This window comes from Salvelinus sp. IW2-2015, unplaced genomic scaffold (genome assembly GCF_002910315.2).
Source record: "Salvelinus sp. IW2-2015 unplaced genomic scaffold, ASM291031v2 Un_scaffold86, whole genome shotgun sequence".
NCBI classification, from domain to species: Eukaryota; Metazoa; Chordata; class Actinopteri; order Salmoniformes; family Salmonidae; genus Salvelinus; species Salvelinus sp. IW2-2015.
The window spans coordinates 266,533-337,020 of NW_019942515.1; the positions used below are offsets into that span (position 1 = coordinate 266,533).

The 70,488-nt window shown below is 43.6% G+C and overlaps 3 protein-coding genes across 10 annotated transcripts in view; 1 reads left to right on the forward strand and 2 right to left on the reverse strand.

The window, feature by feature from the left end:
- Window positions 1–21,822, forward strand: part of LOC112068132 (proton-coupled zinc antiporter SLC30A2) — a 24,274-nt gene extending 2,452 nt beyond the window's left edge. Inside the window, exons 2-8 of the mRNA XM_024135175.2 lie at window positions 16,654–16,865; window positions 17,443–17,589; window positions 17,780–17,933; window positions 18,119–18,362; window positions 18,675–18,780; window positions 18,988–19,122; window positions 19,524–21,822. Of these exons, the coding sequence (XP_023990943.1) occupies window positions 16,654–16,865; window positions 17,443–17,589; window positions 17,780–17,933; window positions 18,119–18,362; window positions 18,675–18,780; window positions 18,988–19,122; window positions 19,524–19,669 (1,144 nt within the window). The 3' untranslated portion in view covers window positions 19,670–21,822. The remainder of the gene's footprint in view (window positions 1–16,653; window positions 16,866–17,442; window positions 17,590–17,779; window positions 17,934–18,118; window positions 18,363–18,674; window positions 18,781–18,987; window positions 19,123–19,523) is intronic.
- Window positions 21,823–24,702: 2,880 nt separating this feature from the next.
- On the reverse strand, window positions 24,703–47,799 carry gtf3c2 (general transcription factor IIIC, polypeptide 2, beta). 2 transcript variants are annotated; one of them, XM_024135176.2, is made up of 20 exons: window positions 47,663–47,799; window positions 46,458–46,906; window positions 46,040–46,153; window positions 45,531–45,900; window positions 44,882–45,197; window positions 44,622–44,716; window positions 44,408–44,485; window positions 44,181–44,279; window positions 43,842–44,069; window positions 43,570–43,681; window positions 43,220–43,337; window positions 32,785–32,816; window positions 32,432–32,561; window positions 32,116–32,260; window positions 30,501–30,662; window positions 30,202–30,289; window positions 29,865–29,993; window positions 29,257–29,427; window positions 27,525–27,632; window positions 24,703–25,544 (listed from the first exon to the last, which is right to left on the reverse strand). In XM_024135176.2, exons 2-20 carry the CDS (start codon window positions 46,888–46,890, stop codon window positions 25,329–25,331), a joined length of 3,144 nt encoding a protein of 1,047 aa, XP_023990944.1. In that variant the 5' UTR covers window positions 46,891–46,906; window positions 47,663–47,799; the 3' UTR covers window positions 24,703–25,328. The 2 variants fall into 2 exon arrangements, with proteins under 2 accessions (XP_023990944.1, XP_023990945.1); XM_024135177.2 differs by lacking the exon at window positions 47,663–47,799 and adding an exon at window positions 47,280–47,639.
- A 208-nt stretch (window positions 47,800–48,007) lies between these two features.
- LOC112068134 (zinc finger protein 512) lies at window positions 48,008–57,057 on the reverse strand. 7 transcript variants are annotated; one of them, XM_024135181.2, is made up of 15 exons: window positions 56,956–57,057; window positions 55,548–55,710; window positions 55,230–55,285; window positions 53,285–53,343; window positions 52,868–53,190; window positions 52,068–52,763; window positions 51,713–51,837; window positions 51,531–51,617; window positions 51,354–51,452; window positions 50,986–51,153; window positions 50,502–50,696; window positions 50,292–50,393; window positions 50,112–50,174; window positions 49,813–49,911; window positions 48,008–49,656 (listed from the first exon to the last, which is right to left on the reverse strand). In XM_024135181.2, the coding sequence occupies exons 2-15, from the start codon at window positions 55,681–55,683 to the stop codon at window positions 49,231–49,233; spliced, it is 2,634 nt and encodes an 877-aa protein (XP_023990949.1). In that variant the 5' UTR covers window positions 55,684–55,710; window positions 56,956–57,057; the 3' UTR covers window positions 48,008–49,230. The 7 variants fall into 7 exon arrangements, with proteins under 7 accessions (XP_023990949.1, XP_070294140.1, XP_023990951.1 ...); XM_070438039.1 differs by lacking the exon at window positions 56,956–57,057 and adding an exon at window positions 56,548–56,654; XM_024135183.2 differs by lacking the exon at window positions 56,956–57,057 and adding an exon at window positions 56,440–56,541 and having other exon boundaries at window positions 52,068–52,208.
- Between the last annotated feature and the right edge of the window lie 13,431 nt (window positions 57,058–70,488).

Genomic DNA, 70,488 nt, shown 5'->3' on the forward strand with positions numbered 1-70,488 from the left:
CATGTCTGATGTAATAGCTATGAGATAGACTGATGATTCAGGAACCAACAACCCCTGGAAAGTATTGCAGCATGAAATGGAGAATATTTATGGCATGTTTGTTTGAGTGTGTAGACCCTATCATCTCATTCTAGTTATTTGGTGCAGACATTATGTGGTGGTGGGATGGGTTTGTTGCAGTGTCACCATGACTTCATGCCAGATCAGCAAAGCAGGATGGTCGGTCTACAGTCACAGAGCCACCCATGCATTGGAAATCATCGCTGCAAGCTGTGCACGTAGTCTACTCTTGAAACCAAGATGGATGGAACTGGAGGATGGAACTGGAGTCAATAGTCTGTTTTTAAATGGACGAATTAACACGATATTCGAATAAATCGAATTAGGAGAGAACAATTTTAGCCTATAAAATGTTGGATGCAACAGCAGATCCTTGTTGCAGTGAAGGCTATACTGTCTGCGATTCAGACTCGGGTTTGTAGGCAGGCTAAACCAGGCAGTCCATTGTGTGTGAGAAATGGTAGATCAAAACTATTTTTGATTAATCACACTTGAAAAGGGGCCTCGCTAGTCTAACAGTGATGCTAATGGCCTTATGATGATAGACCTATTTCGAACATCCCTCAATAGAAGGCACTAAGGTTACTTTTTAAATGTATTCCGTTACTAGTTACCTGTCTAAAATTGTAATCACTAACGTAACTTTTGAATTAACTAAACTCAGTAATGTAATCTGATTACTTTCAGTTACTTTTGGATTACTTCACCGTAAAACACAAAAGAAGAAAAGGATTATTACTAGTTTAACAACATTTATTGCACGACACATCACAAAACATTATGACAAAAATGTATATAAGCCCTGTATACTGTACCTGCCTCTAACATGCGTCCTTCATCCTGATCTTGTCCAATTACACCTATAAGATCTGATCACAGTCAGACCTTTGGCTCCCAAGTGGCGCAGCCGGTCTAAGGCACTGCATCTCAGTGCTAGAGGTGTCACTACAGACCCTGGTTCGATTCCAGGCTGTATCACAACCAGCTGTGAATAGGAGTCCCATAGGGCGGTGCACAATTGGCCCAGTGTCGACCGGGGTAGGGTTTGGCCTGGGTAGACTGTCATTGTAAATAAGAATTTGTTCTTAACTGACTTGCCTAGTTAAATAAAGGTTCAATCATAAATATATATATATATATGTCAGATATGAGTTTGCATCCCAATATTCATAATTATAATATACATCATAATATACATTATGAAACGTATAACATTCCACCCATGAGGCCTGAAGAGGGCGATTTGGTCACTTGACTGCAAGAAATGGGGTACTCCTATTGTGACCACCACTGTGAACAACACGGCACCATCTGATATATTACACAATTTAATAGATCACATTTATTGATTTAATAAAAAATGTATATTCCCTAACCTGACATGTGATGTGCCAAAGCATCTAGTGTCATTGATCTAGTGGCAACAGCTCTCCAGAAGGAACAAAKCAAACATAATTTTGTTAATTCTCCAGCTGATTAAACGTTTGCTAACTAATAATTTAAAGAAGTAAAAACTGTTTATGTCTTATAGTCTGTTGTAAATGTATTTTGTTAATTGTGCTCACATAAGCATTTAGTAGGGTGTCCACCCACTCTGCCCAGACTAGTGAAAACCCTCCTTTGGTGATGACATTTCAAATAAAAAGCTTGAAGTACGTTGACATTTCAGAGAGAGATACTCTTGTTTTTGTGAAAATTCTTCGAAAAAGAACAGGAACTTCGCATTAATATGAAAACCGTATACTAAAATACTACATGTAATGTGTCACAATCGATATATATATCTAATCTCCATAACGTTTTATGTCCTGATTTGAGAAGAAAGATGACGAATTGTAAACCTGTCCACTTTAATTCTCTCACAGTTTCCAGCCTAGATTACGCGATGCTATTTTTCTGATTTATGACAAAACATTTTTGTCTGGCCTCCATGGATTTAGTCGCTCTAATTTTGACCAACCTACAAAAGGTAAAAACTCAATCCAATTCATATTGAACGGATTATGATAGAGACATGAGGTTTGGACCATTGGTTGTTCTTAGAGGATTACACAAGGAACATATTATTAACCCATTGGTAAAAAAAAAAAAAAGCGTTTTTGATTAGACATCCTACATAGCTCTTTTTATGCTGCCTAACAATCATATTTGGCTGAAGAAATTATAATGAAAGTCAATATAAATACATTTTCCTTGCTCATAGCCAATTGCCAACTCTGTAATAATGTAATGTTTTTGAATGATTTCACATCATTTCATGCACTGCTGAGTATCTCCTCGGGCAGGCCCTTTAGTCTGCTTGTCTTGAGCACAGAAACCTGGAGATACATTTGCTCACGTTATTCTACACCAACTACATAATATTTTTATCTTTACTTTACTTTTAAAAAACTATTGCATGATGATTTAAAGTAGCAAGAACATTTATTGAATTTAGTCAGGGAACGTTTATGTAGAACTCTATACAGTGTGAAAGTTGCCATTTTAAGAGGAAGAAGAGATACCAATGTTGTACAAGACACTGCTTCATAACCCTTGAGGAGTACATTGAACCCACTTGCATTAACATTCATTCTAAATCTTTGTTCTAGAATGGTTCCAGATTGGACAAGATGTAAATATTGGTTGTGTATAAGACCATCCATGTGTTAAACAGTAATGAGCCAGTGATGCTGACTTGTCAAATCTTTATTTTCTTTGTAGGACAAAGAGGTTTTGTCAGTGTAGCCTACAGTATGGTGTAATGCCAAGAATGACATGATACTGCACTGAATCAGAAGATATCCTGTAAATGGACCAGTTCACATGGCTGGGAAAATGGACAGGTCTCATAGGATTTATCCTGATTTGAAGATGGCAACAAGCTAGATTACATAAAGCGTTTTATTTATGACCTGGGCATGGACACACCAACTGATTGAATTTGGAAAGGTTTAACCTGACATAGATCCCTTCTTTGAGAACTGCTGTATAGAAATCCCCAAAACATATTCATTCAAGACAAGCCCTCCATTTGTTAAATTGAATGGAGTCGATCCTGAGGTTAACCAATCATGTTTGCTCTGCAGTGTTAGGCTATGTGTTGATGTAAAGTGTGTGTGTGTGTTCACAGCGAGGGTTTATGTTATGTTTGTGTATGTTCTCTAGGTGTCTCGTGTGTGTGTGTGTGTGTGTGACAGACGGACATTTTGAATAGCCTCTGCGTGGGGTTAGGATGGGAGGGGGTGTATTTGCTCTCATCTCCCCATGGTGTGATTAAACAGAAGCAGTTTTCCACTTGGCCGACTCCTTTCAGCCTTCGTGTCCCTGGGCTCTGGACTGATGGAGTCGCGGCCCAAAGCTGGGTTATCTCCTAGAAGCCAAAATTGCGTTTTTTCCACCTCATTAGTCTCATCATCCTGCTTATCCTCATTGCACATGGAGAGAGAGAGAGGGGGGACGGCCTACCCAGCATTTGTTATACTGGTTTAATTTTAATCTGATTTTACTGTGACGTGGGAGTGTGCTATTTATGTAATTCTCAGATGATACAAACAAACACAGTTGTTTGTAATCTACTTCATAAAAAACGTTATTTTGGTGAATTTATTCATACTATTTCATCCTTCCACAAGATACAGTCCCGACACAAATCTAGGGTTGCTACCCAAGTCGGCTGGTCGTTCGTTCTATCTGTTCTGACAGAGACAGGACCCATTAGTTCAGTCTTTTTGTTCTGTATCTATGGACGCGACCCAGTCGTTCGTTCTAAATGTTCCATTACCATACTGGCTGGCAACGTTCTTATCCCTTTCTTGCTAGCTAGCCAACTACGGCTAACTTACAGTCGTCAAAAAGTGCAGCCAAAATAATAGCAAAGTAGCTGCATTTGTTTAAGCTGTTTTCTAGTGACATTTATTTGGATACATCCATAACAATAAGCTAATGAGGTTCGATTTCACCTGGCATAGAAAATGTGCTCACTCATTTTTTTTATTTTTTTTATTTAACCTTTATTTAACCAGGTAGGCAAATTGAGAACACGTTCTCATTTACAATTGCGACCTGGCCAAGATAAAGCAAAGCAGTTCGACACATACAACAACACATAGTTACACATGGAGTAAAACAAACATATAGTCAATAATACAGTGAAAAAAATAAGTGAGGTGAGATATGGGAGGTGAAGGMAAACAAATATATGTATAAATAAATAAAAATACAAAAAGGCCATGGAGGCGAAGTGAATAYAACACAGCAAGTAAAATAAAAACTAAAAACACTGGAATGGTTGGTTTGCAGTGGAAGAAAGCGCAAAGTAGAGACAGAAATAATGGGGTGCAAAGGAGCAAAATAAATAAATAAATAAATACAGTAGGTAAAGAGGTAGTTGTTTGGGCTAAATTATAGATGGGCTATGTACAGGTGCAGTAATCTATGAGCTGCTCTGACAGCTGGTGCTTAAAGCTAGTGAGGGAGATAAGTGTTTCCAGTTGCAAGAGTTTTGTTTTTTTTTTTTATAGGTCGTTCCAGTCATTGGCAGCAGAGAACTGGAAGGAGAGGCGTCCAAAGGAAGAATTGGTTTGGGGTGACTAGAGAGATATACCTGCTGGAGCGCGTGCTACAGGGAGTGCTGCTATGGTGACCAGCGAGCTGAGATAAGGGGGACTTTACCTAGCAGGGCTTGTAGATGACCTGGAACCAGTGGTTTGGCGACGAGTATGAAGCGAGGGCCAGCCAACGAGAGTGTACAGGTCGCAGTGGTGGGTAGTATATGGGGCTTTGGTGACAAAACGGATGCACTGTGATAGACTGCATCCAATTTAAGTAGGGTTTTGGAGGCTATTTTGTAAATGACATCACCGAAGTCGAGGATTGGTAGGATGGTCAGTTTTACAAGGTATGTTTGGCAGCATGAGTAAAGGATGCTTTGTTGCGGAATAGGAAGCCAATTCTAGATTTGACTTTGGATTGGAGATGTTTGATGTGAGTCTGGAAGGAGAGTTTACAGTCTAACCAGACACCTAGGTATTTGTAGTTGTCCACATATTCTAAGTCAGAGCCGTCCAGAGTAGTGATGTTGGACAGGCGGGCAGGTGCAGGCAGCGAGCGTTGAAGAGCATGCATTTAGTTTTACTTGTATTTAAGAGCAATTGGAGGCCACGGAAGAGAGTTGTATGGCATTGAAGCTCGCCTGGAGGGTTGTTAACACAGTGTCAAAAGAAGGGCCAGAAGTATACAGAATAGTGTCGTCTGCGTAGAGGTGGATCAGAGAATCACCAGCAGCAAGACGGACACATTGATGTATACAGAGAAGAGAGTCGGTCCAAGAATTGAACCCTGTGGCACTCCATAGAGACTGCCAGAGGCCCGGACAAAGACCCTCCGATTGACACACTGAACTCGATCAGAGAAGTAGTTGGTGAACCAGGCGAGGCAATCATTAGAGAAACCAAGGCTGTCGAGTCTGCCGATGAGGATGTGGTGATTGACAGAGTCAAAAGCCTTGGCCAGGTCAATGAATACGGCTGCACAGTATTGTTTCCTATCGATGGCGGTTAAGATAGTTTATGACCTTGAGCGTGGCTGAGGTGCACCATGACCAGTTCTGAAACCAGATTGCATAGCGGAGAAGTATGGTGGGATTCGAAATGGTCGGTAACTGTTTGTTGACTTGGCTTTCGAAGACCTTAGAAAGGCAGGGTAGATAGATATAGGTCTGTAGCTGTTAGGTCAAGAGTGCCCCCCTTTGAAGAGGGGATAACCGCAGCTGCTTTCCAATCTTTGGGAATCTCAGACGACACGAAAGAGAGGTTGAAGAGGCTAGTAATAGGGGTGCCACAATTTCAGCAGATAGTTTTAGAAAGAAAGGGTCCAGATTATCTAGCCCCGCTGATTTGTAAGGGTCCAGATTTTGCAGCTCTTTTAGAACATCAGCTGACTGTATTTGGGAGAAAGAGAAATGGGAAGGCTTGGGCGAGTAGCAGAGGGGAGGGCAGTGCTGTTGTCCGGGGTAGGGGTAGCCAGGTGGAAAGCATGGCCAGCCGTAGAAAAATGCTTATTGAAATTCTCAATTATAGTGGATTTGTCGGTGGTGACAGTGTTTCCTATCTTCAGAGCGGTTGGAAGCTGGGAGGAGGTGTTCTTATTCTCCATGGACTTTACGGTGTCCCAGAACTTTTTGAATTTGTGTTGCAGGAAGCAAATTTCTGCTTGAAAAAACTAGCCTTGCTGGTTCTAACTGCCTGTGTATATTGGTTTCTGGCTTCCCTGAAAAGTTGCATATCACGGGGCTGTTCGATGCTAATGCAGAACGCCATAGGATGTTTTTCTGTTGGTTAAGGGCAGTCAGGTCAGGAAGAACCAAGGGCTATATCTGTTCCTGGTTCTAAATTTCTTGAATGGGGCATGCTTATTCAAGATGGTGAGGAAGGCATTTAAAAAAAATGTCCAGGCATCCTCTACTGACGGGATGAGATCAATATCCTTCCAGGATACCCCGGCCAGGTCGATTAGAAAGCCTGCTCGCTGAAGTGTTTCAGGGAGCGTTTGACAGTGATGAGTGAGGTCGTTTGACCGCTGACCCATTACGGATGCAGGCAATGAGGCAGTGATCGCTGAGAATCTTGGTTGAAAACAGCAGAGGTGTATTTGGAGGGCAAGTTTGTTAGGATGATATCTATGAGGGTACCGTGTTTACGGAATTGGGGTGGTACCTGGTAGGTTCATTGATAATTTGTGTGAGATTGAGGGCATCAAGCTTAGATTGTAGGTGGCTGGGGTGTTGAGCATGTTCAAATTTAGGTCGCCTAGCAGCACGAGCTCTGAAGATAGATGGGGGGCAATCAGTTCACATATGTGTCCAGAGCACAGCTGGGGGCAGAGGGTGGTCTATAGCAGGCGGCAACGGTGAGAGACTTGTTTTTAGAGAGGTGGATTTTTAAAAGTAGAAGTTCAAATTGTTTGGGAACAGACCTGGATAGTAAAACAGAACTCTGCAGGCAATCTTTTCAGTAGATTGCAACACCGCCCCCTTTGGCCGTTCTATCTTGTCTGAAAATCTTGTAATTGGGATGAAAATGTCTGAATTTTTGGTGGTCTCTCAAGCCAGGATTCAGACACGGCTAAAACATCCGGGTTGCAGAGTGTGCCAAAGCAGTGAACAAAACAAACTTAGGGAGGAGGCTTCTAATGTTAACATGCATGAAGCCAAGGCTATTACGGTTACAGAAGCATCAAAAGAGAGCGCTGGGGAATAGGAGTGAGCTAGGTACTGCAGGCCTGGATTCACCTCTACATCACCAGAGGAACAGAGGAGGAGTAGGATAAGGGTACGGCTAAAAGCTATGAGAATGGTCTCTAGAGCTACTAGAGCAGAGAGTAAAAAGGAGTTTCTGGGCGATAAAATAGCTTAAAGGAATAATGTACAGACAAAGGTATGTAGGATGGGAATACAGTGGAGGTAAACCTAGGTATTGAGTGATGAGAGAGATATTGTCTCTAGAACAATCATTGAAACCAGGTGATGTCATCGCATATGTGGGTGGTGGAACTGAGAGGTTGGATATGGTATAGTGAGCAGGGCTAGAGTCTCTACAGTGAAATAAGCCAATAAACACTAACCAGAACAACAATGGACAAGGCATATTTACATTAAGGAGAGGCATGCTTAATCGAGTGATCAAATAGGGTCCAGTGAGTAGAGGTTGGTTGGGGTCACGGCGATCCAGACAGTAGGCCGGGTAGAGGCTATCGGTAGAAGATAGCATAGGATGGAGGTCTAATTGTAGATACCTCGTGCGTTTCCGTCGGTAGGTTAGTGGGTTTCGTGTGGTAGAGGGATCAATCCAATGGCAAAATAGATATAGTGGCCCAAGAAAAAAAAAAATAAAAATAATAATAATAATAATAATTGTCCGATATACTTATTCAGATAGCAGCCGATAAGACAGCTAACGATTAGCGGGCCCAGATGAGCGTTCAGGTAACGTCGGGACGGGGGTGCCAGTTGGATAACTCCCTCGGGCAGATAACGTCGGCAGTCAGTCGTGAAGGCCCGGTGGGCTCCGTATCTGCAGCAACAACAACAAAAAAAACAAAAAAACGGGTCCGATAGGTGACTGTAGCCCAGGAATGGCTGATGGAGCTCCTCAGCTAGCTCCGGAATAAATTACGTTTGCTCCGGGATCGACGTAAGCCAATAGACACACGGTTTGCAGCTACTAGCTGCGAAATCAAGGTGCAAATGTCCAGAGCCTGCGGCTGAAATCCGGTGATGAAGTAGAAGAAAAAAATCCGGTGATGTGGTAGTGAAAAAGCAGTCCTATATGCTCTGGGTTGATATCGCGCTTGCAGACTGGCAGTATTGCCGACTGAAGCTGGCTGGTGTCCGAGTTAAGGGTGAAGACCGCAGCAGTGGCTAACTGACTACTAGCTAGTAGCTAGTTATCTGGCTAGCTTCTGATTGGGGTTACGGTTCTAAAGTATAAAAGAAATAGCAGATCCGTACCACATTGGGTGAGGCGGAATGTATATTCAGTTCCTAAATGGAAAGTGAAATTAAAATATATACGAAATGCATACGAAGAAAAAAAAAACGAGGACTATTTACACGGGACAAGACAAACACACGTCCGACTGCTACGCCATCTTGGAATCTTTTTCACGACACTTGTTCAGAGGAGCTAGCCAACAACACAGCTAACACAGTCACTTCAAACTGAAGCTGGAAAGACTGCAAACTAGCTGCACTTCGTTGCGTTTTACCTTTTTTCACTTGGCATTTCTTTGTATATATCCAGAAAAATGATGCCAACTGATTCATGATTTCAACTGGCTGAGAAATGCTGCTTGCTTGTCTGTCTCATCCTGACTACAGACTTGTCATTACTATGGGACAGCTGGAGATTTAATTTGAATATTGAAACAATGTTGCAAATGTTGGAGGCAGACAGTAAAGTTTATACAAATCTCCACTGTTGAAAATGAAATGTTAGTCTAAAAGAAATGTAAGATAATGTCTAGATGCTTTTTATAGTGGAGATGAAGTGTATACATTGCCTGGCTGGGCTGATGAGACAGTAGATTGCGGATGGAGGAGAGTAAATAGACATTTTACCATAATCGATTTAGCCGGTGGTAACTTGTGAAGTAGACACCGGCTGGAAGATTTTTAACCAATCACCATTCAGGATTAGACCCACCCATTGTATAATACATATATATTAAAAAAGCCAGTTCCACTGCAAGTCCATTCTATAGCGTATAGTCTACATGTTGTTATGCAGTATCATATTTTATGAAAATAGGATTCTATGACAGGGCAGTAGACTTACTGTAAGTATGCTATATAAATGCTATATACAGTGCATTCGGAAAGTATTCAGACCCCTTGACTTTTTCCACATTTCTGTTATGTTACAGCCTTATTCTAAAATTGATTACATCATTTTTTTTCATCATCAATCTACAAACAATACCCCAAAGCGAAAACTGTTTTTTAAACATTTTGCAAATGTGTTACAAATAAAAAACTGAAATAAATTATTTACATAAGTAATCAGACCCTTTGCTATGAGACTCGAAAGATATTTTTACAACTTGATTGGAGTCCACCTGTTGTGAATTCAATTGATTGGACATGATTTGGAAAGGCACACACCTGTCTATATAACGTCCACAGTTGACAGTGCATGTCAGAGCAAAAACCAAGCCATGAGGTCGAAGGAATTGTCCATAGAGCTCTGAGACAGGATTGTGTCGAGGCACAGATCTGGGGAAGGGTACCAAAACATTTTTGCAGCATTGAAGGTCCCCAAGAACACTGGCCTACATCATTCTTAAATGGAAGAAGTTTGGAACCACCAAGACTCTTTCTGGAACTGGCCGCCCGGCCAAACTGAGCAATCTGGGGAGAAGGGCCTTGGTCAGGGAGGTGACCAAGAACCCGATGGTCACTGACAGAGCTCCAGAGTTCTTCTGTGGAGATGGGAGAACATTCCAGAAGGACAACCATCTCTGCAGCACTCCGCCAATCAGGCCTTTATGGTTGAGTGGCCAGACGGAAGCCACTCCTCAGTAAAAGGCACATGACAGCCCGCTTGGAGTTTGCCAAAAGGCACTTAAAGGACTCTCAGACCATGAGAAACAACATTCTCTGGTCTGATGAAACCAATATTGAACTCTTTGGCCTGAATGCCAAGCGTCACGCCTGGAGGAAACCTGGCACCATCCGTATGGCGAAGCATGGTGGTGGCAGCATCATGCTGTAGGGATGTTTTTCAGAGGCAGGGACTGGGAGATTAGTCAGGATCGAGGGAAAGATGAACAGAGCAAGTACAGAAAGAACCTTGATGAAAACCTGCTCCAGAGCGCTCAGGACCTCAGACTGGGGCGAAGGTTCACCTTCCAACAGGACAAAGACCCTAAACACACAGCCAAGACAACGCAGGAGTGGCTTCGGGACAAGTCTCTGAATGTTTTTGAGTGGCCCAGCCAGAGCCCGGACTTGAACCCGAACAAACATTTCTGGAGAGACCTGGAAATAGCTGTGCAGCAACTCTCCCTATCCAACCTGACTGAGCTTGAGAGGATCTGCAGAGAAGAATGGGAGAAACTACCCAAATACAGGTGTGCCAAGCTTGTAGCGTCATACCCAAGAAGACTTGATGCTGTAATCGCTGCCAAAGGTGCTTTATCAAAGTACTGAGTAAAGGTTCTGAATACTTATGTAAATGTGATATATTTTCATTTTTTTTCAATACATTTGCAAACATTTCTTAACACTTTTTTTCTTTGTCATTATGGGGCATTGTGTGTAGATTGATGAGGGGGGGAAACTATTTAATCCATTTTAGAATAAGGCTGTAACGGAAAGTCTGAAGACTTTCCAATTGCACTGTAAATTATGTGTAATTTATTTTACTTTTTTTATTTTTTATTAACCACTCCACCACCCCCCGCTTCGGGGGAACAAATATCGTAGTTTTTTTTACAGCTTTTTTGCTACATATACATTTTACATATACATTTTACATACATGGTACTTTTATATAAAGCAGTCACATAACAATAATACATTACCAAACATAAACTCTTTAATCCCAACTCTCAGCCACTCTCAGCCAATCCCACCTATCACCATAGACCACCCTTGTTTGGTTTCCATGTGCCATATATTTTACAATTGTGCTGTGATGTTTGACAAAATGTTTTAACATTTCTCATCGTATATTATCCACAGATTGTGAGCTAAAGATGAAAACCTTTCCTATGAGTATTATTTATTGATTGTGAGCTAAAGATGAAAACCTTTCCTATGAGTATTATTTATTGACTGACCAATGCTTTCCAAATCGCCCAACACTGCTATTTGTAAGATTCATTTGAAGTGCATGTTGTGATTTTTGAACAATTCCTGAACCTGTGACCAGAAACAAGCTACATAGAGGCAATACCAGAATAGATTATCTATTGATTCTGTCTATTCGCAACAAAATATACAGAGTTGAGATTGTTGTATGCCCCATATATATAGCATTCTGTTGGTGGCAAGAATTGTATATAGTAATTTAAATTGAAAAATTCTTAAGTGTTGAATCAAGTGTTGTTTTTTTGTACCAGTTCATAAACCATGTGCCATGGAATTGGTACATCAAAAATCTCTTCCATTTATTTTGCACCCTGTATGGCACAGCTGTCAACATTTTTGTCCTCAGATAAACTGGTATATTTTTCTATTTATGCCAGTTCCTTTCAGCCAATTTGTATCTTTAATATATGGCAGGCAAACAAGTTCCTTACCTTCTCCCTTTTCCCCTTGCCTCTATTTTTGTGGTAGTGCTGCAATCAGTTGGTTGTAAATTTGGATTGTACAGATATTTTCCATGACTGCATATGTGACATAACTCCTCCGTTTCAATTCATAATATCATTAATAAATATAATACAATTAAAAAAAWAAAATCCATAAAGAATGTTTTTTAATTAATCAGTATATTTGAATTTAACCATAACATTTGTTGTAATATTTGTTCTATCTTTTCTGGAGGATAAAACTGAAATTGTAACCAGCTTTGCAAGGCTTGTTTAAGAAAGGGCAATACTTTAAACAAAATTTCATTTTCAATTAGTCGGAAATGAGAAGTTGTAATCTGTTTAAAGGCGATTTTTGAACATTTATTTAACTAGGCAAGTCAGTTAAGAATAAAGTTCTTATTTACAATGACGGCCTAGGAACAGTGGGTTAACTGCTTTGTTCAGGGACAGAACGATAGATTTTTACCTTGTCAGCTCAGGGAGTCGATCTAGCATCCTTTCAGTTACTGGCCCAACGCTCTAACCACTAGGTTACCTACTGGAGAACCAGTTTGGGTTTAAGTATAATTTATGAGTGAAGCTTTTAGTGAGAGGTTTAAGGCTTTAATATTTAATACTTTTAGCCCCTGAAACTCATATTCATTATATAAATAGGCATGTTTAATTTCRTCTGGTTTAGCATTCCAAATAAAATGAAATATTTTTTGCTCATATGATTTAAAAACGAGTCATCTGGAGTAGGCAGTGCCATTAGTAAGTAAGTAGACTGTGATAGGACCAAAGATAGACAAGTATTTCCCTCTCCATGGTTGCAGAATCACATCTATTTTTGCTAACTTTCTATTGAGATTAATTGTGGTAAGTTCATTTATAATTTTTGAGATGTGAATACCAAGTATGTCTACTTCCCCATCCGCCCATTTTATTGGCAAACTACAATGTACTGTAAACACTGTATTTTTTTAATGATCCAATACAGAATATGGTACACATGTCATAATTAGGTTTTAATCCAGAGAGGCTAGAAAAGTGATCAAGATATTCAATGAGACTGTGCAGGGTTCCAGATTGCGGATTTAAGGAAAAACTGGAGTCATCGGCATACAATGACACTTTTATTTTTGTCCCCTGGATTTCTAACACCTTGATGTTCTTGTTCGATCTAATTTTAATAGCTAGCATTTCAATGGCCATAATAAATAGATATGGAGACAACGGACAGCCTTGTTTTACTCATCTTAAAAGCTCAATCGTTTCTGAGAAGTAACCACTATTTACTATTTTACATCTGGGGTTGCTGTACATAACTTTAACCCATTGTATAAGAGATTCACCAAAATTTAAAGTAATCCAGGCATTTATAAATAAATTCTAGTCGTACTTTATCAAATGCCTTTTCAAAATCTGCTATGAAGACCAGTCCTGGTATCTTCGATGTTTCATAATGTTAAATTGTATCAAGTAATTGTCGTATATTATCTCCAATATTTCATCCATGTAAAAAAACGGTCTGATCAGGATGAACAATATCTGGTAAAACCTTTTTTTATTCTATGTGCTATGCATTTCGCCAGGATTTTCACATCACAACATTGAAGTGTTAGAGGCCTCCAGTTTTTTAAATGGACTGGATCTTTATACTTATCACCTGGGTCCTGATTTAGTTGTAATGAAATCAGACCTTCCTGTTGAGTACCTGAGTCTACCAGTTGTATAATAGTAATTAAAACATGCTAATAATGGATCTTTGAGTACATAAAAAAAAGGTATGCTATACCTCTACTGGTATACCATTAAGCCCTGGTGTTTTTGCAGACTGAAAAGATTTTATTGCCTCATAAAGTTCCTCTTCTGTAAGTTGGCCTTCACACAGGTCTTTCTATAAATGTGTTAATTTTACATTATTATTATTATTAGGAAAGAAATCCTTACAGTTAACATCATTATGTGGAAATGGAGGAGACTGAAAAGAAAACACATGCTCAAAATATTTTGCTTCCTCTTTCAAAATATAATTTGGTGAATCATGGATAACTCCATAATTTGTAACGAATTTCTGTAAATAATCTTTGGTAGAATTTCTATGTTGAAGATTCAAGAAAAATTTTGTGCATTTTTCACAATTTTCCATTCAATTCGTTTTATTTTTGTAATACATTACACTTGATCGTTCTTGAATAAGTACGTCCATTTCTTTTTTGTTTTCCTCTAACCTATTTTGTGCCTCTATAGTAGAGGTCGACCGATTTAATCGGAATGGCCGTTTAATTAGGGCCGATTTCAAGTTTAAATTATAATCGGAAATCGGTATTTTTGGACACCGATTTTGCAGATTATTTTTTAAATACATTTTYTTCTTTTCTTTATACACCTTTATTTAATCTTTATTTAACTAGGCAAGTCAGTTAAGAACACATTCTTATTTTCAATGATGGCCTAGGAACGGTGGGTTAACTGCCTCGTTCAGGGGCAGAACGACAGATTTTTACCTTGTCAGCTCGGGGGATTCAATCTTGCAACCTTACAGTTAACTAGTCCAACGCTCTAACCACCTGAATACATTGCACTCCACGAGGAGCCTGCCTGTTACGCGAATGCAGTAGAAGCCAAGGTAAGTTGCTAGCTAGCATTAAACTGATCTTATAAAAAACAATCAATCAATCAATCATATTCACTAGTTAACTACACATGGTTGATGATATTACTAGTTTATCTAGCGTGTCCTACGTTGCATATAATCGATGTGGTGCGTATCGTTGCTCCAACGTGTACCTAACCATAAACATCAATGCCTTTCTTAAAATCAATACCCAGAAGTATATATTTTTAAACCTGCATATTTAGCTAAAAGAAATCCAGGTTAGCAGGCAATATTAACCAGGTGAAATTATGTCACTTCTCTTGCGTTCATTGCACGCAGAGTCAGTGTATATGCAACAGTTTGGGCCGCCTAATTTGCCAGAATTTTACGTAATTATGACATAACATTGAAGGTTGTGCAATGTAACAGGAATATTTAGACTTATGGATGCCACCCGTTAGATAAAATATGKAACGGTTCCGTATTTCACTGAAAGAATAAACGTCTTGTTTTCGAGATTATAGTTTCCGGATTCGACCATATTAATGACCTAAGGCTCGTATTTCTGTGTGTTATTATCGTGTCTCCCGGGTGGCGCAGTGGTCTAGGGCACTGCATCGCAGTGCTAGCTGCGCCACCAGAGTCTCTGGGTTCGTTCCCAGGCTGGGCTGGGTTCGCGCCCAGGCTCTGTCGCAGCCGGCCGCCACCGGGAGATCCGTGGGGCGACGCACAATTGGCATAGCGTTGTCCGGGTTAGGGAGGGTTTGGCCGGTAGGGATATCCTTGTCTCAGTATGTAAAAATGTAATAAAATGTATGCACTCTACTGTAAGTCGCTCTGGATAAGAGCGTCTGCTAAATGACTAAAATGTAAATTATGTTATAACTAAGTCTATGATTTGATAGAGCAGTCTGACTGAGTGGTGGTAGGCAGCAGCAGGCTCGTAAGCATTCATTCAAACAGCACTTTCCTGCGTTTTGCCAGAAGCTCTTCGCTGTGCTTCAAGCCTATCAACTCCCGAGATTAGGTTGGTGTAACCGATGTGAAATGGCTAGCTAGTTAGCGGGGTGCACGCTAATAGCGTTTCAAATGTCACTCGCTCTGAGACTTGGAGTAGTTATTCCCCTTGCTCTGCATGGGTAACACTGCTTCGAGGGTGGCTGTTGTCATTGTGTTCCTGGTTTGAGCCCAGGTAGGAGCGAGGAGAGGGACGGAAGCTATACTGTTACACTGGCAATACTAAAGTGCCTATAAGAACATCCAATAGTCAAAGGTATATGAAATACAAATCGTATATAGAGAGAAATAGTCCTATAATTCCTATAATAACTACAACTTAAAACTTCTTACCTGGGAATATTGAAGACTCATGTTAAAAGGAACCACCAGCTTTCATATGTTCTCATGTTCTGAGCAAGGAACTTAAACGTTAGCTTTCTTACATGGCACATATTGCACTTTTACTTTTTTCTCCAACACTTTGTTTTTGCATTATTTAAACCAAATTGAACATGTTTCATTATTTATTTGAGGCTAATTGATTTTATTGATGTATTATATTAAGTTAAAATAAGTGTTCATTCAGTATTGTTGTAATTGTCATTATTACAAATCAATCTTTTAAAAAATCGGTCGATTAATCGGTATCGGCTTTTTTTGGGTCCTMTAATAATCGGTATCGGCTTTGAAAAATCATAATCGGTCGACCTCTACTCTATAGTACAGTTTCCATTACCATCTACCTGCGCTGTTACTTCCTCTATTTCCTTTATTAGTCTAATCTCTTTTGACCTAAACTGCTTTAGTTTTAATGATGAGTATTGTATTGAATGTCCTCTAAAAGTACATTTGAAAGTGTCCCATACAATAAGGGGATCTTCTGTACCAATGTTGTACAAAAAAAGTCAATTAGGATTTATTTTGTCTTAGTTAAGAACAAATTATCATCCAATAGGCTTTGATTAAATTTCCTATTCCCCATCCATGTGTAAATTCTGTAAGAGTTATATGGAGGCCAATTAGATGGTGGTCCGATCGCATTCGGTCTCCTATTAATACTTTTTAAAACTTTTGATGCCAGCAAGAACGAGACTAGGAAGTAATCAAGACGGCTAGCTTGATTAAGCCTCCTCCAAGAATATCTCACTAGGTCAGGGTTTTTCAACCTCCATATATCCACTAGTTCTAATGTATTCATAATCTTTGATCTTTTTCAGTTCCTTTCCAGAATCCAAAGAAGACTATCCCAACTTCCCGTTTGAAAACGGAGATGCGACTGGTGTCACCAAGCTGAAGAAGCAGCCTGTTGGCACCCATTGCCATGGTAACAAAGCAGTGAGTGAGGAGAACCATGACAAGCTTCTGGCTAAGAAGAAGCTGTACGTCGCCTCCATTGTGTGCCTCATCTTCATGATTGGAGAGGTCATAGGTAAGGCTGGAAGATATTATTAATCAGTCTAAAATGCTATTTCATACCTAGGGCCAGGAGCTTTTCCTGACCATGTGACGTGGCCACCAACTATAAATTGTAAAAATGTATATACAAATATTGAAAGCATTTAATGAGAACTTAAAGGTGTGCAACATGAAAATATTGTCTCATTTACATTGTGCAATTTATTGACAGCCCCTAACTAACCCTGGAGATAGGAAATCCAAAGCCAAACCATTTTGCCACAGTCACCAGCCAGTTCATTTACAAACACACAAAAGAGACACCAACATCAAGCCACACCCTGAAACGAACTCACGTTTGAATTCAGACATGGTCGCTTGCATTTCTTAATGAAATAAATCTAAAATGAGGCTAAATCAGGAAGTTCAGCCACCCTTTAAGTGAAATTTGATTTAGCTGTCATTGGAATCAAAATATAATAGTTTAGTTGTTCAAACACACAGTCTGTATTTTCCATTCATGAGACCTATTCATCGTCAATAGCATCTAAAACATGGATCTGATGTGTGCCTGCCTCTGAGACATCTCCATTGTGTCAATGTGTCTATAGGTGGCTACCTGGCCCACAGTTTGGCTATTATGACAGATGCAGCTCACCTCCTGACTGACTTTGGCAGCATGATGGTCAGTCTCTTCTCCCTGTGGATCTCCTCCAGACCGCCCACCAAAACCATGACCTTTGGATGGCACCGCTCAGGTTAGGCCCATGACATATCACCTTAAAACATCTGTGAATGTACTTTATCTTTTACCATTTAACCTCCAGATTACATGGCTAATGTTGTAATAGCTGAATGATAATAGCCAGGGTCACAAGGCTCTAAAATGACCTTTCCAGGGGTCATTGGATGTGTGATACCGATCGTCACTGTCTCCAACCCCCACAGAGATCCTAGGAGCCCTGGTGTCAGTGATGTCCATCTGGATAGTGACTGGGGTTCTGGTGTACCTGGCCATCGAGAGGATAGTCAGGAACGACTATGAGATCAACAGTCAAGCGATGCTCATCACCTCCGGCTGTGCCGTCATAGTAAACATCATGTGAGGGGTTCATTATCACGGCTTAATCTGGAAAAACTACACAAAGTGATGCAAATAACAGCTGAGGCAGACATATTGCATTCAACTATGCTGTCTTTCCCCCCCAGAGCATATGAATTTAATAAAAACTATGAGGAACTTTAGACTATTGACATGTAGCATTCTCTATTCCCTCTGTCCTGTAGCATGGCGTACATCCTCCACCACTCTACCACCTTCCACGCCCAAGGCTCAGGCTACCAGCAGATAGACGAGAACGGGCAGAGCCCTGTGGGTCACAGCCACTCCCATGTGGGTCACGGCCACTCCCATGCCCTTCTGGGTCATGGCCATGGCAACACCAGTGTGAGAGCAGCCTTCATTCACGTGTTGGGAGACCTCCTACAGAGTGTTGGGGTCCTAGTGGCTGCCATTGTCATCTTCTTCAGGGTCAGTAACAAATACTAGTGTTTACATACATCTTACAGTACGGCATATTGTTATACTGTATTTATTTACAGTGCAACAAGTGTATCCCTTATATATTTATATTTACAGTCTCAATAGGAGGGGTTTAACGCGTCTCATCACCCTGCTGGGTAAGACAGAACTGGCTGGGTATATATTGCTCTTCCATTAAAAACCCTCCCTGTGATCTGACTGGCCTAATGTGTTATGACATCAGTAGAGCAGCACCCCATCACCACCTGAAACGACCCCTCTGCTCGCCTCATACTCACTCCTGTGGACCTTCTGTTGCAGCCTGAATACAAAGTAGCAGATCCCATTTGTACCTTCCTCTTCTCCGTGTTTGTCCTGGGGACCACGATCACCATCCTCAGGGATGTCTTCAGGATACTCATGGAAGGTAAACTCAACTCAACAGCCTTTTCTGTTTCTCTTGCTCTGAACTGAATCAAGGTGAATTCAAACAATAACATTTTTATCCAGACATTTTCCTCAGTTTGTAAAATAATTTGTTTAAGGAGAAATACATCAGCAGAACATGGCCATGAGTTCCATGAAGTGAATTAACTATTGATGCAATATTCATCTGTCCTCAAATCTTTTACAGGGGCTCCTAAGGGAATAGAGTTTGACTCCGTGAAGGAGGTGTTGCTGTCTCTGAAGATGGTGAAGTCTATGCACAACCTGCGCGTGTGGGCCCTGACCGCAGGACAGACCCTGGTCTCTGTCCACGTAGCCATCGGTCAGAAACCACCTTTACTCAGTCTGGCACATCCATTTAGATTGTGCACGTACAATCTAGCATGTTCATTCACACACATTGCCAATTGTGGCCAACAGAAAAAAAGATCATACATAACTTCACAGTTAGACATTACGGTATGGGGCGGCAGATAGCCTAGTGGTTAGAGCGTTGGGCCAGTAACTGAAAGGTTGCTGGATCGAATCTCTGAGCTGGCAAGGTAAAAATCTGTTGTTCTGCCCCTGAACAAGGCATTTAACCCACTGTTCCTAGGCTCATTGTAAATCATTGTCATTGTAAATAAGAATTTGTTCTTAACTGACTTGCCTAGTTAAATAAAGGTTAAATAAAAATAAAATAGATGATTGTTGACATCTGTTATGGTCATTGTTGTTTTCCAGAGAAGAATGCTGATCCCCAGAGTGTCCTTAAGGAGGCTACAGAGATCCTCCAAACCAAGTTTGGTTTCTATAGCACCACCATCCAGGTGGAGTTCTACTCTGACGACATGGCCTACTGCACACACTGCCAGGACCCAATGGGCTAACACACACAGTCACCGTGGGGACGGGAGAGTTTGAAAGGGAGTGGGCTGGGTTTGGCTTCTCTAAAGCGTTGCCAGTCACTATAAAGAACATACAGTACACATACACAAGCATCATTGAGGATGTAAGCTAGGAATGGAAACTGTGCAAAACACTGTGGAAAAGCCTCACCATGAAACCAAGAAACATTTTTGATCCATCATCAGCTTTGCAGGACTCAAACAAATGTACGACTGTACTGTGTGTATATTCACCATATCATGCCAAAGATTCCCATATAAATACCATTCATTCAGGAGATATTGATACTTCAAAAAATAGTTTCCATGCCCTAAGAGAGCTGCCAATTTTCATAAAATTATCACAAGAAACTGCATTTCAGGGAGACAGACGGACATGAAAATATAATGGTACATGTATCAGCACATGTTTTTAGTACTGTATGCAACCACTTCACCAGTTTGTGCTGATGTACTGCAATGCTAGACAGACGTTTGGCTTTAGCCCTCCCTCACTGGCACTGTGCATTAGGGCAGCAGCACCGTGTAATAGCTTGTCTCGGAGTTCTTTGGCGTAATACATTGATATTGACGTGAGAACCTTAAAACCAATTCTGTCTTACCCAGCCTTTTATATGTGCTTCAGCGAGGGTGTCTGCCAAATGGAAGCATTGTGTTGTTCACAACTGAAAAGAGTTCGGGTACAAATAATGGATTATGTCAGTGTGAGAAAGCATCCTACAAGCACACTCATCTCACTCAGAAGAGGAAGCCTCAAGACAGGCCAATTTACAAAAGGAGTTGGTCGATTAGTTTTAGCATTGTGGGCTGTATTAATCTATGCCCCAGGATATGCCCTAAGCGGAACTGGCAAATAGACTGGCTAATACTCAGACAGTGCTCTGTCCCTAATTTGAAACTCACTGACGATAGGCTACAGTGGAATGTGTTGTTCAATTACGCTTCGAGTCATAGCCCCAGGCCGGACGTTTTCTTACACTGTTTTGGGATGGCAGAAGAGAGAGAGAGGTCAGATAAATGAACCCCATCTCTATACTCTCACCTATCCACACTCTCCAAAAGCACACCCATACACCCTCCTCACCCACTCCCACGCTGTCATAGTCCTACATGCCGTGGAGCTTTGCACAGGGTTTCTGTTTGTCGTACCAGTAGTTTGTTAGTTCCATCCAGTGCCTCCACACTGCCTTCAAACAACCTTCCTAAATTCTAGGGAGCCTCAGTTGGTCAGCTTTCTATTCCATAACTGTCCCCTAACACCACACGCATGCTCACACACCTGTCAGCTTCATCAAAAGAAATGCACCAACAAATAAGTAGTGGTATATCTCCTCAGAAAATGTGATAAGTGTATTGTACAAAAAAGTCCAACGTGTGAGATGCTGACACAATGAAATATAAAAGGCATTCGCCATGCTTGTCGTACTTTGATGCCTGCAGTGAAGTCTCAATGTTGTAACCTGCACAGAAAATTAGCAGAAATTGACACATTCTTTATCAAACACTTGCATGAGTGTTGTTTATCATTCAGATGACGTAATAAGCATCTTCATATGCTGCCAATACAAATATTTGAGACGGATTCTACTTCTTAATGTCACCAAAATCCTCATTAAACAAATCTATATTTTGATCACTTTTGATAACTTTGGAAAGTATATATTAAATGTAAATATATTGTCATTTGTAAACCATACGTAAATTGAACAAAGAAAGATCCCACGAAGGACTTAAAATAACAGGAATGTTACAACCAATGTATTACAGGCAAGAGTCTACTCAAATTATTGTTCAACAGCTAAGTGTAATGTTTCAGAGTGCTGTCTTGTACTGTATGAAAATTGTAAATATGCCAAATATCAGTATTTCCTGTAGATTGTGTAAACGTGTAAATACATTTGATTTATTGTATAAAATAAGTCTAAAGTGTGTAAATGTTTGTTTGATATTTAATTTCKATGTATGTTATGTTTTTTGTAAAACTGAAATAAAAGTATGCAGATAACTGGTGGATGATTTAATTATCTTCAGAGGTCTAAACTTGTACAATATTTCAAAGCTTTGCGTTGAAATCTCGCTTTAACAATAATACTAACTTCTCAGTGAGTCCAGATAATGCAGAGACAATCTCATGGGCTGTTAATCTCCAGTCCCAATCAGAGACAACTAATTACATCCGCACTAGTGTACAAGGCAGCAGCAGGAAATATGGCACAACAGATTATCACAAAGCTTTGTCATTCTAGGGCACATCCATTTGACTGCAAAAATGATCAGCAACCACAAAAAACGGACAAAGCCAAGTAATGTTGGTGCAAAGTATTCGGAAAGTATTCAGACACCTTCACATTTTGTTGCGTTACAGCCTTATTCTAAAATGGATTCAATAGTTTCCCCCCCCTCATATACACACAAAGTGTAAAAAATACAAAACTGATCACATTTACATAAGTATTCAGACCMTTTACTCGGTACTTTGATGAAGCCCCTTTGGCAGCGATTACAGCCTCGAGTCTTCTTGGGTATGACGCTACAAGCTTGGCACACCTGTATTTGGGGAGTTTCTCCCATTCTTCTCTGCAGATCCTCTCAAGCGCTGTCAGGTTGGATGGGGAGCGTCGCTGCAAAGCTATTTTCAGGTCTCTCCAGAGATGGTTGATCGTGTTCAAGTCCGGGCTCTGGCTGGGCCACTCAAGGACATTCAGAGTCTTGAATGGTGCCAGGTAGGGATGGTGCCAGGTTTCCTCCAAACGTGACGCTTGGCATTCAGGCCAAAGAGATCAATCTTGGTTTCATCAGACCAGAGAATCTTGTTTCTCAAGGTCTGAGAGTCCTTTAGGTGSCTTTTGGCAAACTCCAAGCGGGCTGTCATGTGCCTTTGACTGAGGAGTGGCTTCCATCTGGCCACTCTACCAAAAACAGCCTGATTGGTGGAGTGCTGCAGAGATGGTTGTCCTTCTGGAAGGTTCTCCCATTTCCAGAGGAACTCTGGAGCTCTGTCAGAGTGACCATCGGGTTCCCTTCTCCTCGATTGCTCAGTTTGGCCGGGCGGCCAGCACTAGGAAGAATCTTGGTGGTTCCAAAATTCTTCCATTTAAGGATGGAGGAGGCCACTGTGTTCTTGGGGACCTTCAATGCTGCAGAAATGTTTTGGTACCCTTCACCAGATCTGTGCCTCGACACAATCCTGTCTCGGAGCTCTACGGACAATTCCTTCGACCTCATGGCTTGTTTTTTTGCTCKGACATGCACTGTCAAATGTGAGACCTTAAATAGACAGGTGTGTGCCTTTTCATGGCMWATCAAGTTGTAGAAACATCTCAAGGATGATCAATGGAAACAGGATGCACCGGGCCTCAATTTCGAGTCTCATAGCAAAAGGGTCTGAATACTTATTTAAATAAGGTATGTTTTTATTTTTTTATACATTTGCAAAAATTTCAAAAGAGTAGTTTTAGCTTTGTCATTAAGGAGTATTGTGTGTAGATTGATGAGGAAAAAATKTATTCAATCGTTTTTAGAATAAGGCTGTAACATAACAAAATGTGGAAAAAGTCAAGGGGTCTGGATACCTGCCGAATGTGCTGTATATAAAGCAGGCAGACAGGCATCCAGTTACTGTTCGCTTGAACGTTAAAATGAGCAAAATGAGGAACCTAAGAGACTTTGAGCGTGGTATGATCGTTGGTGCCAGATCCAGTATCTTAAAAACGTCCGCCTTCCTGGGCTTCACACACAACAGTGTCTAGGGTTTACTGAGAATGGTGCGACAAACAAAAAAAACATCCCATCAGTGGCAGTCCTGTGGGAGCGAAAACGGAGAATGGCAAGAATCATGCAAGCTAACAGGCGGGMCGGGCCACAAACAAACAAATAACGACGCAGTACAACAGTGGTGTGCAGAATGGCATTTCAGAGCTCGTCGATCCTTGTCACAGAAGGGCTATTGCAGCAGATGACCACACGGAATTACACTCCGATCAGATAAAAACAAGAAGAAGTGGCTCCAGTGGGCATGCGATCACCAACACTGGACAATTGAGGTCCGACAAATCCCAGGATTTGGCGTAAGCAGCATGAGTCCATGGAACCATCCTGCCTGGTACAGGCTGGTGGCGGTGGTATAATGTTGTGGGGAATGTTTTTTCTGGCACACGTTAGGTCCYTTGATACCAATCGAGCAACAAACTTTTCTCTCACCTTGTAGAATCCATGCCCCTGAGAATTCAGGATGTTTTGGAGGCAAAGGGGAGGTTGAGCCGGTACTAGATGGATGTACCTAATAAATTGACCGGTACTAGATTGGTGCACCTAATAAACTGACCGGTGAGTGTATCTAAGAATAACCATACAAAATGTGGTGAATGCAGATGATTCTGAAGCTGAAAAAATTTGTTGGCGTGTGGGAAGTGTCTTTCAGGAAATGGCAATTAAAGACAGAATTTAGACCACCAAACGCCAATTTATACCCAATCACCATCTCTCCAAAGTAAGTTACTAAATATAGTCCAGTTTGTAGCTTTATGAAATGGGTTTTTCAATTGTAATTCATGTAGTGACTTTGAAATCATTGATGCCCAGTCCATTTTAAAGTTTTCAAATTCATGAACATTTTCAGAACAGTAGTATGATAAACTAAAGAACATTGAGTCTCCATTCTATCCGCTGAGAACAGATCATGCTTCACCGCTGATATGCTGCAGTCTATAAGGCAGTACTGCTAATAGTCTTTTACTGCTGCTGTTTTATTACCGCTGAGTCCCATCCTCCCTGGACCATTTTCTGCCATCATCAGCTCTTAAATGAGGTATAAGTCACATAGAATGGAGCCTCTATCACACATGGATGGATCACTGCAGAGATAACCCATGATTAGTTACACACATCAGGCTTTTATCACAGTAACTAAGTCCACGCTTAACAACAGACTTTCAGTACAACTACAGGAGGCCTTGACCCAGGCCCCTGGTACTCCTTTAGACTTGAGAAAAAAATATGGGAATATGAGATTTAGAAAAGACTGAAAATATAATTTTAATAAACAGACATTGACAGACAAAGACTTAGAGACTAAAGACTAAATCTAAAACATGGTTTATACCTGATATACAGAAGTCATGGACCTGAAAGTGTGTGATAGAAAAGGAACAGCGGCAAGAAAGGCAGAATATAATCAGAATGAATGAACAGAAAAACCCTAAAGTGCTATAGCTTTGCAATGACGCCAAGTTTGGGTTCTATAAGAACCCTTCAAGTCAGTCCTCAGTTCACAATGTATTCACACCAAAAGAAAATGTTTATATAAAATAATAGTAAAACATTTACAAGTTCTAGCAAAATAGCGTGTGTTTTTTCGTCTGGAAATAAGTTAAATATAAAAACATTGTGGTCTTGCAGAAGATAAAAACACAGTGGGCTTACTGTCCAAACAAAGCAGCCAATCACATTCCTTGGGAGATGGATCCTACCATGAGATCCACTCCTGTAACTCAAACTTCCATGAAAATCTCATTTTGACATGGAAGTTCTATGTGTGGATCCAAAGTTAGAACGAAGCCCTAATTTGAGTCCTTAGGAAGTTGGGAGTGGTGTACACTGCAGTACACTGAGGGGGCGCTACAGGGAGCAGACCTCCAGGAACCTACAGCTTTTCTGTGGTGTGTCTGACGGCACTGGCGTCCCCCTGGCTGTCTGTCGTGTCCTGGGGGAACATGGTGCTGAACTGGGCCTGGCTCTCCTGCAACATCTTGTTAATGTGAGAGCTGTTCATGGCCCTGAGGCAGTGGGCTCTTACCAGGCCCGCCTGGCCCCCAGACAACACCCAGCTCTGGGCACACAGGTTGGGGTTGAAACGGACCTACAAAGAAGAGAAGGAGAACAGGGTGGGAACAGTCAGAGCACACAGATGATTGTTTAGGATTATTTACAGATGGCTCAGTTGTTTGAAGCATGGTGTTTGAGACACCAGACTTGTAGGTTTGATTCCTGCATGTGCAACTAACTGGATACAAATGACCATGTTATGTTTTATGTTCATGTCCTCAACTCAACAGTCACACATCCAAAACTAGAAATATCCATCTTCCAATAAAACATACATAACATGTTTAAAGGGAATCGGCAAGGATGAGGGAATAAGGTGAGCCTGTCAACCAATAAATAACAGTGTAGGTACTGTACTTGAGACAGTGGAGATTGAGTAAGTCTGCTGTTAAAGTAACTGTCCAGTGAAAATCTTTTAAAATTGTCATATTCTGTTAACTCATACCCAGATTATGTTGTGGACTCATCCTATGCTGTTTTTGTAGCCCAAGCATAAATTGTAGAACACTTAAAAAAAATTAAAACACCTCAAAGTTAGGAGTAGGATATCATCCTAATGAGAATGAGCTGGCCAATCAGCAGTATACTCAGGAATATTTTTTTATGACCGGTATACGCCCACATCATTCCAACACAGAAAATATGCTTTTTAACATACTTAATCACAATTTTGGGAATGGAAAACTACTTAACTCATAGAGTAATTAATTATAGGTCATATTTCATAGAAATCAGACACTGGACAGTTACTTTAACGCGACCAAATCCACAGCTCCGCTCTCTGAAGCCATGGCTGCCGTTAGGGTTATTACTTACTTAACCTTTACTGAACTAGGCAGATCAGTTAAGAACAAATTCTTATTTTACAATGACGGCCTACCCCGGCCAAACCCTCCCCTAACCCAGACGACGCTGGGCCAATGACGCTGGGCCAATGGGACTCCCAATCACAACCGGTTGTGATACAGCCCGGGATCAAACAAGGGTCTATAGTGACATCTCTTGCACCGAGATGCAGTGCCTTAGACCGCTGCGCCATTCAGGAGCCCTGTTAAGAGAGGGCTAATGGTAAGAGAGGGCTAATGGTAAGAGAGGGCTAATGTTAAGAGAGGGCTAATGTTAAGAGAGGGCTAATGTTAAGAGCGGGCTAATGTTAAGAGCGGGCTAATGTTAAGAGCGGGCTAATGGTAAGAGCGGGCTAATGCACTCTGACATCAGCGTTGAGCTCCAATGCAACTCTTTACCCAGTTGATCAATTCCCAATCAGGAGATCTGCTCAAACCTCAGCTTAATCCTGCCTGGCCAGCATCATTAGACTAGATAACACCACTACTGATATTTCTATTAGCACTAATCTAGAGTCACTACCTGGCTCCATGACCAATCCATGGGCTGCCATCACTGTTATAGCATAGTGCCTCAATTGGAAATGTTTGTCAATGAGTCGCTGTGGCCCTCTAAAAGCGATTTCTGTGAATAACCAATGAGCTATGCAATAGTTCTAAGTTCAAATAGTTGCCTAAAACTTGTACTTTACTGAACATATGAGGAAGGCACAAGAAAATGCACTTCAAATAAGACTAAAGGCTCAGTGGTACAACAGGCTGGTTTAAGAAGTGACTTTGCCATGATGAATAGTGGCCTCCGGTTCTCCTCCGTGTCACCTGGGAGAATCACACCCGTTTCTATCACTCCACAGTGAAACTACAGATCATCCCTATAGCACTCTTCTCCTCGCATCCCTCCAATGAAACCCGGGGTGACACATTCCTCATTTTACAGCTCATTACTTTCTGTCTTTATCGCTGCCTGGCCATCAGAGTCTCTCCCTCTCGCTCTATCCCAGCTGGGCCTAATGCAGACTGGGGGGTCTGATGATAACTTCAGTCAGAAGAGATCACATTCACACAGCTTTCAGCTTGGCTGCTCCAGCAAGTAAAAACATTACTACGGAAGAGCTTTTCAAGGTGGAATGCAGTCAGAGAATCATGTTTTTTTAAACTCTTAGACATACCTTAGTTAGTGAAGCCAAAGGCATTAGGTCCAGACACAGTCCCCCTTTGGCCTCTGCAACCTGCATGTGCTTCCACGGAGCTCGGCTCTGGACATTCTTAAACGTTCTCTGGAAGAGAAAGAGTTCAATAGTCTGATTACATGCTAAAACACCACAAAACTGACACACCCAAATACAGAGCTATCAAACAATCCTCACTGTATCACAAATTAAGATGAATTTAGAAATACATTTTTTGGACCATTTCTTCCATCTCTGCGTTAATGCAGAGATAGAAGAGAGTTTTGCTCTTCATTGTAATCAGAGGGCTGGTATAAATACGATACATGCCAGTCTCTCTTGGCTAAGAGTTGAGGAGAGACTGACTGCATCACTTCTTCTTTTTAGAAGAAACATTAATGTGTTGAAAATCCCAAATTGTTTGCATAGTCACTKACACACAGCTCTGACACTTACCCCACCAGACATGCCACCAGGGGTCTTTCACAGTCCCCAAATCCAGAACAAATTCAAGAAAGCGTACAGTATTATATAGAGCCCTTATTGCATGGAACTCCATCTCATATTGCTCAAATAAACAGCAAACCTGGTTTCAAAAAACAGATAAAGCAACACCTCACGGCACAACGCCTCTCCTCTATTTGACCTAGATAGTTTGTGTGTAGGTATTGATATGTAGGCTACGTGTGCCTTTTAAAAAATGTATGTAGTTCTGTCCTTGTCTATTGATGTTCTGTATTATGTCATTCTGTATTATGTTTCATGTTTTGTGTGGAACCCAGGAAGAGCAGATGCTGCTTTTGCAACAGCTAATGGGGATCCGAATAAAAAAACAAATGCTCCTCATCTCCACTGACCTATGCTGTAGCGGTGGCCCATGGTAAAATGCCACAGCCCTCTGAAGCCTCAAAGAGTCGACCCTAGCATGTTGTTTCCCACACTGGACAGCCGGGGAGACAGATTGAGGCCAAGATAGCTCTTCTCTCAGGGGTTGAGTAAGTGGAGCGTTATGTCAAGCAGCAGGAATAAACTCCACTGCCCTGGCACCTCCCTCCCTAACAAAAGGCCCTAGTCAGGTGACATACGTCAAAGGTAAGTGGGCCGTGGCCTGATGGGTTGTGGGTAATGGACGTGCTTAGGCCACGGCGACTCGGGGTGGTGTGTGGGATGTGTGTGTGCAGGGCAGTGACAGGGCCGGTGGAGCGGAAGGCAGGAGAACAGATGGAGGAGCCCTAGAGAGAGGAGCGGTGGCGAGGGAGAGGGGGAAGGAGGGCGCGGTATAAATTAATGAAGGGTGCGACACTTAATCAAGTCCTAACCCAGGAGTCGGCCGTCGCTAAGGGCCACAGCTAGGTGCACTTCTGGGTTGTCGTGGAAACCGACGGCACCAGCGTGTGAGCAGGGATGGCGTTTTGCAGATGCGCCCTGGGCCCTTCAGTTCCCTCAGGTGTGTCAGATACAACTCATCTAATAAATCTATTGGGTCTAGCAGAACACATGTGCTCTGTGCATAAACACACCGGGCAGGTTTATGTCATCAGCTGCTCATGGACTGCAGTCTGGTCCTGACACACAAACAAACAATYCCCTACAATGCAGAGCTTAGGCAGTCTTGTGCTTAGAGAGAGCACACCGGGTATCCCATAATTTAACACACACTCAAACAGCCGAATGTGTTTGTGCGTAGACAGTATCTTCATCATCTCCTTCCTCTCTATTAACCCTAACCCACCATGTCCATGTCGTGGTAGTGGAGGTAGTACTTCTTGGCTGTCTCTCTGTAGGTCTGAGGTGTATGATGAGATGTTCCGTTACTGGTGGAACCACTTCCTTCCTCTCCAACTCCTCCCTCATTCTCCTCAACTTCTTCTTTCAATTGGACCATTTCGGTTCTGAACACAGGCTGAAAGAATAGAAAAATGTGATTGAAGAGAAAAGATGGACCCATTTCGATTAACATTCATACTGCAGTCTTTAATGTGTAAGTCAATGTCATGAAATATGTGTATAATTAAGTAATAAGGCACCTCGGGGGTTTACGGTATATGGCCAATATACTACGGCTAAGGGCTGTTCTTAAGCACGACACAACGCGGAATGCCTGATACAGCCCGTAGCCCCCCGAGGYGCCTTATTGCTATTATRAACTGGTTACCAACGTAATTAGAACAGTAAAAATATATGTTTGGTCATACCTGTGGTATACTGTCTGATATACCACGGCTTTCAGCCAATCAGCATTCAGGGCTAGAACCACCCGGTTTGTAATGGCGACTTTAGAAATACTAATTTTGGAGATATCTGTGTGTGGTGCGAGGCCGGCCTGGACAGGGTACTTACGAATCTGCGATCGATGGATCGTTTGAGGTAGCAGGGGTTGTTGAACAGGTTGGGTATTAGGACCATGATCACGTCTCCCACCGAGTCCGCCGTCACAGCTGTGTTCAGCCAATCAGAGATCGACAGGCTCTGCAGAAATACCAAGATGGACCAATCAACACGAGGAAGGGGGTTGGACCAAGAAATGGTGTGTAGCCCAATATCAGCTCAACCCCTCGTCCCTCTACACAAAAACAGATATGGAAGTATTTGAGAGGTATAAGCAGTCTACAGAAGTGAATAGTGGTAGGGACTACAGTGGAATTGGTCGTGTTTCTGTCCCAGTTTCCCCACTTACCCACATGGTCCCTTTCCGTGGCACCAGAAAGAGTGGCTTGAAGCCCAGATACCCCGAGTCAAAGTAATTGAGTCCATGTTGGCCAAACCTGAAGGGGGACACGAAAAATTCAACATGTCCCCTGACAAAACAGACCAAGAACAAAGCGCGATACAATAGAACACCCTTCACAAGGTATAGATTACACAAGACACACAGAGGGGAATGAGGGGGGGGGGGGGGGGGGGGGGGGTAGGAGACGACAATGGAGAGGTAAGATGTCGATTGAATTGGAAGGAGGAGAGGAGAGAGGGACTCACGTGGCGTAGGTGCTCTCCTGAGAGATGAAGACCCCAGCCCAGTGCAGGGGCCAGGCCGCCTCGGTGGAGAGGAAGCGCTTGAAGGACTGGCAGGGCTCCCAGGTCCTCCTCAGGTCCCACATCTTCACCAGCCTGTCATCACCCGCCGTCACCATGAGGTCTCTAGGAGGAGGAAGGGCAGAGGAGAGGGAGGAGAGAGGAGATGAGGGGATAAGGATAGAAAAGAACAGCAGGAGGGAGGACAGGAAAGACCGAGGATCTGATGGAGAGTAGAAAAGGCAGAGAGAAGATGGCAGACAGTCTCATCACAAAAGAGAGGGAAATGGAGGAGGAAGAAACGTGGGAGGGGACAGCTCCAGCCAGCCAGCCCAGTGTCCTGTACAGTAGCTCTTCATTATCCCTCATTAAAACCCAGCCAGCCAGATAAGATGGATGCCTGCAGTCTGTCCCCTACCAAACAACCCAGCGGGGCCCCCGAGTGTCTCCATAACGCCAGCCCATAGACTGGAGAATAACCCGCTGCTACGGTGTATCAATGCTGCACTCAAACCCGTGACTCATGATACTGCCGCAGATCTTTACAGCTTTCTAATAAACCTGGTTTAGAAGCCGCTGGTGGTTGTTYAGTATGCAGCCGACTGAGGAGTGAAATAAGAGGAGGAACACCTTGCCTTCATACTCTACTAGCTAGCCAATTTGATTTSTCTGCTCTGTTACACAGGAGATGCATGGCCCGGGCTACGCTTCTTCTACACCTTACTACCGGGCGGTGCTATGAGAAGGAGGGGCAGGCACTGCGCACTAGCCAGTAAACTGAGTGGTATTGTTTGGTACCAGACCAGGGTAGATCCCATCCCTTTCGTCCATGATAGGCGTGAAACTTCCAGAGGCTGTCTTGCATGGCGGTGTCTGGTGCTCAGTTTGTGTGCTGCCACTGCCTTCATGAGACTATATGACCAGGATGGTCGGGCCCCTGGCCAAAAGAACGTACCCTCTAGAGTCTGTACCCGACAGAGCATCTGGAGTGGGGCAGGATTGACAGCTGAGTGCCCCCCTCCCTACCTCCACCCTCACACGTCGACATGTTTACACGAGTCGCGACATCACAGAGCGCAACATCTTCCTTCCCCTCCTCTCTGCCCGCAGATCCACCATCGGTGTACCTCTCCGCTCCATCCTCCAATAATGGGAATGTGTTTTAGCAGAGAGAGTGTGTTTATTAGAAATCCAGAGCGGTAGCGAGGTGCGACGTGAGCTTTACACTTGGCTTCATCCACCACCCACTGTTCCTGCTCTCCCTTCCTCTCTCCCTCCCTGCACCACCCAGCTAGGAAAACCAACTTTGCTGCTTACCTTCCAGCAGACTCAGACAGCCGCATGGCGCAGCGCGGAGCTCACTGCCAAAAGGTCACTGCTTATTACATTCTACATGCTCGGAATGGTAATGGTGGCTCTGGTCTCTGAGCTTGATGTAGTCTCACACTACGGATTGAAGTCATACTGCATGGGCTTTTTGCTACAGCTTTGGTGCAGTTGGTCGTGATGCTGGGCAGGCTTTCGGAACCTAGTGGTTGGAGACAGGTCCTTGAATCCTCCGCTCTGATCGGCTGCTTACCTGGATGCGTGGCAGAAACTGAGGGCGCGGGTGGCGTTGTCGTGGGCGATGAAGCAGTGGTAGGGGTAGAGGGTGAAGGAGCGGTCTGGAGCGCGCACCCGCTGCAGAATAGACTTACTGGACAGGTTCCACAGGGCCACCGTACCTGCAGGGGGAAGACAACAGGACATGTACTACAGCTGGAGGAGTACCTGGATACGAGTCTGTAGGCTCAAGAACACTGACTAGAAGGGTTGAAGTTGGGGCAAAGGTGACAGTCACACCACAGGACACCCGCCTCATTGGCATCCTGGACTATGATGTGTTGTAGTCATACCATCATAGAAGCCAGCAGCCAGGATGTTGTGAGGTTTGACAGGCAGCCAGTCCATGGAGAGAACCTGGTTATTCTTTTCGTCGTGGTTGGTCTTGAAGGAGCCCCGCTTCAGAGTGATCACACCTTGTACCTACACACACACACACACACAACAACACACACCACACACACCACACACACCACACACACACACACACACACACACACACACACACACACACACACACACACACACACGACGAATGACAATTAGATTTGTACACCCAGCAGGACAAGCATCTCAAAGATTTCAATGTTCATGTCTATCATCTGTAGTCTTGTATATGAGGAGGAGAGATCAGATATTAGCCTACCTGGCAGATCATCAGTGTTGGGCAGGCTCCACCTATTGGAAACACATGAATATTATTTATTAACTCTATGATTATTAATGGGAACTCAATACATGAACACAGATTTATTACGGATTGTAATTTAACAAACTGAGCTGTGGAGTGTGAACACACACACACTTAAATCAACAATCTCATTCACCCTGCGATCAGTGCAGTCAGACAACACTGAGACAGAGAGAGACAGAGACAAGCAATCACAGTCCCTCTCCAAAGACAGTCTGGTGTTAAAATCGTCTAGCCGTCAGAATCCCAGGCCGTGTCTATCTGCTCTGCGAGATGGATGTGTCCGCGGGCCAGGGCCATTCAACCACTGACTGGACATGGCACTGTCTGTTTGTCTTAAAAATAGAAGGAGAGCCGCACACTCTAGGAGCTCAGATGCAAAAATATTTAATTTACCAATGTTTCGACAGGCAAGCTGTCTTCATCAGGGTACAATCCACTGTCTGTCCGTCTGACTACTGTTTTTCAATAGAAGCAGACACTCAAGAGTCTGAACCTTCTTCTCCTGGCATTACACCAGATCTGACTGGCCACTCTGCTGGCCCAGACCCAGAGAACCAGTCTCCTTCCCTGGATGTGTCCAGAGATCTGGCTACTGTCAGGCTACTGTTAGGATCCTGCGTCTGTCAGTCTATTAGCTCAGCCACTTAAACTAGCCTGATTCCGAGGCATTTGTGGCTGAAGCTTTATTTATTTATTACAAAAGGCTGTAATAACAACATGGCGTTGGAATATGTACAATACTGGAATGTTCATGACACTTAATATCTAACAAGAAGAATATGGCAACGGTTGGGTGTCTGACAGAGTAGTGTTAGTCTGTGGAGAATTTCAGGTCCAGCTACCTCTCCTGTGGTCTCATTTCTCTCTACCCCACCTCTTCCACCCCCTACAGGTCGATGGGGTCGATACAGCATCACGCCTCACTGCCCCCCCACCCCATCTTTGACCCCCTCCACCCAAACACAGCAGCCTCCCTTCCCCATAGGCTGATTGAGGCCTGTGTGAGTGACAGGTTTGGGGGAGAAAGGTGTCGGGTACTAGGCTGAAATTCATGGCTTCCAACACTAACAACTGCGTAGCGATGCATCTTCTTTGTCATTTCAATTATAGATCCTTGTCTGATGGAACGAGCTAGTAAATTATCTTCATTGAGCAAGGAGGAGATAGGCCCTTTTTTTTTTTACCCGCCAGGTTTTTTACGGGCACTCTCACGCACACCAAAAGCTATTTGTAATTATCTGCCCCAAACAGTCTCGCAGATAGTGAGCGCACACGCACAAGCATCTGATCCCTTAACCCTGTCACTTCTGAACAGAGACAAGGCTGGCTCACAYTAATGCTAAATTACAGCGACGGCATTACAGAATGGGTTTTTGATTAACTAATTTGCATTTCATCCAGCCGATGTGGCGTGTTTTCTATCAGTCTGTTAAAAGCCTCCCCCCCATCTCTCTAGCTCCATGGCTAAATGTAGACAATTCACTACATTCCCTCTCCTAGCCTCACACCTGGCCCTCCATAAAGGCAGCACAAGTGGCCCTAAATGTCACTCGTCACAGGTGTGGCTKTCCCGTCCTGCTGTGACTCTGAGGATTTCATAGTTCAGTTTAGTGACCCAGCTAGGCTCTCCCAGACTAGCTCTTGGCAGGACATGAAGGACGGCTAGCCAGGGCTTAGCGTTCCCCCTCAACAGTCCAAAAACCTAAATGTAACTTCTCAGGGCACTGACTATGAACTGTAACCTTTCATCCCCCAGCTCAGAAACCTGGGGGATGGGGAGAGGCTGCTGTGGAACTGTGTACAATGAAGCATGACAACAATTAACTGATAGAAAGGGCACTAAAAGAGGAAAAGAACAGTCAGTGATTTTGGGCACTGAAAAAAACAAAAACAAAAAATTCTGCATCCACAAACTGCTCAAAAGGAGCACCGTAAAATTTGGCCCCAACCTGATATACTGAAGGGAGCATTCTGACCCCATAGTGAATGACTCCAGCTTTCTGAACTGCCTGAATAGGGCTGACAGACACTTACAAGCTGTGACTCTATAAACATAAAACCTTTAAGGCAGAGTGATAAATGACGACCGGTGCTATAGAAAGAACAAGGCTAAAAATGCAAGGTCCTGACGCTAGACAGGTCCATGAATCAGACCCTCTCTGCAGTGCTGCTCTTATCTCCTGGAGTGAGCCCTGCCCTGCTGGCTACCCTGTGTCTGTATGTGTGTGTGTAKGTATGTGTGCAGTTATGAGTGTATCCTGCTGAAATGGTTCATTTGCTTCTGCTTTGAAAAACAGAATTAGAATGTGCATTCAAGTTAACTTCAAGTTGGCACAACTATGAGGGATGCAGCAGGTATTTTCTAGTGTAAATGATGGATGGGCCAGATAAACATCATCGACCTAGTCTTTATCACATCGCCCCCAAAGCTGTTGAGCCTTATAGGGGAGTAGACTGTATGSCAGGTAGCCAAGCGGTTAGAGAGGCAAGTCAACAACTGGAGGGTTGCCAGTTCGAATCCCGGGTCAAAAAAAATCTGTTGGGAAGTGAGCTGGCAACCAGAGGGTTGCTGGTATCAAATCACAACAGTGCCCAGTGTGGCAGCCTCCCACACCTCTCCAAAACAACTTGTATCTGTATGCATGTGTGTCTTTTGGAGGRGTTGGGTTAAAAGCAGAAGTCAAATTTCAGTTGGACCTTATGTGCAATTGACCAATGTAGTGAGCTTAATCTTAACAGGACAGAGCAGTGTCATCTGTAAGAGATACAGCAAAACACTCAGACATTTACCTCTCCAATGCTACGTCAAGTCACTCCTTACAGTCTATGGTATATAATAAACTGGGTGACTCGAGCACTGAATGCTGATTGGCTGACAGCCGTGGTATATTAGACTGTATACCACGGGTATGACAAAACATGTATTTTAACTGCTCTAATTACATTGGTAACCAATAAGGCACCTCGGGGCTTATTGCTTAATTATAAACCGGATGGTCGAGCCCTGAATGCTGATTGGCTGAAAGCCATGGTTTATCAGACCGTGTGACAGACCGTATGGGTATGACAATAACACCAAAAAGTTACTGGTCTAATTACATTGTTTAAAATTTAGAATACAAATAAGGCACCTTATCGGTTTGGTATATATATATATATATATATTTTTATTTATTTAACTAGGCAAATCAGTTAAGAACAATTTTTTATTTACAATGACGGCCTACCAGGGAACACCTGCCTTGTTCAGGGGCAGAACGACAGATTTTTACCTTGTCAGCTCGGGGATTTGATCCAGCAACCTTTTGGTTACTGGCCCAATGCTCTAACCACTATGCTACCTGCCGCCCATTATGGCCACTAGGCTACCTGCCGCCCACGGCTAAGGGCTATATCCAGGCACTCCGCGTTGCGTTAGCTGTGGTATATTATTGCTTAGTTATACATAGTAACCATATTATACAGCTAATCTATCGGTATCTGTTGTAACTGCCAAGCGCTCACTGTTGCTACACACTACTAAAACATCTACAGCTCCAGTCACTGAGGTGTAAAAGTCATTAGAATGTGGGTTAAGTCCTTTCATCTTTAAAACCCTGTGAATCCATTATGATGAGAGTGAATATCGATGTCGCCTCATGATAAACCAGAGGAGAAAGACTGCCTCTCTCATTGAAGCCACGGAAGTTCATGGCAGACCGCGGTACTGCAGGTATTGTTATCATAAAACAGGATCCCCTAGCTTTAGGACACAWCATCGGGAGTCTGTATTGGTTGGACTCCCCGAGTTGTGCATCGTTCTGGTGTTTGGCGACGGAAAATAACCATACTGCAATATAGCCGGCTTCACCAAAAAAAAACGTTTCCTACCAATAAAAGCACATGTATAACTTCTAGGAACATCAGAATACAACTTTTGTCTGAACCGCAACATATTGCTAATAAATTGGACAGCTGGCTGCTATTAGAAAACGCACTTCAAGCGAGACTTCCTACAACGAAATCTACCACTGTTTACACAGTAGGAATATGGTGCGCCCCCCCCCCATTTACGCGAACGGGAAAAGTGCAATTTTTGTGGTTAATCTTCGTGTAAATATAACACATTTTTAGAAGGCTTCTAATACACCAGATGCATGTCCTTGAACCGATTATTTTAAAATCGTACAATCATAAGGATCATTTATTTCAAATGGCAGCCTGCAGTACCCCAGTCGGCCTTCAACTCGAGTTACTCAATGAGGGGGCATCACTGAGCTAGCCCGCACGTCACTTCCTGGAGTTCAAACTGCCCAGACTTAATTTGGCTTTAATGCGCTATTGAGTCTTCACAATGAATGGTGTCACGTGATCCATGGCTTTGTCCATTCATATATAGGTCACTGTGATAAACTGTAATACAGAGTTTGATACTGCTACGTTGATGGCACGTTGGAGTGCATTACCTTGTAGACAGATTTGTACACTCCAGTAAATGTGAAAGAGGGGGAAATGGGAGCACTTACTGCCAGACTGTAAGAGAGCTGAATCCGTGAAGGATAACTCCAGGCAAGCAACTCTCTCTTTTTTCTCTCACCCTCTGCCTGCCCCTATACACCCTACCATCCCCTCCATTCCTTTTGTCACCTCCCTCCATCTCTCTCTCGACCTACTGCAGAGATTAATAGAAGGATGAGCACACACACTCACACAAACATACGGAAGCAAAAGGATACAGTGTTAGTTGTGTGAGGATGCAGTGTTCGTGGTGTGGACAGTCCATGCATCAGCAGGACAATGGGAGAATAATGCAGTGGGGGGGAGCTCAGCCCCAGCAGAGGGACTATTAACTTGGTCAAAGATCATGTGATCCCAGGGGAGATTTGGAGAGGCAGGAAGAGGGGGACAGAAATGTGTAGGGACATACGAGGAAAATTAAAACATGCGCACAGACACGAAAACATATACACACACACACCTATTACGGAAGATGCCAATAGATTTTTATGGTAAATATCAAGGCATATGATTTAATAATAACATGATGTTTATGTGCCCTTACATAAACAAACTAAAATGAAGTGAATATGTACTTATGTGACTTGGCAACAAAAAAGTCCACTTCAATGAGCAGCATGAAAACGGATTTTATAAAGACTTCCAGCTTTTCTGCAGGACCAAGTTCAGGCTGTTGAATGACAATACTGCTCCCTTCTGGACAGCACATACAACTACAACACCAGAGTAGGTTCGATTCCGACATAGATTACTGTTATAATATATCTATCACAAATTACTAATATATGTCTTAATTGTTAGTTGCTTTGGTCCTATCGTGTGTTAATGTGGAACTGACAGCGTTTTAGCAACATTAAATATTCTATTCTATGCCTTTTTAAAATATTTTTGAAAAGCGAGCACTTAGATATGATCATTTTCACATTTTCRTAGAATGTTTGGGAATGACAGAGTAAGTCATTAGTGAAAATTCAATAGCAATATACATGACTTTCCTAGTTAAATAAAGGTTAAAGAAAAACATTTAATCAATGTTTTTGTCACGTGCTGAATACAACAAATGTAGACCTTAGTGAAGTGCCAGACTTCACTAAGGTCCCGTGTGGCTCAGTTGGTAGAGCATGGCGCTTGCAACGCCAGGGTTGTGGGTTCATTCCCCACGGGGGGACCAGGATGAATATGTATGAACTTTCCAATTTGTAAGTCGCTCTGGATAAGAGCGTCTGCTAAATGACTTAAATGTAATGTAAGTGCTTAATTACAAGCCCTTAACCTTAAATGCAGTTAAAAAAAAAAGAGTTAATAAAATATTTATAAATAAAAGTAAAAAATACAGCAAAAAGTAACACTAAAATAAAAATAACGAGGCTATATACAGGGGGTACAGGTTAGTCGGGTAATTTGTACATGTAAGTAGGGGTAAAGTGACTATGGATAGAATATAAACAGCGAGTAGCAGCAGTGTGGACAAAGGAGGGGGGGGGGGTCAATGTAAATAGTCCGGGTGGCCATTTATTATTTGTTCAGCAGTCTTATGTCTTGGGGTAGAAGCTGTTAAAGAGCCTTTTGGACCTAGACTTGGCGCTCCGGTACGCTTGCCGTGCGGTAGCAGAGAGAAGAGTCTATGACTTGGGTGACTGGAGTCGGTGACAAATTTTTGGACCTTCCTCTGACAACGTCTAGTATATACAGTACCAGTCAAAGTTTGGACACACCTACTCATTCAAGGGTTTTTCTTTTATTTTTACTATTTTCTACATTGTCGAATAATAGTGAAGACATCAAAACTATGAAATAACTCATATGGAATCATGTAGTAACCAAAAAAGTGTTAAACAAATCAAAATATATGTTATATTTGAGATTCTTCAAAGTAGCCACTCTTTGCCTTGATGACAGCTTTGCACACTCCGTGCCAAATCTTTTCAGTCTCCTGAGGGGGAAAAGGTGTTGGTGTGCCCTCTTCATGACTGTCTTGGTATGTTTGGACCATGATAGTTTGTTGGTGATGTGGACATCAAGGAACTTGAACCTCTCAACCCACTCCACTACAGCCCGTCGATGTTAATGGGGGCATGTTCGGCCCTCCTTTTCCTGTAGTCCACAATCAGCTCCTTTGTCTTGTTCACATTGAATGAGAGGTTGTTGTCATGGCACCACACTGCCAGGTCTCTGACCTCCTCCCTATAGGCTGTCTCGTCGTTGTCAGTGATCAGGGCTACCACTGCTGTGTCGTCAGCAAACTTAATGATGGTGTTGGAGTCGTGCTTGGTCACGCAGTCATGAGTGAATAGGGAGTACAGGAGGGGACTAAACAAGCACCCCTAAGTGGCAAGAATACGCGTGGCAGATGTGTTGTTGCCTACTCTTACCACCTGGGGGCGGCCCGTCAGGAAGTCCAGGATCCAGTTGCAGAGGGAGGTGTTTAGTCCCAGGGTCCTTAGCTTAGTGATGAGCTTTGAGGGCACTATGGTGTTGAATGCTGAGCTGTAGTCAATGAACAGCATTCTCACATAGGTGTTCATCTTGTCCAGGTGGGAGAGGGCAGGGTGGACTGCGATTGAGATTGCATCATCTGTGGATCTGTTGGAGCGGTATGTGAATTTGAGTGGGTCTAGGGTTTCCGGGATGATGGTTTTGATGTGAGTCATGACCAGCCTTTCAAAACAGACGTGAGTGCTACATGGCGGTAGTCATTTAGGCAGGTTAACTTCGCTTTCTTGGGCACAGGGACTATGGTGGTCTGCATGAAACATTTGGTATTACAGTCTCGGTCAAGGAAAGGTTGAAAATGTCAGTGAAGACACTTGCCAGCTGGTCTGCGCATGCTCAGTACACGTCCTGGTAATCCGTCTGGCCCTGCGGCCTTGTGAATGTTGACCTGTTTAAAGGTCATGCTCACATCGGCTACTGAGAGTGTGATCACACAGTCGTCCAGAGTGGGAAAGCAGACATGCATTTGGACAATTAGTAGACACTACAGTATATAAAACCTAATAAAAACATATCTTATCCAGGACCGGACTCTACACAGACCGGTGCACCATAGCCAATCAGAGATACAGTAGGCCTTTATGCAAATAAGCCATTTGCCACACGGCAGTGTTGCCAAAAATATTTTGTGAGTTTTCAGACTCTTCCAGTGTCCTTTTTGGTAAACGATTCTAGTGACAAATTCAGCTGCTTACACAGGCCCTACTGTGTGTTTACAGGCAGTAGCAACAGCGCGACTTTAGATCGGTAGAAAGCATTTGCCAAAAGGCACAACATACACCTGAATGCAAATATATAAATACCACGTTTTGGGAACATTACAGTCTATTGATCAAATCAAAGTTTATTTGTCACATGCGCCGAATACAACAGGTGTAGAGCTTAGAGTGAAATGCTTACTTACAGACTCTAACCAATAGTGCAAAAAAGGTATTAGGTGAACAATAGGTAAGTAAAGAAATAAAAACAACAGTAAAAAGACAGGCTATATACAGTAGCGAGGCTATAAAAGTAGCGAGGTTACATACAGACACCGGTTAGTCGGGCTGATTGAGGTAGTATGTACATGTAGATATGGTTAAAGTGACTATGCATATATGATGAACAGAGAGTAGCAGTAGCGTAAAGAGGGGTTGGCAGGTGGTGGGTGGCGGGACACAATGCAGATAGCCCGGTTAGCCAATGTGCGGGAGCACTGGTTGGTCGGGCCAATTGAGGTAGTATGTATGAATGAATGAATGTATAGAATCTATAGTTAAAGTGACTGTGCATATATGATAAACAGAGAGTAGCAGCAGCGTAAAAGAGGGATTGGGGTTGGGGGTGGGGGCACACAATGCAAATAGTCTGGGTAGCCAATTGATTAACGGTTCAGGAGTCTTATGGCTTGGGGGTAAAAACTGTTGAGAAGCCTTTTTGTTCTAGACTTGGCACTCCGGTACCGCATGCCATGCAGTAGTAGAGAGAACAGTCTATGACTGGGGTGGCTGGGGTCTTTGACAATTTTTAGGGCCTTCCTCTGACACCGCCTGGTGTAGAGGTCCTGGATGGCAGGCAGCTTAGCTCCAGTGATGTACTGGGCCATACGCACTACCCTCTGTAGTGCCTTGCGGTCGGAGGCCGAGCAATTGCCRTACCAGGCAGTGATGCAACCAGTCAGGATGCTCTCGATGTTGCAGCTGTAGAACCTTTTGAGGATCTGAGGACCCATGCTAAATCTTTTTAGTTTCCTGAGGGGGAATAGGCTTTGTCGTGCTCTCTTCAAGACTGTCTTGGTGTGTTTGGACCATTCTAGTTTGTTGGTGATGTGAACATAAAGGAACTTGAAGCTCTCAACCTGCTCCACTACAGCCACGTTGATGAGAATGGGGGCGTACTCGGTCCTCCTTTTCCTGTAGTCTACAATCATGTCCTTAGTCTTGGTTACGTTGAGGGATAGGTTGTTATTCTGGCAACACCCGGCCAGGTCTCTGACCTCCTCCCTATAGGCTGTCTCTTCGTTGTCGGTSATCAGGCCTACCACTGTTGTGTCGTCCACAAACTTAATGATGGTGTTGGAGTCGTGCCTGGCCATGCAGTCGTGGGTGAACAGGGAGTACAGGAGGGGACTGAAAACGCACCCCTGGGGGGCTCCAGTGTTGAGGATCAGCATGGCAGATGTGTTGCTACCTACCCTCACCACCTGGGGGCAGCCCATCAGGAAGTCCAGGATCCAGTTGCARAGGGAGGTGTTTAGTCCCAGRATCCTTAGCTTAGTGATGAGCTTTGAGGGTACTATGGTGCTGTACGCTGAACTGTAGTCAATGAATAGCATTCTCACATAAGTGTTCCTTTTGTCCAGGTGGGAAAGGGCAGTRTGGAGTGCAATAGAGATTGCATCATCTGTGGATCTGTTTGGGCGGTATGCAAATTGGAGTGGGTCTAAGGGTTTCTGGGATAATGGTGTTGATGTAAGCCATTACCAGCCTTTCAAAGCACTTCATAGCTACGAACGTGAGTGCTACGGGTCTGTAGTCATTTAGGCAGGTTGCCTTTGTGTTCTTGGGCACAGGGACTATGGTGGTCTGCTTGAAACATGTTGGTATTACAGACTCAATCAGAGACATGTTGAAAATGTCAGTGAAGACACCTGCCAGTTGGTCAGCACATGCCCGGAGCACACGTCCTGGTAATCCGTCTGGCCATGCAGCCTTGTGTATGTTGACCTGTTTAAAGGTCTTACTCACGTCGGCTACGGAGAGCGTGATCCCACAGTCGTCCGGAACAGCTGATGCTCTCATGCATGCCTCAGTGTCGCTTGCCTCGAAGCGAGCATAGGAGTGATTTAGTTCGTCTGGTAGGCTCGTGTCACTGGGCAGCTCGCGGCTGTGCCTCCCTTTGTAGTCTGTAATAGTTTGCAAGCCCTGCCACATAAGACGRGCGTCGGAGCCGGTGTAGCATGATTCAATCTTAGCCCTGTATTGATGCTTTGCCTGTTTGATGGTTTGTCGCAGGCATAGACAACCATGAAACGGTAGGCTCTCTCAGTTGCCTATGCACAAGATCAACAACTAATGCTAGCCAGAGCGAGATGAGCTAAAATCTAACAAGGGAACAGTAGATGAACCCTCTCAAACATTTTCAGCTTGTAGTTGGTCGTACAAATTCCACTGATAAACGATGGGGAATAGTCGCCTGCTCGTCCTTCTGCAGCTTGCCTGCCAATGCATGCTTGTCCCAACCCACGTTTTGACAACTGAATGGGAACTTGCCTGCCTGTTCACCCATTTGATCGATGCCAAATAGAATAAACTGGGAATTTTATATTTTTTAAAACTTATATTATGATTGTCTGTTTGTTTCATATCTGCAAAGTAGTTAAAACGCTGTCAGTTCCACTTTAAACGAGCATGCTAACCTTTAGCGGTGTGTTTCCTGCGGGCCATTAGTGTGTCGGGGTGAGGCAGGCTGTAGATAGTGATGTGGCCATCTGATGTGGAGGCAGCCAGGAGACCCAGTCTGGGCATATGAGGGGCCTGCCAGAGAGAGGGAGGACAGAAGGAAAGAGAGAGACAAAGAGAAAGGGAGGAGAGAAGGAAAGAGAGAGACAGGGAGAGAGGATCAGAGAGTCATACATTTTACATATTTTTGTGTGTTTCATACAGTTCTCTTTTACAGTCACATGGAGCCATTATGCAGTAACATACATTACTGATGTTGATTTAACACGCCAGTTCTTTGTGTATATCTGTGTGCTGCTGTTCCTACCTTCCTGTTAGTGGTGGGCAGCTCCCAGGCTCCTCCAGGACACCACTTCAGGTTCCACACAAAGCCTTTATCCTGGGCAATACCATAAGCCAGTCGTGGAGAGGACTGGGGACTGGGGAGAGACGAGGAGGGTGAGAGTGAAGGGATGGAGCAGAGAGATGGTGGGGGGAAATAGCCCAGAGAAAGGTAGAAACATCAAGAAGATTGTAGCGATAGAGAAAGACTGATATTACACTGATCGCCATTAACTGGCCCATTGCCATGRTTCCTACCTGGTGTTGTACTGGAGTTGTCCCAGGTCCCAAATCTGGATGAGTCCAGGTTTGGTGTACAACTCGTTCATCCTGTGCTGGTCGTCCAGGTTCCTGTGGCAGTAGATGGCAGCGTACTGGCTGGCAGGGGCGCCATCGGGGGAGGGGCACCAGTCCATGGCCCACACCGGGCCGCCCGTATAGAATAGCATGTCCCAGCGCTCAGGGTGGGGTGGCAGGCACTCAAACCTGGACAATAAACAACAGTAAGATACTTATATATMTATCTATCTCAAGGACTTGATCAAGACCTTGGTGTTGCAAGCACCACAATTACAAATTGCGCTACAAAGGATCTACCTCTTCATTCTGTGCAGAGGAGTCTCCTCCCTGATGCCCTCTCTGGAGAAGGTGAAGGCTGTTGACATCATCTCCTGCGGTAGATACTTCTCAGCCTCACTGGTAGGGGAAACGCATACCAAACATTTGATGTATTCCTGGGTTACTCGGTATGTGGGATACATGTAATATTTTTCCCCGGAAGATCAAGTATAATGTAATAATCAAATGTGTAATGATATTTCTACCTGTCCGACAAGCAATGCCAATCCTTCTCTGAAGGCATCCACTCAGCAAAAACCCATTCGTTACAGTGTTCATCACGGCTGTCAAACACACAGAAAGAGCCAGGACCAAAGACCCAGGAGTGAATAATGTAATGCATTGAGCACCCCCTACTGGCAGTAAGCAATAAAACCTACTTTTTTTTATTGCTACATAAAAGACAGGTAAGCCACTTACAAGGTCTTGGTGGTTTTGGTGCACATCCAGATGGGTCCCATCATGTTGTTTGACAGTCCATTGGGGGAATTACCATGGTATCGAACTTGACTTGACTGAGTGACAAAAAATATAACATGACAACGGTAACACAAAAGTCTTAATTTAGCTTGTCATTGGTCTCAGACTGTGGTCGCCTAGTGGGCAAAATCCCTCTCAATATCTCTCTGTCTGCTAGTCCATTTATCACAATCTACTGTAAAAAAAAAAATGCCACTCACAAGACCTCTGGAAATGCGTCTGGATCTAAGGTCTTTCAGTGGTGTGTGCCTCTTCTCCAAGTCTAAGTCTTCTTGAGTATCTTCATCCTCACTTTCCGCCTCAGTGTCTTGATTTTCTGGAACAAAGTCCAYATCCTCTGCGGCGTTGTCACTGTCAAAATCAGGGGCCTTCCTCTTCTTGCCCTTGCCTCTGGTCCGTTTCTGGGGCTGGGTTGAGCTGGGGCTGGGGACTGGGCTAGACTCCCAGTCGTTCTTAGTACCATTGTCAGGTTGGTTGTATACCTCCTTGGCCAGGGTATGGAGGTACTGCAATGCACTGAGATGGAACAGAAACATACAACAATGGGTCAATTGAGCATGACTTTTTCCAAACTGAAATTGCTTTTGATGTGAAAAGATAAAGTTTGATTTGGTGGTCATTTCTGATTGTTTTATAATCGTGACAATCAAAAGTGAATGAGATATTGAAAAAGCATAGGGAGTCAAAGGTAGCTGTATAAAACACAGGCCAAACAAGAATAATACTACTGCTCATTCACTGAAATCTCCACTAATAGGCATATTGTATAGGATCATCTCATTACCATCAAAGACTGCTTACTTGCTGTAACAGAATCAAAATGATGGGGGACTAGATGATGTCACATACGCTTTTGCTGCCCTCCGCTTGGGTCTGCCACTAGGGGTGGTTTCAGGCTCCTCTGGGGTCTCTCTCAGTTCCGGGACTGCAGGGGCGGGCGTGGAGTTGACCTGTGGTGTTTCCTTTTGTATCTTCTTGGCAGAGGTCTTCTTGGCAGGGGTCTGTTTGATAAGCCCCTTGTCACTGTCTATGCTCGAGACCACTGGCTTTTTCTGTGGTGCCTTTTTTTGTGGTATCTTTTTGGCAGGTGTCTTTTTGGGGGGTTTCGGTTTTGGGGTCTTTTTGTCAGGCTCCTGCTGGTCAGTTTCTGTGTTAGAGACTACGGATATTTTCAGGCCCATCTTTTTCCTTGGCTTTTTTGTTGAGTCAGGACATTGTACTATACAGAAAAAATTTACCAAAATATAAAATCAGAGCAACAAAAGAGGCAAGTTGGTTTGCGCTATCATCTCGGCATATATTAGGCTACTGCTAGTACACAATATTAATAACCAGTTTATTTAAGTTCAGGCACTCACGGTTGGTCGTGTCTGGTTCTCTCTGATATTTTGGATTAGGGACTCTTTTTCTCTGTAGACGATTTCCCGGGGTGGAAGATGGTACAGGAAGCTCTTCTGGAGTCAGATCCTGGCCTGGGGAAACATAGGAACATGGTGGGGTCTGTACTCCACTACATGCAGTATGGAATGCAAAATTCCCTAAAAACACACCACTTCGATACAAATATGACAGGAAGTGACTGTTTTTGTAGTAGGTTAGGAGAACTTGCACAGCAGGTTAGGTGAATTATCGTTGCAGGTTAAGAGAATTAGGTTAAGGTTAGTTAAAAGGTTAGTGAAAGGTCACTTCTGCTCATAGCTGTATTGAAGCATGTTTTTAGGGAGTCCTGGGACACTTCACTTTATTAAACAGTGTCACTCTCTCTCTGCTGCTTACCTTGTTCAGATGCAGCACAGACAGCCTCCCCATTGGTGTCCTGTGGTTTATCATGTGGATTGGTCTGCGCCTCTGCCTGAGGCTTTTTGTGTGGATCAGTCTGCTCCTCTGTCTCCTCGCCATGGGGTAAGCCCATGGATTCGCTACCCTGTTTGCCCAACTTCTGGGCAATGGTTGCCATCAACAGCCTAGACAACCTTACTGAGCAACACTTTTGCGTCACAGGCAGAGTAGATAACTTTACTGAGCACCTCTTCTTTGTCACAGGTAACCTACACAACCTTACGGAGCACCAATTATCTGTCACAAGAAGCCTTGACAGCCTTACTGAGCACCTCTTTATCACAGAAAGCCTAGACAAGTTTACTGAGCAACTCTTCTTGGTGAGAGGMAGCCTCAACAGCCTCACTGTGCAACTCTCGGGCACAGGCATACGTCCTACAGCATACCTGAGAGAGAGGGAAGGAGAGACTTCACCAGTTGAAACATGGGACAGTGAATACCGTAGTTTATTTGCAAATTTCACAGAATGACTGCAGTGCATATTGCATGATACAATTTCTTGCTAGTTAGCTAAACTGGCTATTGGCTAGTTAATCACATCACTCATATTTGGCAGATGACTCGAGGGCACATGTAGTAGCCAACTAGCCTACCCAAATGTGGGAGTATGGGCCACTGACTGATTTGCATTGACTGACTGATTGATTCAAATCGATAATCGACTAAAAGTAGTAAAAAACTGACAAATTGTTAGTGATGACAAAACTAACGTTGGCGAACTGGACTTTTATGCCATAACTAGCTACAGTTGCTACTTACACACTTGCTACAGCAAGTTTATGTAGGAAGTGTCCGGGGTTAGCTAGTTAGCTAGCTAATGTCAATATGCTACAAGATAGCTAGCTATGTAGCTAGCTACTGTACATAGATTTTCTTGAGACGTCTGTCATAATAACGACTGGGACAGGGTCTGTGGTAAAAATTAGTTAACCGCGCAGACTCGTACAACACAAAAGACATCAGACATTTCTTCCAAGGCTCTATACTATCCCGTGGCTCATGGTTTATAGACCTCGTTTCCCAGTTGGCCTGACTCGCGCCTGTCCTCTAACCCCCGGTTCGAATCCCCATGTTCGTGCCAATATGGTTAGGTTACGATGAAATACAGATATACGGTCACTTAAATTAGAAACTATAGTTACCGGTTAAACCTCCTTCAAAGTCCTTATCGCCGCAAACAGCAACAATAACGTACTTTATCTGTAATATTCTCAATCGGTATTCTGTAGAGCGTGGATCTAGCTGGAGACCGCCTTATTTGTTGTGACCAAATAGACGAGATTGGCCGGTAGACTGCTGCCCCCTTCTGTTCGAAACTAAATATTACCTTGGTGCATGGCTGCAATACACCTTTCCTGCCACAGGTGGGGCCCTGTGCCAAAGTGGATACAACCAGAGCTTGTGCATCACCCTCACTAATGCAGGCATTAGTAGAACACTGTTTACTGTGTAAGGAAAGAAGGGCAAAAATGAGAATGGAAAATTAGTAGCATTATGTTAATATTTTATTTCACCTGTTGATATAGCGAACACTCCTGGTAGTTAAAAATAGCAGCGAATTAGGCCTACAGTACTTTAAAAAAAGAAGGTATAATGCATTTTGTTTTCTAAAACTTGAAACAATAGATTTTCCATTAATAGAAATGTACACAAATGTGGAATTGAAGTGTAATATTTTTCATTTTTGACAAACAACAGTTGATTCAAAACAGTGAAGACTGAACACAATCTCAAGAAGCAGTCTAATGCCAGACAACAAATTAGGGCACACTTGTCACCCTTCACAAGGTTGGGTTATGGGAATGCCTATCGTTAAACTGAGCACTTCATTTCATTCAATATAAAAGTGCATGCGTAATGCCTCTTGTTTTGGTCACAGGAATCATGGACCTGAGCTGAACCTTTGAACAGAAAGACATTGGTTGTCTAACTTATCTTAGTCGATTTTAAAAGGCATCAAATAGAGAAAACCTATCGTTAACATCATGTGTGAGGGATCACTTAAAAATGTCCAAGGGCCAGTTCATTATTCAATACTAAATAAAATAGATATGAATCTACTCAAAACCTAGTTTGAACAGAAGTGCACTGACAGAAATATCAACAGAAGAGTAAACAAAATACATTCATACATCTGCAGAAACAGTACAGGGCCACACAGGAAGTAAATGAAATGACAACTGCACCTATTTCCATCTGGACAGTGTACATCAACAAACAATGCAGCGTTAAAAAACATCACTGACAACTATAACCGACAACCACTGTATCTCAAATGTATCCTGTGTTATCATATCACTATCCAATATATAAAATTCACACTACATTAACACCACATGCTATTGGTTAAATATGCATTGTAAAGAAGAGGTCTGATAACATGTAAGGTATAATAAAGGAGTTGTATGAAATAATAGATCCATACACTAGGCACAGTCTGAATCGAGGAGCACAAGCCAACACATAAGCACTTGTCAGAATAGGGGTTAAAAGATTAGTCTAAGTAAGCATGTCAGAAAACAAAACAAGAGTTATCAAACTTAAAATAATAAAGCACATTAAATGTTGGCTAAGATGACCTCATAGTTACAGTTGAAACACACAGACTACACATCCCAGAACCAATGCACAATGCATTTCTATTTGAATGTTCTGTAACGTTGCACCCTCCTGAACAGACCCCTAATCTGAAGTCAGGTGATCGGACGAACTAGGGGTTGCTTCTGGGTTGCTTGGCGACATCGGGGTGGGTCTCGATGATACTGGGTCTCTGCAGTGCCCATTGGTCAACGTCGTGTCTCTGGCCATCAAGCTCCTCTGTCTCTGATTCACTGCTGGAGCTACCGCTGCTGCTACTGCTGGAGTGRTCACTGCCAGTGAAGTCATAGCAGTCCTTCTCCTTCCCTCTACCCTTCCCCCTCCTCTTTCCCTCTGCGGCCTCAGGGTTGACCTGCAGGGCTGGCTCGGGCACCGTTGGTGGAGGTCCCATCTGCATGTCCTGCCAGGGCTCCAGGACAGGGGTGAAGACATGGAGGGTCTTGTGCTGGACAATGGGGTCGTCCACGGTGCTGTTCTCCTTGGCCTTGGCCTTCAGAACCTTAAAGTTCTTGGATTTTGAGGTCACCGCAAACCAGTCCTAAGAAAACACAGGACAAAGGAAATTAGTATTGTGTGCCACCAAAAATCACTACAATGTATTTTTGCAATAGTGTATTCATATGGCAAAAAAGTATAAATTCATATGATAGAGTAGATCATCAAGGTGGTGAAAAGTCCTAACTTAATTTCTGACCTGGGAGTGGACAGAGTTGATGTGGTACTTCACCCCACTCTCAGAGTTGAACTCTTTCTTACAGATTAGGCATTTATATTTCCCTGCTTCAAAGTCCCCCTGCATCGAGAGAGACACAATTTGGTTGAAGTAGATGCTTAATAATGGGTTACATTTCTGCTAAAATTAGGTTTGAATGCTAAAAGAAAACGTAAGAATTGACTCGGTTTCAGCTGAATAATTTTCACTGTATTCTGGATACGTTGCAGTACTTGGAAGTGAAAGAGAGGGGAGCAGTGTGAGGAAATCTATTTTGTTACCCTTCCGCAGAGCCCAAGGTGAGCCTTCAGTCCAGACACGCTGGTGTAGACCGAGACACAGCCCTGAGGGAAACCAGAAAGTTCCCCAGTCACAATATAAGCAAAGTATAGTACAGCGAGTAAAATCTCTACTATAGGCAATATGGGATGAAAGATTATTTAGAAACGTATGGTTCGTACCAGGTTTGGGCACTGCACTTTCTTTTGCAGCTTCACTTCATTTTTCCACTTCCGAAGGACCTCCTGACTGAAGGCAGGCAGCCCTGGGCGTGCATATCTCAGCTGTGGAACGCAAGAGAAAAATAATGGTTGATCAGGAGGTCAATGTTTACACAGGAATAGATACATGAGCACAGCTCTAGGACCATCTTAGTGTTGAAGATCCCTCACCTTCTTATCGTCGGGGACCAGGTCCCCGATGACCTTCCTCTTGGGCCACTCCTTAGCCAGCTCGTCATTAGCAATCTCTTGTAGGTGGAAAACAGCCACCTGGGCTGACATGCGTTTGACCCGGCCGCTGGGCGTCCTCTCAGGGTTGGGCTCTCTCTGGGCCTTCACCTCATCCTCCTCCGCATTCTGGGGCACCTGCGGGGGAGAAGGAGACAACTGTCTATCATCTCCCACTCAAGAAAAGCTCAAATAAATTGGACTCAAAAGAGACTCAAAGAAATGGGGTCTTCTGGGAGAATGAGAAGGCGGATATACTGAGACAAATGTGTGACATTGAAGTTGCAAGGATGTAACTGCTACAGATTGTACGTACAATGGCATGTTGTGTGATGGAACGTCTCCCAGTGAATTGTAACCTTGAAAGACCAACTGTCTTATTCGTGGAGAAGTGTATACTGTAAAGGCAGTGCAATGGAAAACTCACTGGTGCGTGCTCTGACTTGAGGTGGTACTCCAGGCCTGCCTTAGACTTGTAGACCTTGCCACAGTGTTGGCAGTTGAGAAGCAGCTTCTCCAGCTCAGACTCCTCCTTCCCACACTTCTTCATGTGGTACAGGTAACCCATGATGCTGGTGAAACTACCAGTGCAGCCCTGTAATGTAACATACAGTCCTTTAGAATGGAACAAATCTTTAGTTCCCCTGCACCAACAATGTAGTATCAGAAATCCCTGACCTGTTAGAACATTGTTATTGTGGGAGGCAACCCATCTGCCTAGGAAGACTACCAACAATGGGTTAAAGTGAAATCTGTACTAGAATTTCAGATACAGACGCCAGCGAGGAATCATACCTCTTTAGAGCATTTTAATTTGCCCATCCGTTTCAGCACTTTCCTCAGTTTTTCCTTCATGGACTGGTCATCCAGGCCATTTATGTCATCTGGCGAGGGCTGGCAAAATATGACAGTTAAAACCAACATCAACATGAAACACACCAAAACAGGCTTCAGATGGGGGAATGGCCTTACCAGGTTATTGTGGTCTGCCATGATGTGGTACTTCATTCCAGTGGAAGATTTCAGTTGTTTCCCACATTGCTGACACGTGAAGGGATTCTACAAAAAACATATTTGTTTAGTTTTTGAAATTCAGTTGAACCAATGTGAGTACAACATGTGAGGCTGTTATTGTGAGGATGGTGCAGACACACCACTCGGCAGTTCTCCATATGTTTCTTCAGTCCCTCCACAGTCTTCCTGCTCACACTTTTACACTTGGGGCAGGTGACTCGCCCTTTCCCCAGGATCATCAGCTGCCACCTCTCCTCTTGACTTCCTGTTCCACACAGGAAGTAGAGTTTTTTTTAAATTATTAAACGTAGGATAAGGAACAATCCCTACTCCATTACTATGCAATTCTCAAAGATATATGTAACATCATGCTAATACAACATTTTTACTAGAGTAATTACAGTGTTATTACACAAGCTTATGATCAACAACTAAAGTGTTGCCAGAGAGTTTATCTATGGTGACATTCTATTTGCTAATCCTTTGTCCTCTCACCTGGGGGGTAGACAGGAGGTTCTTTCTTGGTTGTGAAGGTGAAGACTTTAGATTTCTCTTCCTCGGACGGCTCTGCTGGGTGACTGTGACTGCTCTGGATAGCTACACCTCCAATAGAGTGACTGCTATGGACATGTCCACCTACAACAGAGTAACTGCTCTGGACAAGTCCACCTCCAATAGGGTAACTGCTCTGGAGATGTCCACATCCAATTGAGTGATTGCACTGGACATGTCCACCTCCAATCGAGTGACCGCTTTGGACATGTCCACCTCCAACCGAGTGATCGCTTTGGACATAGCTATGGACATGTCCACCTCCATGCAAGTGACCGCTGTGGATGTGGCTATGGACATGTCCACCTCCAACCGAGTGACCACTTTGGACATGGCTATGTACATGTCCACCTCCATGCAAGTGACCACTTTGGACATGGCTATGGACATGTCCACCTCCAACCGAGTGACCACTTTGGACATGGCTATGGACATGTCCACCTCCAACCGAGTGACCACTTTGGACATGGCTATGGACATGTCCACCTCCGACTGAGTGACCACTTTGGACATGGCTATGGACATGTCCACCTCCGACTGAGTGACCACTATGGACATGGCTATGGACATGTCCACCTCCGACCGAGTGACCACTTTGGACATGGCTATGGACATGTCCACCTCCAACAGGAACTGGAACTGCATCAAAGGAAACATTCAGCATGAACTAAAACTTGAATACCTGTATGTAAGAGAAAGAGTCATAAAATAAGAGATTGATGGTTGCAAGATACAATAACTACCTGTGTGTCTCACTTCCGGAGGGAAATTTGTAACAGAAGGTGCTCCGTTGTCCACCTCCACTCTCCGCATTTTCTTCATGGCAAAATCGGAGGGTGGAGGTGGTTCCTGACCCCGGCCCTGGGCCCTGCCTGTGTCTGGAGCCTGGTTGGGCCAACAGTCTTTAGCCACCAGCCTGTGAGGCAGTCTGGCAGAGGGAGGTGGAGGGGGAGGCAGCTCCCCGTTGGCTACAGCTAGGCTGGAAGACACCACGGAGCAGCAGGACGTCTCGCTGGTTGAATCCTCCACACCAGAGCCCAGGGAGACATTCTGCAGATCCTCATACCTAGAGGATTGAAAAGGTAGGAGTTGATTTCATTACACTGATGGGTGGGACAATTGATAGAAATGGACAATAAAAAAAAAGGAAACTCATTTACCTTTTTCTGCCATATGTTCTTTTCATTTTTTGAGTCACCTGGGCATGAGGGTCATCATTCTATAATATTAAATTAGAGAATTGTAAAGCAGATATCCAGTGTCCTACAGTACCTTACATGGTTGTATTGTGAAAACTGCAATAAGGACCATCATACTGTACGTTGATGTAGAAGTGCTTAATGCTAAATAATTTGTAGATCATCATATGATTGTCGTTATTTCAGTTTCATATTGAGGACTGGAATAGTGCACCCATTCTTTGGCCAGAACACCCATAATGGCCAAGTAGAACTGAAACAAAATACTGTATTATCCTAGTCAAAAAATCCTACAGGATTACAATAAATAAATCCTATTAGAATCCAATAGAAAATACTATCAGATTTTGGAACGAATCCTATAGGATTTCAATAGGACTGGATCCAAAATCTGATACGATTTCCTATTGGATTCTAATCTGAATTTTTTATTGGAACSCTATAGGATTTTTTGACTAGGGTACATTTTTTTAAATGATTCATTTTTTTACAGGACAGATGCATGTACAGATATGGAGACAGATATAGAGAGGGGTAGAGAGTGGTTAAGGACACAGTCGACGGAGGATATAATCCTACAGGAGTTCAATAGAACTGGTTCCAACATCTGATTTGATTTTTCTATTAGATTCTAATTGGATCCTTGCATTAGAATCCTATAGGATAGAAATGTTTTTGTCTCCTATAGGATTTCTATACATTTTGTAGAAGGAATTGTATAGATATGTACATTACATTCTAAAGGATTATCCTCAAAACTTGGCTATATTTGATTTACACCATAGCGAACTTGGCTGCTTAACATATGGAGCACCGACCCTCCAGCTCATTCATAGCTTGTTCACCATCTCCTTTTTAAATAGGGAGACAATTTGTTTTCAGCACATTTATTTCCATGACTGATCTAAACTCATTTTCTCATGGCTCTCTCTCATCCCTCTGCAGCAGACATATGGTGAGCAATAAATTTGGGACTATGGAATCGCAATAAAAGGTACAACCCTGGGAGCGAAAGAGGTGGAGGGTCCCCTTTAATCTTTGTTTTTCTTTTCCTCTCCCAACATAAAGACGTAAAGGGAGCATTCTCTGTTCTGTATGCATAGGTGACTATTATATATCAAAGTAAAGAAATGCTCATATCTTTGTGCCCCGTGTAGAGCGTGGCACTTGCAAAGCCAGGGTTGTGGGTTTGATTCMCACGAGGTACCAGTATGACTACTGTAAGTCACTCTGGATAAGAGCGTCTGCTAAATGACTAAAATGTAAATGTTACTGTACCTAAAAATGTATTTTCCTTCTACTTTTTAATTGCATATAAGCAATGTAAAGATGCTGTGCATTCTAAGGGGAAAACTCCCTAAAATCTTGTGTTATTGTAAAACTGTATATAGCATTGTATGTCATATTGTAATGTCAAATTCAAAGACAGGAAGTTGAATGAATAAGAATCAAATCAAATAACTCAAGTGAGTTATTTTTTGAAAAAGGTGTACTGTACTGGTGGTCATACTGCAAATGAACWTGCAGCCTTGAATCACTCCCATATTGTGGTGGTGAATAAAACCAAAATTAATATAGAACCGTTGTTTCCGATCAACGAAAATGTTGTACTTAATGTTGTAGTATAGTACTGGAACAAATTACATCAAACTATAATTTAATGGGTTCAATTAAGATTTTTTTTAAAATAATAGGCTTCTGATTGGGTTGACAAAATCTTACAAGATTTATCAAAAACCTATAGGATCCAATGGGATTGATTTTGTTTTCCAAAAGGGAAAAAGTAGTCCAATAAGATTCTGATAGAGGTGACACAACATCCTATAGAATTGTGAGAATCCTATAGGATTCTGTTGGAAAAATTACTAATCCAATAGGATTTTTTGACTAGGGTATTTATTCTTACCTTAGGTGGAGCACCAATCATACTCATCACACTCATATCTGACATCCTCTGGATAGCTGTTGGATTATGGGTACATTTTCATTAGTTCATCTCTTTTCCGACAAAACACTATTAAAAGAGAGTTTCCGAGACAATATGCATGGAATACATAAATGGAGACTACACAGGCAATAAAAATMAAGATTAAAGACATTTGCAATTGCAACTGGCCAGAGACAGACTTGGACAGAATGTCATTTAGCATGTCATTTAGCTCTGAAGTTTGCTCAGTAAACTGACAACTTGTCAAACATCTAGTGATAATTTAGTGACATTTACCTGGTATTGGAACACCACTTTTTTGTTTTGGCTGTGAAGCCTTCCTCTTCCTTGGAACATATGATGGTGACATGCTTCCCTGTGTGTGATGATGAAGTTGATGATGGTGATGATGGTGATGATGATGATCATCCATAATTGCAGCAGACCTCGCTGATCAGTACTGCAACACAACACCAGGCCTAAATTATTCAAAGACATATAGTGCATGCAAAATAGATAATCCCYATCACATAATTGTCAAAAGGGCTTCAATATTATTTAGTCTGGAGAACATCTATTCTGGTAGTARGCCACTGTATTTTGACGTGCACATAGAATAAAAATTACGTGGCATACCAACCCTTATGAACACAGGATTAGCCCGTGTGTTAATCCAATGGTAATATGAATTTCTTGATTCTGTTTGATTTAGCKCAGCAGTGCAACATTGTAGCCTACTCGAGCAGTGTAGCAGTAACAGTGTGTGATCAGAGTCCCAGCCACCATCATTATCCACCACGGATAGCCACACAAAAAAAGGGAAACGCTTGCCTTGCAGCAAATCTACACTCTGGATGCTGATACAATGTAAGCATTATAACCGTGCACTACATGCGCTCAAACAACTTGGCTACAATGGCCACCTACTGATTTTGTTTGATACACTTACATTGTGAAATGTCTACCCGTACAGTACACTCCCATTAGCAAGGTTAGCTGCCATTCCTCCCTGTTTTAGTCCCCCCTGTCATTTTCCCCGACAACGACCCGCCTAACAAGTCTTTGCATCGACTCGGTTATTCGAATAGAGAGACCATCAAATGGCTATGCTGACATTTTCAATAGGCTATCTACTTGTGAAAATATTGACTAGACAAACAGTACAGTATCAATGATCTATATTCCATACCCTACGCGAGATTACTTCATTCCCGAAACGCCCTCTTTGCAGAGACAACAAATGAGATTCCCATTTTATTCACCACGACACTGTAGCAAAGATTTTTTTATAACTAACCCAAGATAGACCACAGCCTGTCGTTTCCACCGGGAGCAAATTAATCATAGTGGGCAGAACAAGCAATGAGGTGGGCAGAGACAAGCRCGAGTTAGTGAGATCCTATTGGCGCGTTTTAGCACGTGTTTGCATATTTCCGTTAGGGAACAGTTACTATTTGAAGTGCGCATGTGCAATACGTCAACTCGCCCTTGCACTCCTAAACAAAGCATTTTTTTWAAACTTTGGCAAAGGGTCAAGTCTACAAAACTTTGTCCATTCTGTTCGTAAGAGATTCTAGTTTTGAAAACAGAAAACTGTATTGAATAAAACTGTATTGAGATCAAATGTTTCATCAACGAGAAAATTAGCTAAATCCATCTCGCTCCATCTTCTCCCACTGCCGGCTACTGAGCTTCCTCTTATCACCATATTAGGTGGTGAGTAGAAACGCCAACCGGATGCTTCAGCATTAAATATAAAATGAAACATCTGGCTCATTGTTATATCTGTGACTATAGCCTCTGCGGAGTCGGGCAGAGTCCACAACAACCGTATGTTCCGGTTTTCAGGGGAAATGGAAAGAAAGCCTGTGACGCGACTTCCGGGTTTGGACGTCAAAGTTGACCGTCTTAGAGAGGCTCAAAACCCCAATGTATCATGTGTAAATTGTGACTGACTGACTGATCTACAAATAATAATGAGTCTTTATTTATGATGCAAGGTGATTTGTATATCAGTCAGTYAGCAGTTGCCTGCAGTTGATTTTATTCTCTCGAACACGACCAAGGCAACATCCATCTTAAATCCTCCTCCACATTTACTGGATTGGTTGAACAGCCAGAAGAGAACCACCCCCAGCAGTTTTCCCCCTTCTCATCAAGTCCAGTATCTCTAAGACATGGTTCCCCAACTGGCGACCTGCAGGACGAATTTGGCCCAGGGGCAGTGGCGACCTGTCATTCAGGGCAGGTGCAGCAGAGCCCCACATTTTTTAGCTTGCCTGTTTTGCATGTTATTTTGGCATTAAAAGTGTCACATATCACTTTGCAAACAATGTAAAAAAAAATATATATATATCATTGAGTTAATAAAGCCGAATACAAACATGGTCTCTTTTTTGTTTTCTTGAGTAAGGGAGCTCCAAAATGCAGGTGTTTCAGCCTAGCTCACCTTTCTGTGGTGGTGGGGCAAGCCAGCAGAAAATACGGAGCGTTGCGCCGTGATCGGCTCAGTGTTCTGTTACTCATGGGGACACTACGTCACCGCCAAGTCTAATGGTAGCGCTCGAAAATTCAAGCCCTCTGGGTGCTGCCATAGGGTTACATTAGAAGTGCCCATCCAAGAAGGCTCAAGGTCATTGGCCACAGATAAAATGACGTCAAATCACGTTATATCTACAGTAGCTTTGATTGGACTGATCATGTCAACATCATACTTTCAAAATCATATGTAGCAGTCATCATCATGAATGAAGTTGACAATCTACTGGCAAATCCTTTTTAATCCTTGTTAWATGAAGAGAAATAATRAAGAGAAATTATAGATAAAACGTATCAGTGCTCATCTGCCATTGGACATAAACATTACACAAGTTGGAAATCGCAAATTCAACAATTTGGGCTCCAGAGTGGCGTGGTGGTCTAAGGCACTGCATCTCGGTGCAAGAGGCGTCACTATAGTACCTCGTTTGAATCCAGGCTGTATCACATCTGGCCGTGATTGGGAGTCCCATAGGGCGGTGCACAATTGGCCCAGCGTTGTCTGGGTTTGACTGGAGTAGGCTGTCAATGTAAATAAGAATTTGTTCTGAACTGATTAAATAAAAATAAAAAATCTAATTAAAACAATGAGTGGTTTGGAAGGAATCATTGGCTAACTGCAAGCATTGCAAAGCAATCATTAGCCTGCTATTCAGTGGAGTGGCCGTGTGGTCCCAAGTCCAAGATTAAGGGTCTCTTTTCCTAGTTTAAAATGATAAACATACAACATTGGCCATGCTGTCAGTGAAGCATGATTTGTGCCGTGCTCAAAACAGCTGTTAACTTGGAACGGCAAAATCTGACTTTAGTGAGTTTAAGACGACTGGGAACTCGGGAAAAAATGAGTTACGACTGGGAAAATATGTTTTGAACTTTCATCTTACTCTAAATTGTAAATCGGGAACTCAGGCCTCTTTCTAGAGCTACGACCTGAAGATCACTGACTTCCTCATGATTCAACCTTTTTTCCCCCAGAGTTCCCAGTTGTCTTGAATGCACCATAAATCCAGAGAATACCAGACTTTGATGACAAAGTTTGATGACACAATTTTCCAACGAAGGACCGCCACGCCACCTTCCTGTTAAAGTGAGGTGAGTCCAAAAATGTCTTGTATKCTGCTGAATAAATTATGTAATATGCAGGGGAGATGTGTATACTGTAGCTAAGTGTCACACCCTGGCCTTTGTTATATATATTTTCTTGATTAGTTTAGTTAGGTCAGGGTGTGACATGGGGGATGTTTGTGTGTTTTGTCTAGTTTAGGGTGTGTGTATTGTTTAGGGGGTTTTGTAGTATGTATGGGGTTGTGTTCAGTGTAGGTGTTTAGGAAAGTCTATGGTTGCCTGATTTGGTTCTCAATCAGAGACAGCTGGTTATTGTTGTCTCTGATTGGGAGCCATATTTAAGGCAGCCATAGGCTTGTCTATGTTGAACGTTCGTTGCTGGTCTGTGCACTTAGGTTATTTAGCTTCACGGTCGTTTGTTGTTTTGTTAGTTTATGTATAGTGTTCGTTTCGTGTTTTTTCTCTCTTAAAAAATTAAGAGATGTATTTTGCACACGCTGCGCCTTGGTCCTCTCTCTCTCACGAAGACGATCGTGACAGAATTACCCACCAACCATGGATCAAGCAGCGTGAGAGGAACCAGGACTCGTGGACTTGGGAGGAAATATTGGACGGAAAGGGACCCTGGGCTCAACCAGGAGAATATCGCCGCCCCAAAGCTGAGCTGGAGGCAGCGAAAGCAGAGAGGCGGCGATATGAGGAGGCAGCGCGGAAACAAGGCTATGAACCCCGTTAAGTAAACCAAAATGTTGCTTGGGGGGGGGCTCTCGGTAGTTTAGTTGGGTCAGTCGGGAGACGTGAGCAACTCCTCCTGCTTACTGTAAGGAGCCGGTGAGCGGATTTGGAGGTGAGCGACGCAGAGACCAGTAAAGGAGTTAATGGAAATTGGAGGAGAGAGTTATGAGGGATGTACTGTTTGGTGCATGAGGCACCGGCATCCGTCCGAATAAACTGTTGTGAGTTAATGTCACCGAACAGCTCTCCATACCGTCCTACCCGTCTGGTTAAGACAGTGCTACAGACGCACAAAGCCTCCTGTGCGTCTCCAGAAGTCCTGTGCCTCTGTTACTGCTCCTCCACTAGCCCTGTGGGGCGTGTCCCAGCCCAGTACCACCAGTGCTGACACCACCACACTAAGCCTCCTGTGCCTCTCCAGACCTGTTCCTCCTCCACGCACTCTCCCTGTGGTGCGTGTATCCAGCCCAGTGCCTTCAGTTCGGCCACCACGCACCAAGCCTCATGTGCGTCTCCAGAGCCCTGTACGCACTGATCTTTCTCCCCGCACTTCGTCCTGAGGTGCGTACCCTCAGCCCCCGTATCACCCGTCCCCGTACCACGCACTAGTCATAGTGCGCCTTGAGAACCCAGTTCTTACCCTGTCCTGCTCCCCGCACTAGCAGAAGGAGCGGTTTCTTAGCCGTGAGTACCTCACTTCCGGCACCACAGCCACCAGGCCTACAGGCGCCTATCGCCAGAGCTCCCGCTCTGCAAGGCCATCCTGAGCCATCCGTCTAGCCAGTCGCATCTGACCATCCGACTCCCTGCTCGCAGCATCCTACAAGCCATCTGAAGCATCCGTCACCCGCAGCGAGCCCATCTGAGCATTCCATCGTCCGACGCTCATCTCAGAGACTGCCCGTCATCTGTCCCGAGCCGTCAGAGCCAGTTCGTCATCAGGGCCGCTAGAAGCCATTCTCATCAGGATCCGCCCAGAGCCACACCACCAAGGACTCCGCCAGAGCCAGCCAGCCGGATCCGCGAGCCGCCAACCGCACCAGCGCAGACCCACGACAGCCAGAGGACCGAACCAGCCAAGGGAATATTCCGAAAAGCCCCCCCAGCCGCCAGCGAAGCGCAGCCAGCCAGGGAATCCGCTCATGCACAAGATCCGAACTCAGCCCAGGATCCGCCGAGAGCCAACCCAGTCCAGGTATCGCCAGAGCCACAGCCAGGATCCGCCACGACTCAGCCAGCCAGGATCGCCGAGCCAAACCTACAGGATCCGCCAGACCGCAAGCCGTCGCACAGCAGGACGCCAATCGCCAGAGCAACCAGAATACCGCCACGCACCAGCCAGATCCCGCCAAACCAGCCACGCCAGTGCCCCAGGAGCGCCCTTCAGCGGACGCCCTCAGTCTGGAGCATCGGGTCCCTCACGACTGCCGACGAGCTGTCCCTCCACCGATCCTCAGTCAGAAGCTGACCCCTCAGTCCGCCCTGCTCAGTGACGCCCTATGGGGAGGGTAATTCAGTCCAGAACTCGCGATTGCGCTCACAGAGGCGCACACCAAAGCGGGTAGTGACCTATGGTGGAGGAGGTCCACGTCCCGCACCCCGAGCCGCCACCATAGAAGCCCAACCGGAACCTCCCCATTCTGTGTTAGGTGTTGCGGCCGGAGTCCGCACCTTTGGGGGGGTAACTTTCACACTCCTGGCCTTTTTATATATATTCTTGATTAGTTTAGTTAGTATAGCAGTATACATGAGGTGTGTGTGTTTTGTCTAGTTTAGGGTGTGTATTGTTTAGGTGGTTTTGTAGTATGTATGTTGTGTTCAGTGTAGGTGTTTAGGAAAGTCTATGGTTGCCTGATTTGGTTCTCAATACAGACATAGCTGGTTATTTTGTCTCTGATTGGAGCCATATTTACAGGCACCATAGCTTTAGGTGTTTGTGGGTAATTGTCTATGTTAAACGTTCGTTGCTGTCTGTGCACTACGTTATTTAGCTTCACGGTCGTTTGTTTTTTGTATTTATGTATAGTGTTCGTTTCGTGTTTTTTCTCTCTTAAAAAAATAAAGAGATTATTTTGCACATGCCTCGCCTTGGTCCTCTCCTCTCTCACGAAGACGATCGTGACACTAAGAAAGTAATACTAAGTGTATGTTGTGTAGTAAGCTGTTAGTAGCCCATGTGCCTCACCCTAATAATTTGGGTCTATTTTCACTTCTTATTAATTCACCCTGTGTTCACATGTAGCCTAAACACTGTTTTATTTATATTATTATTCACCTTTATTTAACCAGGGAGCCAGTTGAGAACATGTTCTCATTTACAACTGCAACCTGGCAAAATAAAGCCAAAGCAATGCAACACAAACAACAACACAGAGTTTACATATGGAATAAACAAAGGTACAGTCAATAACACAATAGAAAAGTCTATACAGTGTGTGCAAATGGCGTAAGGAGGTAAGCAATAAAATAGGCCATAGTAGTGAAGTAATTACAAGTTAGCAAATAACACTGGGTATAGATGCAGAGATGATGATGTGCAAGTAGAAATACTGGTGTGCAAAAGAGCAAAAAGTAAATAAAAACAATATGGGGATAGTAGGTAGTGGATGGGCTATTTACAGATGGCTGTATACAGCTGCAGCGATCGGAAAGCTGCTCAGATAGCTGATGCTTAAAGTTAGTGAGGAGATATAACTCTCCAACTTCAGCGATTTTTGCAAGTCTTCCAGTCATGGCAGCAGAGAACTGGGAAGAGAAAGCGGCCAAAGAGGATGGCTTTCTGATGACCATGTCGAAATAACCTCTTCTGGAGCGCGGCTGCACGGTGCTGTTTGTTAAGTACCAGGTAGCTGACCATTAAGGCAGAGCTATAACTAGAAAAGGACTTAAGAATCTTGGGACAGTGGTCTGCGCACGAATATGTAGCGCGAGGCAGAACGAGAGATTACAGGTACGCAGTCTGCGTGTGGTATATGGGGCTTTGTGACAAAACGGATCGGCACTGTGATAGACTGCATGCCAGTTGCGCTGAGTAGGGTGTTGGAGGGCCAATTTAGTTAGAAGACATCTCGCCGAAGTCGAGGGATTCGATACAGATAAAGTCAGTATTACGAGGGTATGTTGGCAGCGGTGATGAAGGAGCTTTGTTGCGAAAATAGGAACCGATCTGGATTTAATTGTTTGGATCGCCGAGATTGTTTATATGAGTCTGGAAGGAGAGCTTTACAGTCTAGCCAAACACCTAGGTATTTTGTAGTTGTCCACATATTCCTAAGTCAGAACCATCCAGAGTAGTGATATGCTAGTTGGGCGGGCGGGTGCGGTAGCATCGGTTGAAGAGTAATGCATTTAGTTTTACTAGCGTTTAAGAGCAGTTGGAGGCTACGGAAAGGAGGGTTTATGGCATTAAAGCTTGTTTGGAGTTTTGTTAGCACAGTTTCCAAAGTAGGGCCAATGTATACAGAATGTGTCGTCTGCGTAGAGGTGGATCAAGGAATCACCCGCACAAGAGCGACATCATTGATGTATAGAGAAAAAGTCCGCCCGAGAATTGAACCCTTGTGACCCCCATAAGAGACTGCCAGAGGTCCGGACAACAGGCCATTCCGATTTGACACACTGAACTCTATCTGAAAAAGTAGTTGGTAAACCAGGCGAGGCAGTCATTTGAGAAACCAAGGCTGTTGAGTCTGCCGATAAGGAATACGGTGATTGACAGAGTCCAAAAGCCTTGGCCAGGTCAGAAATACAGCTGCACAGTACTGTCTCTTATCGATGCGGTTATGATATCGTTTAGTGACCTTGAGCGTGGCTGAGATGCACCCGTGACCAGCTCGGAAACCAGAATGCACAGCGGAGAAGGAGGTGGGATTCGAAATGGTCAGTGATCTGTTTGTTAACTTGGCTTTCGAAGACTTTAGAAAGGCAAGGCGATGGATATAGGTCTGTAACAGTTTGTCTAGAGTGTCACCCCCTTTGAAGAGGGATGACCGCGGCACTTTCCAATCTTTAGGAATCTCGGACGATACGAAAGAGAGGTTGAACAGACTGGTAATAGGGTTTCAACAATGGCAGCAGATCATTTTAGAAGAGAGGGTCCAGATTGTCTAGCCCAGCTGATTTGTACGTGTCCAGGTTTGCAGCTCTTTCAGAACATCTGCTATCTGATTTGGGTGAAGAGAAAGCTGGGGAGGCTTGGGCAAGAGAAATTGCAGGGCAAGTAGCTGCAGGGGTTGCGGAGCTGTTGGCCGGGGTTGGGGTAGCCAGAGGAAAGCATGGCCAGCCGTAGAGAAATGCTTATTGAAATTCTCGATTATCGTGGATTTATCAGGTGGTGACAGTGTTTCCTAGCCTCAGTGCAGTGGGCAGCTGGGAGGAGGTGCTCTTATTCTCCATGGACTTTACAGTGTCCCAAACCTTTTGGAGTTAGAGCTACAAGATGCAAATTTCTGTTTGAAAAAGCTAGCCTTTGCTTTCCTAACTGACTGCGCTGTATTGATTCCTGACTTCCTGAAAAGTTGCATATCGCGGGACTAATCGATGCTAGTGCAGTCCCGCCACAGGATGTTTTCGTGCTGGTTGAGGGCAGTCAGGTCTGGAGGGAACCAAGGGCTATATCTGTTCTTAGTTCAATTCTTTTTGAAAGGGGCATGGTTATTTAAGATGGTGAGGAAATTACTTTTAAAAACGACCAGCGCATCCTCTACTGACGGGATGAGGTCAATATCCTTCCAGGATACCCGGGCCAGTTTGATTGAAAAGCCTGCTCACAGAAGTGTTTTAGGGAACGTTTGACAGTGATGAGGGGTGGTCTTTGACCGCGGACCCCATAGCGCTGCAGGCAATGAGGCAGTGATCGCTGAGATCCTGATTGAAAAACAGCAGAGGTGTATTTGGAGGGCAGTTGGTCAGGATAATATCTATGAGGGTGCCATGTTTATATTTAGGGTTGTACCTGGTGGGTTCCTTGATAATTTGTGTGAGATTGAGGGAATCTAGTTTAATTGTAGGACTCCCAGTTTAGTCACCTAACAGAACAAACCTGAAGGTAGATGGGGGCAATCAATCACATGTGGTGTCGGGCACAGCTGGGAGCGATGGGTCTGTAACAGTCCAACATAGAGACTTATTTCTGGAGAGATTCATTTTTTAAATTAGAAGCTCGAACTGTTTGGGCATAGACCTGGAAAATATGACAGAACTTTGCAGGCTTACTCTGCAGTAGATTGCAACTCCTCCCCCTTTGGCAGTTCTATCTTGATGGAAAATGTTGTAGTCGGGGATGGAAATCTCACATTTTTTGGTGGCCTTCCAAAGCCAGGATTCAGACACGGCTAGGACATTAGGGTTGGCGGAGTGTGCTAAAGCAGTGAGTAAAACAAACTTAGGGAGGAGGTTTCTGATGTTAACATGCATGAAACCAAGGCTTTTACGGTTACAGAAGACAACAAATGAGAGCGCCCTGGGACACACAGGGCCTGGGTTAACCTCTACATCACCCGAGGAACAGAAGAGGAGTAGGATGAGGGTACGGTTAAAGGCTATCAAATCTGGTCGTCTAATGCGTTGGGGACAGAGAATAAAAGGAGCAGATTTCTGGGCGTGGTAGGATAGATTCAGGGCATAATGTACAGTCAGGGGTATGGTAGGGTGCGGGTACAGGGGAGGTAAACCCAGGCATTGAGTGACGATAAGAGAGGTTGCATCTCTGGACGCACTACACTAGTTATGCAGGGTGAGGTCACCGCATGTGTGGGAGGTGGGACAAAAGAGGAATYTGAGGCATGTTGAGTGGGACTACGGGCTCCACAGTAAACTAAAACAATGATAACTATCCTAAATAACAGTATGTAAGGCATATTGACATTAGAGAGAGACATAACGCGAGGCATAAAGCAATCACAAGTGTTGATTGGGAGAGCTAGCTAAGACAACAACGGGTAAGACAACAACAGCTAATCAGCTAAGACAACAACAACAGGTAAAATGGTGATGAATGGGCAGAGAGGGTCAGTTAACTTCACACAGGGCCTGAGTTCGAGGCTGAGGCCGACAGATAAACAAAATAAACAAAATGGAGTACCGTGATTAATTTACAGTCCAGCAGGCATCAGCTATGTAGCCTAGTGATCATAGGGTCGAGCGAACAGCAATAGATGAAACAGGGAAGCCGCTAGGTAGTCATTACTATGCTAGCAAGCGGGGGGAAATGGCGTTCAAGAAAGTTAGCAGGCCGGGGCTAGTAGAAGCGTCTTCACTGAGGTCCGGCAAAGGCCGGTTGAGGGCACAACAGATGGAGTTACGTCGGCAGATCAGTCGTGATGGAATCGGCGGGGCTCCGTGTCGACAAAGGGACCAGGCCAGTTGGCAAAATAAGTATTGTAGCTGGAGTAATTTTGTTTGCTAGCYGGGAGATGCTCCTGGCTCGAGGCAACTGGTGCTAGCTTTGGGACAAGGGCGTTAGCCACTATAGCCACTCGGTAGTCGCTAGCTAGCTGCGATGATCCGATGCAAAGGTCCAGAGCTTACGGCAAGAATCCGGTTATGTAGTGGATTCTAGCCGTGTTAGTGAAGAGTCCGGGAGGTATCAGCTGTGTAGCCGAGTGATCATTGGGTCCAGTGAGCAGGCCGGGAGATGGGCCTGGCTCAAGGCTAGCTTCGGGGCTGGGCAACTCGGTAGCAGCTAGCTAGCTGCGATGATCCGGAGTAATGGTCCAGGGCTTACGGCAGGTATCCGGTGTCGTAGTGGAGGAGAAAAACCAGGCTAAAATTGGCAGTAGTCTGTGCTAAAGGTAAAGGCCTCTAGCAGTGGCTAACAATGACTAAATAGCTGGTATCTAGTTAGCTTCTGATGGCTAGCTTCTGATGTTCTGGCTATAAGGTCTAAAAATATCAGATCCATATCACGTTGGGTGACGGTGGGTGTACACGGGAAAACGACAAACAACGTCTGCACTKCTACGCTATTTTGTATTTTATTTTATTTTGAGAAATGTAATCATCAAATATTGTAAGAGCTTTCATTGTCTGCTTATATGCCCCCTTTATTTATCCTACGGTTCTGACTTGGTGTACAGGGAGAACACTGTAAGAATGGCCCATGTTCTGAATTCTGTCGCTGTACATTTCAAAAGTGCAGAACAAATAGTTATATTGACTACGTCTGTCCTAGCTCGCTCATTAATGTCTTAATCGAAATTACGGATTGCCTCTTATCCGCTTGTCGTCCCCTTATGCCATAGTTTGTACATCTCAATTGTCAGTAGAAACCACATTTGTTTAAGCAAGTCAGCAATATCAGCTATGTTTTTTAAAAGGCAGTAAATGAGGCTGAATGAACTGTTTTGCTGCCAGACAAGGCTCCGCTGATAGCCAGGTGTAGCAGTGGTAAGATGTTGGGACTGCTGTTGGGACAGCTTTATGTAGGCACTAACAGTTTAAGGGCACCGTTTGTCAACATTATAGTGCAATTAATTCATGTTCAGTGTTGTGTTCTGTAGTGGCTTTGCTGGCATGCATCCCACTTTTTTTTTTTTTTTTGCTCCACCAAGATTTACATGCTAAAATTGGACATAAAAGACTGTAAAAACACCAACAAATCAGCYCCCAGTGATTTTAATTTTGGAAAACTGTTCCAAAGTAAACCCAAGCATAATAGAGAGATTTATCCATAACCAAATGTAGGCAAGGTTTGAAATGATTATGTTTTAGTCAAATATTATATATGTTATATGGGCTTCTTATGGTCAATTTGCAGTCTACAAATCATTTGTAATTATGCTACGGACCCCTGACCATTCGCTTAATAAAAAATTGTCCTGAGTGAGAGTGACTAACAAAATCAATGGGAGCGCACCCGGTCGGTATTTTGACCATGATTACTACAAGATTAGATAGCTGGCCGTTAGACTAACTTACCAATCAAATTTTTTAGCTGACATGGGCTAATTGAGTGACTGTCAGTGACTGACATAACAAGAGAAACTGCTGATGCACAACCACATTTCGAAATTGCACCTTGTGTATTCTACTATTCTATTTGGAAAAGAGTCTCTGACTGGGAAATTCAACCGAGGGCCTTTAAAAGGGGGGCCAGATGCCAATCCCATATATACAGCATATGTTCAATATCTACGGTATGTGTGGCAGGAAACCTAGTAGTTAGAAAGGCGAGTCAGCAACCCAGAGTGTTGCCTGTTCGAATCCCGGGTCTGATTGRAAAAAAATATGTCAAATCTGCCTGCCATTGTGCCCTTGAACAAGGCACTTAACCCCCCCACAACAATGGCACCCAGTGTGGCAGCCCCAAGCACCTCTCCAAGAATCTGTGTTCAGTACAAGTCAACATTTTGGACACACCTTTCAAGGGGATTTCTTTCTTTTTACTATTTGCTACACTGTAGCTATGAACTATGAAATAACAAATATGGAATCATGTAGTAACCAAAAAAGTGTTAAACAAATCAATATATATTTTATATTTATACTCTTCAAAGTAGCCACCCTGTGCCTTGATGACAGCTTTGCACACTCTTGGTATTCTCTCAATCAGATTCATGAGGTAGTCACCTGGAAAGCATTTCAATTAACAGGTGTACCTTGTTAAAAGTTAGTTTGTGGAATTTCTTTCCATCTGAATGCGTTTTAGCCAGYCAGTTGTGTTGTGACAAGGTAGGGGTGGTATACAGAAGATAGCCATATTTGGTTAAATACCAAGTCCATACGCAAATACGCAAAGAGAAACAACAGTCCATCAATACTTTAAGACATGAAGGTCAGTCAATGCGGAACATTTCAAATCAAATCAAAGTTTATTTGTTACGTGCGCCGAATACAACAGGTGTAGACCTTACAGTGAAATGCTTACTTACAGGCTCTAACCAACAGTGCAAAAAAGGTATTAGGTGAACAATAGGTAAGTAAAGAAATAAAAACAACAGTAAAAATAAAGTGAAAAATAACAGTACTTGAAGAACTTTGAAGAATTTCTTCAAGTAAAGTAGCAAAAACTATCAAGCGCTATGATAAAATTGGCTCTCATGAGGACCGCCACATCAAAGAAGGACCCAGAGTTACCTCTGCTGCGGAGGATAAGTTCATTAGTTAGCAGCCTCAGAAATTGCAGCSCAAATAAATGCTTCACAGAGTTCAAGTAACAGACACATCTCAACATCAACTGTTCAGAGGAGACTGCGTGAATCAGGCCTTCATGGTTGAATTGCTGCAAAGAAACCACTACTAAAAGGACACCAATAATAAGAAGAGACTTGCTTGGTCCAAGAAACACGAGCAATATACAAGTGGGAGAGAACAAGTATTTTGATATCACTGCCGATTTTGCAGGTTTTCCTACTTACAAAGCATGTAGAGGTCTGTAATTTTTTCATAGGTACACTTCAACTGTGAGAGACGGAATCTAAAACAAAAATCCCAGAAAATCACATTGTATGATTTTTAAGTAATTAATAGCATTTTTATTGCAAGACATAAGTTTTGATACATCAGAAAAGCAGAACTAATATTGGTACTGAATCTTTGTTTGCAATTACAGAGATCATACGTTTCCTGGTAGTTTTGACAGGTTTGCACACACTGCAGAGCAGGAATTTTGGCCCACTCCTCCATACAGACCTTTCCAGATCCTTCAGGTTTCGGGGCTGTCGCTGGGCAATACGACTTTCGGCTCCCTCCAAAGTTTTTCTATTGGGTTCAGGTCTGGAGACTGGGCTAGGCCACTCCAGGACCTTGAGATACTTCTTACGGAGCCACTCCTTAGTTGCCTGGCTGTGTGTTTCGGGTCGTTGTCATGCTGGAAGACCCAGCCACGACCCATCATCAATGCTCTTACTGAGGGAAGGAGGTTGTTGGCTAAGATCTCGCAATACATGGCCCCATCCATCCTCCCTCAATACGGTGCAGTCGTCCTGTCCCCTTTGCAGAAAAGCATCCCCAAAGAATGATGTTTCCACCTCCATGCTTCACGGTTGGGATGGTGTTCTTGGGGTTGTACTCATCCTCTTCTTCCTCCAAACACGGCGAGTGGAGTTTAGACCAAAAAGCTCTATTTTTGAATCATCAGACCACATGACCTTCTCCCATTCCTCCTCTGGATCATCCAGATGGTCATGTGCAAACTTCAGACGGGCCTGGACATGCGCCTGCTTGAGCAGGGGACCTTGTGTGCGCTGCAGGATTTTATCCATGACGGCGTAGTGTGTTACTAATGGTTTTCTTTGAGACTGTGGTCCCAGCTCTCTCAGGTCATTGACAGGCTCCTGCCGTGTAGTTCTGGGCTGATCCTCACCTTCCTCATGATCATTGATGCCCCACGAGGTGAGACTCTGCATGGAGCCCAGACCGAGGGTGATTGACCATCATCTTGAACTTCTTCTATTTTTCTCTATTTTCTATAATTGCTCCAACAGTTGTTGCCTTCTCACAAGACTGCTTGCCTATTGTCCTGTAGCCCATCCAGCCTTGTGCAGGTCTACAATTTTATCCTTGATGTCCTTACACAGCTCTCTGGTCTTGGCCATTGTGGAGAGGTTGGAGTCTGTTTGATTGAGTGTGTGGACAGGTTCTTTTTAACAGGTAAGATTCAAACAGGTGCAGTTAATACAGGTAATGAGTGGAGAACAGGAGGGCTTCTTAAAGAAAAACTAACAGGTCTGTGAGAGCCGGAATTCTTACTGGTTGGTAGTGATCAAATACTTATGTCATGCAATAAAATGCTAATTAATTACTTAAAAATCATCACATGTGATTTTCTGGATTTTTGTTTTAGATTCCGTCTCTCACAGTTGAAGTGTACCTATGATAAAAATTACAGACCTCTACATGCTTTGTAAGTAGGAAAACCTGCAAAATCGGCAGTGTAATCAAATACTTGTTCTCCCACGTC